At 36.9% G+C, this 72,089-nt stretch overlaps 2 pseudogenes; both read left to right on the forward strand.

Moving 5' to 3' along the window:
- The first annotated feature begins 20,164 nt into the window (after positions 1–20,164).
- On the forward strand, positions 20,165–27,514 carry LOC124236776 (centrin-1-like; annotated as a pseudogene).
- Positions 27,515–50,420: 22,906 nt separating this feature from the next.
- Positions 50,421–51,355, forward strand: LOC124236984 (olfactory receptor 14I1-like; annotated as a pseudogene).
- The last annotated feature ends 20,734 nt before the right edge of the window (positions 51,356–72,089 follow it).

Genomic DNA, 72,089 nt, shown 5'->3' on the forward strand with positions numbered 1-72,089 from the left:
ACTGAGATTTACGCTGGATATACAGGACTGGTTTAATATTAAAAGATCAATTAACATAATCACACCAATAGGCTAAAAAGAATCACATAATCATATCAATAGATACAGAAAAATAATTCAACATACATCCATGATACAAGTTCCCAGAGAACTAGGAACAGAGGTTATCTTCCTCAAATTGATAAAGAATACGTACAAAAACTGCAGACATCATATTTGATGGTGAAAAACATGAAGCTTACCCATGATGATCAGGAGCAAAGCAAGAATGTTCCCACTCACCACTTCTTTTTAATATTATCCTGGAAGATTATCTAAGGTAATAAGATAAGCAAATGAAACAAAATATATATAGATTGGGAAGAAAAAAAAGAAAATTGTCTTTGTTTGCAGATGACATGATTGTCTATGTAAAAATCCAACAGAATAGACAAAATAGTCTATGGGTCTAATAAGCCACTGTAGAAAGTTTTCAGGTTTCAAGGTTAATATACACAAATCAACACTTTCCCTATATAGTCAGAATGAACAAGTTGAAATAGAAGTTTACAGCACAATACCATTTACATTAGCACAGATAAAAATTAAATAATAAGGCATAAATTTAACTAAAAATGTACAATACATATATGAAAAAAACTACATAACTCTGATAGATAAAATCAAAGAAGAAATGAGTAAATTAAATAAACATAAAGATATTCCAGCAGTTGGAATACAAGTACACACATAGGCCCAGAAAATATGCCCTCCTAGAAAAGACTTAAGAAAACATTTAGCATTCAGCTAGAAGGAGACTAATATATGCAGAGGAGTGTCCCAGGAATTGAAGAGAAAGAAAAAGAGGAAGAAAGAATATTTGAAGATATAATGGCATAAATATGCCCAAATTTGAGGGATTATATGGTTGTACCTATCAAAGCATCTCAAAGAACTCCCATTCTTTTCATATTTTTGCAAAAATTTAAAAACATATAATCATTTCCCAGCTCGATCTATGGAGACAGCATTACCCTGATACCAAGGCCAGAGAAGACGTCATGTGAAAACTACAGGCCAACGTCTCTGATGAATAAGTATACCAAAGTCCTCAACAAAGTGTTAGCAGATCAAAACCAACAGCAAACTAAATGTATTATAGGCCATGACCAGGTGATTTATTCATGGAATGGAAAGATGGTTCAAAATAACAAAATCAATCAATAAAATACACTTCAAAACATAGGTGTAATGAATTTAGAAAGACATCCTTTGCCCATACATTGGAAGACTAAATATTGCTAAGATGCCATTACTACCCAAAATGATCCATACACTCAATGCAATATCTACAAAATCTTAGCTTTTTGTTTGAATAAATAGGAAAATCCATTCTAAAATTCACATGAGATCTCAAGGAACTTCAAATAGGAAATAGAAATGAAAAAGAACCAAGTTGGAGGTCTTACACTTTCTAGGTTCAAACTTACTACAAGTTATGGTAGTCAATACAGGTTGTACTGGTGTCCATACAGACTATAGACCAATGGAATAAAAATGATGAGAGCCGAGGAATTTTCCCTCACACATATCATAAAATGATTATGACAAGGGTGCTTAGACCATTCAGTTGGATAGGACCTCTATTCATATGTGGTTCTTAAAAAATAATATCCACAAGCAAAAAAATGGCAATTTACCTTCAATTAAATATATTTATAAATTTCTACAAAAACTCCTACAGCCATCATAAAAGTTGTGAAGCCGTATCGCATGATTTTGATTTGCATTTTCTGAATGATTAGTAGTTTTGAGCTGCTTTATATGTGCTTATTAGCCAGTTGTATATCTTTTATTTAAAAAGCCTATTCTAATTCTTAAATTGTACAGCACTTACAAATTGACAGGACAAAATGGGAATCAGTGGACAACCTCTAGCCCTCCCAGTTAAAAGAGTCAATATGGCCCAACATACATTAGAATAAGGCCTTCAAGGATCAAATCTTGTTATATAAGACCTAATTAGTGAATGAGTGATTATACTCAATGCTTATCCATTCAACATCACAATTTGGCCTGTTATTACTTTGGAAGAATAAAGGTCACTTCACATTGATTTCCAAAATCTTTTCTGTTGTGGTCCCATCCGTTAAAGCTTCCATCCCAAATATTATTGGTATTACTGACTTTAATAGCAGCTGGTAAATATTTTGTTATTATATAGTTGGTTAGTATATTCTGTTCAGCGCACATATCAAAGGCCTTTAAGCTGAAGTTTGACTTCCTCTATGAAGGAACACAATACACTTTTACCAAGCTACATATGATGTACCTCAGCAGCCTTGCTATTGCAAACAGATTTAATTGTGTTTGATTTTCTCCACAAGCACAAGCATGGCATTATCTTGATGGCATCCTAATATGGGAAGTCCCATTTGACATTCTCATTCAGGATAGGAGAACACTCACCCAAGACCATTACCTACACATAGTGCAAGGTCCTATTAGGTTTTTAAGATCTAAAAAAATATATATTTGGTGAACTGAGAACTACTCAATCACAACACTGTCAATAACAACTTTGACTCTCTCACAATGTTAACACAAATCCAGCATTTTCTGGTCCTTTTTGGGTTTAGGAAGCATTATAGTCCAAGTAACATTTGTAAATTTTACTTAAACCCACTTATGTTACTTGCAAATCACCCCACCCTGAATAGGATCCCATCCCACAAAAAGGGCTAGAATCTGTCAAGATCAAAGTCCATAGTCACCATTAGTTGCTTTAGATATCCCTTTCCTGTAGGGGCTTTAGCAACTTTATGTCATTCCTTCTGGATTCACTGAATCATTTAAAATGACCATAAATTGCCCACAGGCTTCTGATAAAAGTAACAGCGTTTGTAAGCCCTACATGATACACCATTAGAGTGACAATTTACTGGCCACATGCTAGACTTCCCTTAAAGTAGAGGTGCTTACAGACATAAACATGTGCCCTTCCAAATACAGCTGCCCATTATGCCTTGAGTCATGGAAGAAATATCCCACAAGTTCAGCTTGGCTACTAAGGCCTTCTTGCTCCAGTATGGAGCCAAACCTGGACCTTCTGGTGTATCCTACCTGCAGGAGGGATGGGCTCTTCTCTTCTCAATCTCCTGACAGATTATTGTTTGGTGCATATAGGAAAAACAAAAACTAGCATTCATATTTGTCTTCATAGACACCTCTCCCAGTAATCTTTATTTATACAAACTATTTTTGCAAAAACACACATTTATCGTCAGTGAAGTATCTTTTCTTTTATGTCTTCCATAAGTCAGTAACAAGACAAAATTTTTCTTGAATACTGGGATTGAATTTAAAAAAAATACAAGAAAATCTGGCTTTTAAATTCTTTTGCCTTTTGAAAAGCTGATTCAACATAAGGAAATATAAATGGTGACCATTTTATGTGCTGATTATTCAGTGAACCACAAGCTAGTTCAAAGTACTAATTTTCAATTTTTGGAGGATAGTATCTTTATTGACCACTCTAGTACCAGCAAGCCACACTAGGAATCAAGGCCACCACTCTACGTCTGCCTGCTGCAGGACTAAGAGATGGAGGATGGTACCTTAATTACTGGTACATTAATTACTGAAATTTATGAACCTCTTTCTTTCTCAAAAAATCCTCTTAACACTAAAGTATTTACCTAGCATCCAGAGTTCATAAATTGCTAATACTGAAAGTTTTTGTCAGCTCCTTAGTTGTTTTGATGGAGGTTACAATATTTGAAGCTTACTTCTTTGACATCTTCTGTTGTCCTCAACTGATGTTTGACAAATGTGCAAAAGCGACTTGATTGAGTTAGTATAAACATGTCAACATATGCTGGTGGAGCAAATGAAAGCCTTGATCTAATTGTCACACCTTATAAAAAAGGGAAAATCTCTAAAAGTATCAAGACGAATGTAAAATGTAAAACTATAAACAATTTTGAAAAGAACAACAGCAATTCCAAAAAGACAAACTTCAGGATTTAGGGCTAGGTCAAGAGTTCTTGGAAGTGACATTAAAATCATGTTTATAAAAATGGAAATTAATACATTTTACTACAACAATATTATTTTTTTCTGTCAAAAACCGTGTCATTTTTACTGCAGTAAAATTGGTTTATAACATTATATAAATTTCAGGTGTACATCATTATATACTTTGATCTGTGTAGATTACATCTTGTTCACCAAAAGACTAATTATAATCTATCACCACACATGTGCCTAATCGTCCCTTTCACCCTCTTCCCTCCCTCCTTCCACTCCAGTAACCACCAATTCAATCTCAGTTTCTATGCCTTTGTTTATTGTTTTTATCTTCTACTTATGAGTGAGATCATATGGTACCTGCCTTTCTCCCTCTGACTTATCGCATTAAGCATAATGCCCTCAAGAGTCCATCCATGTTGTCATAAATGGCCAGATTTCATAATTTCTTATGGTGGAGTAGTATTCCATTGTGCATTTTTACCACATCTTCTTTATCCATTCATCACTTGATGGGCAACTAGGTTGCTTCCAAGTCTTGGCTACTGTGTATAATGCTTCTGATACTGGGCCTAATATTAGTTCCCCTACACTGAACCGAGCACATATAGGATTAAAACTAAAAGCATTCATCCCCTTCCCCTGCTTCTCTAAGTTACATTCATATATAAATCTAACTTTTTTAAAGCTTTGTATCCCTGAACTTTACAGGGCAAATAAAAGTTATAAATTGTTAGAGCCCAGGTGGCCTCATGTTACTTTTTGGCTAGTTATGTGTCCTTTAAAGTTTTATTACAGGAAAACTGATTTCCACACAATATCAAGAAGCTGAACTCCCCAGAGTCCAACTCCTTGACTTCTTGGCACCAGAATCCATCACTCACCCCAGCGGCAGATAACCAAGGACACTCAAATGTGGATCCCCTTATTTCACCATCCTCCCAACTGGTTGGCCTCACAAGGCCAAACACAATCTGGTGGGAAACTGCCAACCAGCAAGGCCGTATGCTCCCCCTCCCCTAGCTAAAACCCAAAATAAAAACACTTGCTTGTAGCTTATTTGGGGGTTCAGGATTATGCATCAGCTGCCCATTCTCCTTGCTTAAAACTTTGGAATAAAATTCCTACTTTCTTCCACTACACCCAATGTCAGAGATTGGCTTGCTGTGCAATGGGTGAGTGAACTTACTTCAGGTTCAATATCAAATTTGGTGATCCAGATGGGACAATGTTCCAAGTAGACATCTGGCCTGTGGCACACGGGCCTCTGGCTGAGAGCCTCTCTTGGAAGCTGTCCTGCAGCTACTGAGCCCCTTCTCTCAGGGACAGCCCCAAGTGACTGGCTGCTGCCGAGATGTCATTCGCCCATGGTGCTTTGTTGATATAAGAAATTATGTTGGGACTTAGGAAGACATCTCTTGTCAGTAACTGGCAGGGTTTTTTTTTTTTATTTTTGAGGAAGATTAGCCCTGAGCTAACTACTGCCAATCCTCCTCTTTTGGCTGAGGACGACTGGCCCTGTGCTAATATCCGTGCCCATCTTCCTCTACTTTATACAAGGGATGCCTACCACAGCATGGCTTTTGCCATGCGGTGCCATGTCCACACCTGGGATCCAAACCAGGGAACCCTGGGCCGCTGAGAAGCAGAACGTGTGAACTTAACTGTTGCACCACCAGGCTGGCCCCAGAACTGGCAGTTTTTGTCTCTGCCTTTACACTAACCTTTTCCAGGACCAGACTGGCCAGAAATATGGGTAGCTGGCAGCCATCTGGGCTCCATTTGTTCTGAAGCTGTGATGCCCTGGACAGATTGGTTCAATCCCAATCTGTGTGCACACTGAGGCCCCTTGTCCTTGGTCATTTCATAGGTTCCACAAGGCAGATCATTTGTTGGGTGTCACCAAGTTTTGGACAGAGACTAAGTGGGACTGGAAGCGTTTGGTTTTTGGTTTCTGTTTGGTTTCACTTTCTTTGCTCTGGCTTCCATTTGCTGGCTGAGGACTTTGGGGGAAAGCATGTTTGTTTGCTGTTTGGTTCTTGTTTGCATGTTTTTTTTAAGTGTTACAATGGGAGGTGCCACATTTATTCCACGTAAGAGCCCCTTGGGAATAATTTTGGCTAATTGGTCAACCTATGGTTATGAGCCCATATCTAAGAAGGGATGATTTTCTTTTGTAACACCTCATGGCCTCAATACTCTTTAGACTCTGGAGAAAAAAATGGCTAAATAATGGATCCTTAAGTTGGAAAAATTTTTAGAGAGCTCTCCTCATAAACAGATATTTTATTGGTACCTATGAAAAGACCAAATTAAAAGAAAAATGCAATGATTAGTCTTAAGAACTTAATCAAACTTGGGGTCTCAGCTTCTTCTTGTGGTCTTACAGATGCTAAAGAAAACGTTAAGTTAATAAAAGAAAGCTGAGGAAAAATAAAGGGACTCTATCAACAAGGTAAACATTTTTAAAGGAGTTTTTGAAAATAACAAGATCATGGTAAATAAAACAGTGGATTAATTAGACAATTCTTAAAGATAATAAAAAGGAGAAATCAGAAAGGGAAGAGACACAGGATTCTTGCCAAGAAGAAGGAAATACAGACATGAATAAAATTAAAACAAATTTTTTTTAATTAAGGTTATGAAAGCTAACATCCTTGTGAAATTACAGTTGTATATCATTATTAGTCATGTTGTAGGTACACCACTTCACCCCTAGTGCCCTCCCCCACCCCCCTTTCCCCTGGCAACAACCGATCAGTTCTCTTTGTCCATATGTTAACTACCACCCATGAGTGGAGTCATACAGAGTTTGTCTTTGTCTGTCTGGCTTATTTCACTCAACATAATATTCTCAAGGTCTATCCATGTTGTTGTGAATGGGACGACTTTGTCCTTTTTTATGGCTGAGTAGTATTCCATTGTATATATATACCACATCTTCTTTATCCAGTCATCATTTGCTGGGCACTTAGGTTGGTTCCATGGCTTGCCTATTGTGAATAATGCTGCGACGAACATAGGCGTGCATGGAACTTTTGGAATTGCTGATTTCAGGTTCTTAGGATAGATAACCAGTAGAGGGATGGCTGGGTCTTAAGGTATTTCTATTCTTAACTTTTTGAGGAATCTCCATACTGTTTTCCGTAGTGGCTGCACCAGCTTGCATTCCCACCAACAGTGTATGAGGGCTCCCTTTTTTCAACAGCCTCTCCAACATTTGTCACTCTTGGTTTTGGATATTTTTACCATTCTAATAGGTGTAAGGGGATATCTTAGTATAGTTTTGATTTGCATTTCCCTGATGATTAGTGATGATGAGTACCTTTTCATGTGTCTATTGGCCATCCGTATGTCTTCTTTGGAAAAATGTCTGTTCATGTCCCCTGCCCATTTTGTAATTGGGTTGTTTGATTTTTTATTGTTGAGTTGTGTGAGTTCTTTGTATATTATCAAGATTAACCCTTTGTCGGATAAATAACTTGTGAATATTTTTTCCCAATTAATGGGCTGTTTTTTTTGTTTCAATCCTGTTTTCCCTTGCCTTCAGGAAGCTCTTTAGTCTGATGAAGTCCCATTTGTTTATTCTTTCTATTATTTCCCTTATGTGAGGGGTTATGGTGTCTGAAAAGATTCTTTTGAAGCTGATGTCAAAGAGTGTACAGCCGATATTCTCTTCTAGAAGACTTATTGTTTCAGGCCTAATCTTTAGGTCTTTGATCCATTTTGAGTTTATTTTAGTAAATGGTGAAAAAGAATGGTTGATTTTCATTCTTTTACATGTGGCTGTCCAGTTTTCCCAGCACCATTTGTGGAAGAGACTTTCCTCCATTGTAGGCCCTCAGCTCCTTTGTCAAAGATAAGCTGTCCATAGATGTGTGGTTTTATTTCTGGGATTTCAATTCTGTTCCATTGATCTGTGCATCTGTTTTTGTACCGGTACCATGCTGTTTTGATTACTGTAGCTTTGTAGTATGTTTTGAGGTCACGAATTGTGATTCCTCCAACTTTGTTCTTATTACTCACGATTGCTTTAGCAATTCGGGGTCTTTTGTTGCCCCATACGAATTTTAGGATTCTTTCTTCAATTTCTGTAAAGAATGACATCGGAATTCTGATTGGGATAGCTTTGAATCTGTAGATTGCTTTAGGCAGTATGGACATTTTAACTATGTTTATTCTTCCAGTCCATGTGCATGGAATGTCTTTCTATCTCGTTATGTCGTCGATTTCTTTCAAGAAGGTCTTGTAGTTTTCGTTGTATAGATCTTTCACTTCCTTGGTTAAATTTATCCCAAGGTATTTTATTCTTTTTGTTGCGATTGTGAATGGGATTGGGTTCTTGAGATCTTTTTCTGTTAGCTCATTTTTAGCATATAGAAATGCTACTTATTTATGTATGTTGATTTTATACCCTGCAACTTTGCTGTAGTTGTTGATTGTTTCTAATAGTTTTTCTATGGATTCTTTGGCATTTCCTATATACAAGATCATGTCGTCTGCAAACAGCGAGAGTATTTCTTCTTCGTTGCCTATTTGGATTCCTTTTATTTCTTTTTCCTGCAGTAATATGTTGAATAAGAGTGGTGGAAGTGGGCACACTTGTCTTGTTCCTGTTCTGAGAGGGATGGCTTTCAGTTTTTGTCCGTTGAGTATGATGTTAGCTGTCTGTTTGTCATATATGGCCTTTATTATGTTGAGGTACTTTCCTTCTATTCCTATTTTATTGAGGGTTTTTATCATAAATGGATGTTGGATCTTGTTGACTGATTTCATTGCATCTATTGAGATGATCATGTGGTTTTTGTTTCTCATTTTGTTAATGTAGTGAATCACGTTGGTTGTCTTGCGGATGTTGAACCATCCCTGTGTCCCTGGTGTAAATCCCTCTTGATCACGGTGCATAATCTTTTTGATGTAATGCTGTATTCGGTTTGCCAAAATTTTGTTGAGGAGTTTTGCATCTATGTTCATCAGTGATATTGGCCTGTAGTTTTCCTTCTTTGTGTTGTCCTTGTCAGGTTTGGGGATCAGGGTGACGTTGGCTTCATAGAATGTATTAGGGAGTGCTCTATCTTCCTCTATTTTCTGGAATAGTTTGAGAAGGATAGGTATTAAGTCTTCTTTGAATGTTTGGTAGAATTCTCCAGAGAAGCCGTCTGGTCCTGGACTCCTATTTTTGGGGAGGTTTGTGATTACTGTTTCTATTTCTTTACTTGTGATTGGTCTATTCAGATTCTCTATTTCTTCGTGATTCAGTTAGGGGAGCTTGTATGAGTCTAGGAATTTATCCATGTCTTCTAGGATGTTCAATTTGTTGGCATATAGTTTTTCATAGTATTCTCTTATGATCCCTTGTATTGCATTGGTATCTGTTGTGATTTCTCCTCTCTCGTTTCCAATTTTATTTATTTGAGACTTCTCTCTTTTTTTTTCAGTGAGTCTGGCTAAGGATTTGTCAATTTTGCTAATTTTTTTGAAGAACCAGCTCTTTGTTTCATTGATCCTTTCTACAGTCTTCTTTGTTTCAATATCATTAATTTCTGCTCTAATTTTTATTATTTCCCTCCTTCTACTGACTTTGGGCTTTGTTTTTTCTTCTTTTTCTAATTCTGTTAGGTGTCGTTTGAGGTTGTTTATGTGAGATTTTTCTTGCTTATTGAGGTGAGCCTGTATTGCAATGAATTTCCCTCTTAGGACTAACTTTGCTGTGTCCAAAATAATTTGGTACAGTGTTTTCATTTTCATTTGTGTCCAGATAATATTTGATTTCTTCTTTAATTTCTTCAATAATCCATTTTTTGTTCAGTAGCATGTTGTTTAGTCTCCACATTTTTACCCCTTTCCTTGCTTCATTCTTGTAGTTGATTTCTAGTTTCATAGTATTGTGATCAGAAAAGATGCTTGATATTATTTCAACCCTCTTGAATTTATTGATTCTTGCTTTGTTTCCCAAGATATGGTCTATCCTTGAGAATGTTCCACGCGTGCTTGAGAAGAATGTGTAACCTGCTGTTTTTGGATGAAGTGTCCTATATATCTATTAAGTCCATCTCATCTAATTTTTCATTTAATTCTATAATTTCCTTGTTGATTTTCTGTCTGGATGATCTGTCCATTGGTGTTAATGGGGTGTTGAGGTCCCCTACTATTATTGTATTGTTGTTGATGTCTCCTTTTAGTTTTGTTACAAGTTTCTTTACGAATTTTGGTGCTCCTGTGTTAGGTGCATATAAATTTATAAGTGTTATGTCATCTTGGTGAAGCGTCACTTTTATCATTATATACTGCCCCTCTTTGTCTTTCTTTGTCTGTTTTGCTTTGAAGTCTACGTTGTGTGATATAAGTATGGCAACACCTGCTTTCTTTTGTTCATTATTAGCTTGGAGTATTGTCTTCCATCCCTTCACTCTGAGTCTGTGTTTGTCTTTGGGGCTGAGGTGTGTTTCCTGGAGGCAGCATATTGTTGGATCTTGTTCTTTGATCCATCCTGCCACTCTGTGCCTTTTGATTGGAGAGCTCAATCCATTCACTTTTAGAGTGATTATTGAAATGTGGGGGCTTACTGGTGCCATTTCATCACTTGTTTTGCAGATCTTTTGCATTTTGTCCTGATGGAGAGCTGTTACTTTGTGTTATTGTCCTTCTGCTCATCTCCTTTGTTCTGGATTTTGTAACCCCTTTCGTTTTTGGTTTCTCAGGAATGATGTTCTACCTGAGCGTTTCTTGAAGAGGAGGTTTTGTGGCGATGAACTCCCTTAACTCTTGATTATCTGGGAAAGTTTTTATTTCTCCATCATATTTGAAGGATATTTTCGCTGGGTAGAGTATTCTTTGCTGCAGGTTTTTCTCCTTCAGAGTTTTGAATGTTTCATTCCAATCTCTTCTAGCCTGTAAGTTCTTGCCTGAGAAATCTGCTGATAGCCTTATGGGCTTTCTTTTGTAAGTTATTTTCTTCTGCCTGGCTGCCCTTAGTATTTTCTCTTTGTCGTTGACTTTTGCTAGTTTCACTACTATATGCCTTGGTGTTGGTCTTCTTGCATTAATAAAGTTTGTAGATCTATTGGCTTCTGTCACAGGAAGTTCCATCTCTCTTGCCAAGTTTGGAAAGTTCTCAGCTATTATTTCTTTGTACAAGCCTTCTGCCCCTTTCTCCTTCTCTTCTTCCTCTGGTAGACCTATAATCCCTATGTTGCATCTCCTAATTGAGTTGGATAATTCTCAGAGAGTTTCTTCATTTCTTTTTAGTCTTAGTTCTCTCTCCTCCTCTGTCTGCAGCATTTCTGTATTCCTATCCTCCAAATTGATAATTCTGTCCTCCATATTATCAACCCTACTCTTCAGAGAGTTCAGATTTTTCTTAATCTCCTCCATTGTGTTCTTAATCTCCAGTAATTCTAATTGGTTCTTCTTTATAGTGTCAAGCTCTTTTGTGACATAGCTCCTGAACTCATTGAGTTATCTATCTGAATTCTCTTTTAACTCGTTGAGTTTTTTTAATAATGGCAGTTTTGAAATGATCGTCATTTAGGTTATAGATTTCATTGTCTTTGGGATTGCTTTCTGGGTGCTTATCATTTTCCTTCTGTTCTGGAGATTTAATATATTTTTTCATACTGCTTGATGGCGTGGATTTGTGCCTCCTCATAGAGATAGAGTTTAGTCGCTGCTTCCACTTGCTGCGACTGGTGTTGGGGGGGTCTGCTATTTAGACTGCACCAACCAGGCACCCTGTCAGCTGTTACTGACTGGACCTGGACCCCTCCTCGTAGTCACAGTGGTCCTGTGGGGTCCCTCATCAGTTGTTGGGGCAATCACAAGGGGGCCTCAGGCTGCTGGTGCCTACTGCTGCAGCCCACTTTGACGCACTCCCTCCTTGTGGTCTTCAGTGTTGTTGTCGGCTTTCCCAGCAGCCGGGAGCAGAATCCCCTATAATTGCCACTTTGTCCCTAACAGAGCCCACAAGATCACACTTGTCCACTATAGGTCCCAGCAGAGCTATGGGTATCTTCTGCAGTCTGTTGTTAGCACACCTAGCTGTGCTGCTTTTGCCCCAGGGCATTCTTGTCTTACAATTGCCAGTCAGGACCTCTCCACTAGTGCTGTGCAGAGGCTTTCGCTGAGGCTGCTGTAGGAACCTGGAGTTCCCCACTGGGCTATGTAGCCATTTCACCGGAGCTCCACTCTGCCCCACTCCACTCTCACGGGCTCTCTGGGAGCCCCTTGCCTCGTCTAGGACATGGCCAGTGTCCGTGGGCCTGGCGGTGGTTTGTAAGCTGCTGCCTTGTGGGGAATTCTGCTCTAGGGAGCTTCCTGGTGTTCCGAATGCTGGGCAGGGCCTCCCTGCCATTGGCAAGCAGAGGCCCTCCCTGCTGGGGGGCTGTGGGAACCTGAAGCATTCCCCCAGGCAGCAGAGCTGGGTGTTGGATCTCCACCCAGTCCCCAAGCACATCTACAGCAAGTCCTTGTGCCTCCTGCACCGACCTGTGCACCGGAGACCATGAGCCCAGCTGCAGCCTGCAGTCTGGTGCCATGACAGGGAATCTGCCCACCAGGAGCTTCCCTTTGTTCTGGATTCTGGGCGGGGCCTCCCTGCTAATGGCGAGCAGAGGCCTTCCCTGCTGGTGGGTGCGGGACCCTGGGGATTCCCCCGGGCTTAGGAGTAATTGCGGGGGGCTTGGGTAGGGCTGTTGTCACCTGTTTCTACTGTTGCTCCACTGGTGAGTGCACACTCCTGCCCTTGGTGTGTGGTGATGCTATGGAGGAGTCCACTGGAAGAGAGCCTCCTGCAGGAACTAGGCTGTCTGGGGGTCGGGGGTCAGGGGTTGGAGAGTTTTCACCTATTTCCACCTTCTCCAGTGGGGAAGTCCATCTACCATCCGATGTGTAGTAGCATGAGACTCTTAGGCATATTGAGATGCTATCTGGATATCCTTTGTTAATCGGTGAATGTCCAATTAGTTGTGAATTTGATGCGGGAGAGACAAAGAAGACCACTCACTCTGCCCTCTTGGTCCTGCCCCCTCTAAAATAAATGTTTTAATAAAACACTACGTGAGGTTCAGTGGGCTAAAGGGATCCCCTACTTCTCCACCCCACATTAAAGGACCTCAGACAGGGCTGTTCTATTCACCCAAATTTAAAGAAATGTTATAAAAACAGAAGGCAGAAATCACAATGAGAAACCTCACCAACAGTTGTTTGGGGCAACGGTTGGAATGCTAACTTTGGTAAAACTATAAATATTAATGTGTTTAGGCTCATAATATGTGAAGACATTATGTCAACTTTACCAGAATGTTTTTTGCAAATAGATGTTACATCTAGCTGGAAATGTTTCCCTACACAGTATTATAATACCCAAACATGCTAACAAGATTCTAATATGTTATAATTATAGGTATAAGAATTGATAAAACGAAAATAAATGTTTGTTAAATTTAGCATATTTAAATGGGCCTTATGTAAAATAATTGCTTCTCTTTTGTCTGATTGTATTATAAATTATGTCATGTGGATAAACATTGCGTTTCGCTGAGGAATGTTTCACCTATCCAATATAGTAAGAGCATCTAAATCCACTCTTTAGGCAATGTTAATTAAACATGCTAGAGGAGATCTCACTTTAAAATGGCCAAAATGGAACAATTTCAGTTTACCCTAACTGGTGTATTTACATATGGAATTGGAGAAAGACAGTTACAAAGTTAAGTATTCAATGTCAAGGATATTTTAGTAGTTTCAGGCTTCTAAATGAAATCAGAAGTACTTTTCTGCCTCTTTAAAAGAAAATAATTAAACATGCCTGCAGCCAAACCTGAATCTGCTGCTCCTCTCTCATCTTGCTGAGTTTCCCCACTTCAACTCCACCGAAATTCCTGATCTAAATGTAAGCAAACTGAAAATAAGTAAACTTCTGAAATAACTTGGAAATGTAATGGTCATTCTGGGGAACTTGTTTCACATGAGTCCATCTTAAGCATTACCCTTAAAAGAGAGGATTAAAAATCTCTCATAATGAAATGCAGTCTTTGATTAATATGCAGAAACTTCTAAAAGACAAAGTTATTTAACATGATATAAAATGGTTTTTGGTAAATTAGAGTTTATTAAGTTTACTGGTTTAATTTAAAAGACATGTCCTCAGAGTTATCATCACTGGTTATGAAGCAGACTTGTTATGTTTGTTACAAAATGTGTCAGCAAAAGTAATAAAGTAATAGCTGATTTTGTTTAATGTCTCATGAGGTTTTTGTAGATGATCTAAATATAGTTGTTGAGAACAGGTAAACTAAATAGATGTAAAAGTGACAAAAGTTTGGGGGGCAACTTTTTAACAATAATTATGTGTTATGATGCATGTACTTAAAACACCTTAAGATGATGGCCAAGTACTTTAATGTCACTTGAAGCTTATTTGAGTAATTTAAATCTAATTGTTGGGAAGAAATGATTTAGATAGATGAAAATGAGTAAGAGTTTTTGAGTGCAATAATTATGTTTTATGATCTGTATACTTGAAAAACAACTCCCAAAATCTTTTTGGAAACTGGAAACCTTAGAGTTTTGCTAAATTAAATGATAGAAACTTACATTTCACACTATAGTTTTCCCAGCACCATTTATTTATTGAAGAGACTTTCCTTTCTCCATTGGATGTCCTTGGCTCCCTTGTCGACAATTAGCTGTCCATAGATATGTGGGTTCATTTCTGGGCTCTCAATTGTGTTCCATTCATCTGTTTATCTGTTTCTGTGCCAGTACCATGCTGTTTTGGTTACTATAGCTTTGTAGTATATTTTGAAATCAGGGAGTGTGATACCTCCAGCTTTGTTCTTTTTTCTTAGGATTCCTTTGGCTATTTAGGGTCGTTTGTTGTTCCATATAAATCCTAGGATTCTTGGCTCTATTTCTCTGAAAGTGTTATTGGAACTTTGATAAGGATTGCATTGAATCTGTTGGTTGCTTTAGGAAGTACGGGAAATTTAACTATGTTAATTCTTCCAATCCCACAGCATGGAATATCTTTACATTTCTTTACGTCTTCTATTTCTTTCAAGAATGTTTAATAGTTTTCAGTGTACAGATTTTCACCTCTTTGGTTAAGTTTATTCTTCAATGTTTTATTTTTCGGGTTGCAATTTTAAGTGGGATTGTATTTTTAATTTCTCTTTCTGCTACTTCATTGTTAGTGTATAGAATTACAACTGACTTTTGAATGTTGATTTTATATCCTGCAACTTAACTGTATGCATGTATTATTTCTAAAATTTTTTAGTGGATTATTTAGGGTTTACTATATATAAAATCAAGTCATCCACAAATTGTGACAGTTTCACTTCTTCACTTCCAGATAGGATCCCTTTTATTTCTTTTCCTTACCTGATTGTTCTGGCTAAGACATCCAATACTCTGTTAAATAAGAGCTATGAAAGTGGGCATCCTTGTCTGGTTCCTGTTCTTAGAGGGATAGCTTTCAGGTTTTCTTCTATTGTGAACGATATTAACTGTGCGTTTGTCATATATGACCTTTATTATTTTGAGGCACGTTCCTTCCATATCCATTTTATTCAGAGTCTTTTTCATAAATGGATGTTCTATCTTGCCAAATGTTTTCTCTGAATCTATTGAGATGATCATAAGAATTTTTTCTTCATTTTGTTAATGTGGTGTAAAACATTGGTTGATTTGTGGATCCATTCCTGCATCCCTGGAATAAATCCGACTTGGTCAGGGTGTCGGCTCTTTTTACTGTATTATTGTATTCAATTTGTTAGTATTTTGTTGATTTTTTCACTGATGTTCATCAGTGATATTGGCCTGTAATTTTTTTTTTGGTTTTGTCCTTTTCTGTCTTTGGTATCAGAGTTATGTTGGCTTTGTAGAACGACTTCAGAGGCTTCCCTTCCTCTTCAATTTTTTGGAAGATTTTGAGAAGGATAGGTATTAAGTCTTCTTTGAATGTTTGGTAGACTTCACCAGGGAAGCCGTCCAGTGCTCGACTTTTATTTTTGGGGAGGCTTTTGATTACTGTTTCAATCTCCTTACTGGTGATTGGGCTATTCAGATTCACCATTACTTCTTGATTTAATTTTGGAAGGTTGTATGATTCTAAGAATTTATCCATTTCTTCTAGATTGTCCAATTTGTTGGCTTATAGATTTTCATGCTATTCTCTTTCTTATAATCTTTTGTATTTCTGAGGTTTCCACTGTAATTTCTTCTCTTCAGTTTGTGATTTTATGTATTTGTGCCTTCTCTCTTTGTTTCTTGGTGTGTCTAGCTAAAGGTTTGTCAATTTTGCTTTACATTTCAAAGAAACAGCACTTCGTTTCACTGACATTTTTATATTTTTTTAGTCACTATTTCATTTATTTCTGCTCTTATATTTATTACTTCCTTCCTTCTACTGATATGATGCTTTGTTTTTTCTTCTTTTTCTAGTTCCTATAGGTGTACTGTTAGATTATTTATTTGGGATTTTTCTTGTTTGCTGAGGTATGCCTGAATTGCTATAAACTTCACTCTTAGAACCTCTTTTGCTGTATGCTATGGATTTTGGTGTGTCATATTTTCATTTTCAATTGTCACCAGGTCTTTTTTTATTTCTCCTTTGATTTCTTCATTGACCCAATCATTGTTCAGTAGCATTTTGTTTAATCTCCCCATTTTCGTGGCTTTTCTGATTTTCTTCCTGTAGTTGACTTCTAGTTTCATACCTTTGTGGTCAGAAAAGATGTTTGGTATTATTCCATCTTCTTAAATTTATTGAGACTTGTTTTGTGGCCTAATATGTGTTCAATCCTGAAGAGTGTTCCACGTGCATTTGAATAGAATGTGTATTCTGAAGTTTAGTATTACTCATCTACTGTCCTTTCATTGTCTCTCTTTCTAAATGACTGTTCCATGACATTTTAGTTTTTTATGAATCCTTGACTGCCTCCTATTTCCACATTGCTCTCATATGATGACATTTCCTATTTCAATAATGATATTAAAGTACTCAGAAGAAGTCTTCCAGGTCTGCATTACTGTCACCGACTCATCTGCAATTTTCCATATATCCTCCATGTTCCCCTCTGTCAATGTGGAGACATTGTGAATGGTGCAACACAAGGTCAACTTTTCCCCATATAATTTATATTCCCACTCACCTTATCTATGCAGGGATATTTTTAAAGCTTTGCTCCACTCTTTCCTGTATAACAATTTTCCTTTTCTTTAGACTACTTCCCCCAGAACATAAAGCATATACTTTTCTCTCAACCTGAAGAAATTGTTTTTTGATCTCATTTTATCTTACCCTGTCATCAAATTTATCACGTACATATTACAGAAAATTTTTTTTAATATTGTGCTGCTCACTATCTCCAATTTGTTTTTGTTTTCCTATTCTCTATTAAGCCCAATTTAATTTGGTCATTGGCCCCACCACATCCTCAAAAACCACTCTTGATAAGTCTACTAAGGACTTTTAATTTTATAACAAAACATCAATTTTTCATACTACCAGCAACATTTGGAAGATCCACAACTCCCAGCTCTTTGATGTGGTTTATGGCTGCCTTAAATAGCACTTTTTTGGGGTGTTTTTCTTTATCCTTATGTGTGGCTCTTTTTTCTCAAGCAAACATCTTCTACTCCCCATTTTTTTCAGTTATTTCATTGAGACAATAATAGTTTATAACATTTTGGAATTTTGGGTGTACGTCATTATTCATCAATTTCTGTATAGACTACATCATGCCCACCACCAGTAGTCTAATTTCTATCCATCACCATATATATGTGCCCCTTTACCCCTTTCTTCCACCCCTCCACCCTCTTCCCTTCTGGGAGCCAGATAGTCCTCGATTTTTAACAATGGAGCTTCACAGAGTTTAAAGTTTTCTCTTTTTTTATTTGGAGATTGAGTTTCAGTAATCTCATATACTTTCTTTGATTTCTCTATATTTTTGGTCTCTCTATGTCATCAACTCTTGAATTTAATTCTAAAATATTTCTTCTAAATACAGCTGTGTATATCCAACCACCAGATTAATGTCTGCATTGGAGTGACTAACAAAATTTCAAGATTCCAATAGTCAATATTCCAAGATTAGGATCCCTATCGGGTCCACCTAACAAACTTTCCCCAATCAGCTTACGTGATAGGAACTCCATATTTTCAGACTCTAGATGGTTACCTACTTACCTCTATTGCCAACCACTTAGCCAGTATAATCTACTCAAACCTAGACAAGAAATTTGTCCTCTGCTCACAGCCCACCATAGACACCGTGTTTCAATCATATTTCTTATAATGGCCTACAAACCCTTGATAAATTGAGTCTAATTTTCTTATTTCTTTTTAGACCCGAACTCTTACTGCTCTCACTCTTTATCAGTCCACAACTTTTATACAAACTGCCTTGCTTTCCTCAAACAGACCAAGAATGACACAACTTAAAGCTTTGGTCTGACTGATGTCTTTGCTCAGAGTGCCTTCTCCCCAGGTGTCTGTACAGCCAACTACTCCCCTTCCTTCAATTCTCTGTTCAAATCTCACCTTGTTTGGAAAGCTTACGTTTTTACAAGTGCAATACTCTAAGAAAATACAAAACACTTTCTCTTGCAAATTTTATATTCTGTGTTTTTCTATGCTACTTATCATTTTAACATAATGTTTAAATTACTTTCTGTCTGTCTCACCCTTATAGAATGTCAGCTCACCATGGTGAGGGATCTTGTATGTTTTGTTTCCTGATATATCTAAAGAACCCTGAGTAATCCCTGGTAGTTAGTCAATAAATATTTGATGAATGAATAAATGAATAAGGTCCTCAAGGTCAATGCACTGTATGATTTCTAGTATTGAAAATTTTGTTTATACTTGTTTTTTATTTGATGTTATGTGAAAGTAACTGAAGATAACAAATAATTAGAGAGTCAATTGAATTGGAGGAAGTGTGAATAATAGGTAAATTAGAGAGAAAATCGAATTTGGGGAGAATTGTGATAATTGGAACACAAACAAGGGAAATTATGGAACAAATACTAGTGTTAAGAAAAATACAAAAGGATTCATAGAATAAGATACTTTTGCATTGAAATTAAAGAGGTATTATGTCCAGAAATCCAATTGTATTCACTTAGCTTTAACTCATTCAGGGATAGAATCAACATATATAGACTTTAAATAACTCTACAGAACAGCCTTTATGTTTTTGTCCTTAGATTGTGGGTAAGAAGATTCAGAGTTGGGGGAACTACTGTATAGAATACAGATATTGGCAGGTGGAGAGGGAAAAGATGTTGCTGACTTAATAAGGTCACCGCAGCAGCAACAAGGGAAAAGACTCAGGATGACTAAGTGAAAAACAAAGGTGGAGAAGGCTTTGGACTGACCTTTAGCAGATGGGATCTTCAGACAGCATAGACTATGTAAAAATGTAAGAGAAAATAGAGATAAAACAGACTAAGCTCAAGGAAGAGGCAATGGCAACAGCTCAGACCTCATTTGAGCAAGAAAGTATAAGTAACTAGAGGATTTTGCAGAAGAATTGATGCACCAGATTATATACCTTGAGGAGCAAGGAAAGTACTGAGTCTGTTTTCAGGATTCCAGTAACAACACCACTGAACCAAGAGTAAGTGGCCATCTTGATGCAATTGCCTGTCTTCATGATGACCTCATAGTGCAGAGAGAAGAAGATAGTCACATAGAAGTCATAGAACATCACCATAAGGGAGTCCGTCTCCATTAAGGACAAAGAAAGCAAAAAGACAAATGGAATATGAGAATGGCGTCAAACAGATGGCAGAATAGGAGTTTTCATTCCTCATCCCTCTACAGAATCACTGATTTTGACAACTTCCCATGGATGACAATGCCACTGTGAGAGTCCAGGGGACCAGAGGAGAGATACTGGCACAGTGTTAGAGCAAATAAATGTAAAAATAGGTGCATGACAAGAGTGAAAGGAACATTTTTACTGCCTGTATCACCCCTTTCATAAGATAGCACAGTTCAATGTCAAGAAAGATCCCTTACTCTGTGATTTCTCCCACAGGGAAAAATGAGATGGTAATTAGTGCCTAACTTCATCAGCTATGCAGGATACTAACAAAAAGTCTCACTTATTTCTCAGCCAAACAAAACACTGAGAGGATCAGCATGGTTCATTACTCTGGAGAAGAAAAGAGAAGAAAAAGGAGCGACCTTACAGCAACTGGGTGCAGAACTGAACAAATGGCAGTGACTTCTACTAAACCCCCTGGGGACTCCACCAGTAGGCCCACCCATGAACTTCATAGGATGCAGCATATGTGGACCCCCTCAACCAGTGCATGGCTGCTCCCAACACTCCATGTGTCCAGCAGAGCCTGCAGCCACTGTCCCACCTGCCCATGCAGACAGCAGTGTAAAGCTTCTGCAGATTATGCACAAGCACATATCAACAGCTGGCTGTACTCAGACATGTTGAAAAAAGAGATATAATCTGGAATATTTCACACCAATGACTTAAGGAAAACAAATAGAAAGATCTCAGCACCCACCCTGGCTTTGCAGATTTGGAAGAAGACCTACAACCTTATGATGTCTCCAAAAAGGGAACAGAGACAGTGGAGCTGGTACAAACTTGGTTCTAAGAGGAAAGTTCAAAGCAATACAGGCTTACCTCAGGAAATGAGAGAAATATTAAATAAACAATTTAACTTTACACTTAAAGAAACTAGAACAAGAATAAGAAATGAATCCCAGAGTTAATAGCAAAAAGGAAATAATAAAGGTCAGAGCAGAAATAAACAACATAAAGACTAAAAAGATAGTAGAAAAGATCAATGATCTCATCAGGCTCACAGTGTAGGGGGACCCTGAACTCATCTCATTCCAGGAACACAACCAGGTTACAACTATTCTTGGAAAAATTATCCCAGAGAACTGGAAACTGGATAAAAAGGACTCCAACAACAAGGTAGAGTCCTGACAGTGGCATAAGAGCCATAAATTCCTTCTAGAGAGAAAAATACTGCCTTCATAACCCACAAAGCTACACAGCTAGCTAGCTGGGAGCCACCCTAAGGTACACAGCCCTCCATGGAGAAGTTGGGTCCTTAGCAGGGGCATGTTACCACTATATGCATCCTTCAGACTCAGCACAACTGAGTCTCATACTATCTGGCTTCGCTGGCTGTTAACTGCAAAGGGAATACCCCCATAAAAGCTATCAAATGTAAGCTGAAAAGAGGGCCCACACACAAATTCACCCATCTCAGAGAGCAAACCTATGAACACCAGAAAGAAAGGTACACCAACCTTTGGTGAAAAGAGACTCACCTGGTAGGATCTGGGTACATCTCAGTGAGAGTTGAGACCTCCCTGAAGACTGAGACATTGGTGGTCGCCATTGTTGTCACCTAGTAAGGGGTGCTGACTCAGATGCTGGCAGACACCATTGGAGTTATTCCCATGGCCTGTTAGAAAAGGGGCCTTCCCCTCTCAGTAGAGTGCTGATTTAATCCTGCTCAGGCAGGGCAGGCAGCCTACCATAGGGACTTACTCCACCCAACAGCAAGCCCTCAGGCTACTTGTTAGTCTGCATAGACTGGGTTCCTGGATCCTCTACAGAGAGGTGAGTGTGTCCACCACTGTGGAGTAAGTCCTGTGTGAGGACCAAGTGAACTGTGGGGGGCATTGGAGAAGTGAGGGCCTCTGAAGTGGAGTGAGTGGGTATTCTTCAAGGGGTCAGGTAGTGTGCATAGGCCAGGAGACAGTGTGTGGGCTTGTGGGGGGGTGGAGCATATCAGTGGTAGAAAACCTATTCTTCACAAAAGGCCACAAGGACATTGGCCTCACCTTCCACAGCCTGAAACAATTGGGTGCTCCCATGCCTGGGACCAGCCCCACTCACCTGCAATCCTAAGAGAGCTGACAACATCCTTGTAGGCCTGAAGCCTACAGCAATCATAAGCCCTGAGTCTAGGAATGAGCTACACTGGGTACATACCCAATTAAAATGAAAACTGGAACAGAGGTGTGCTATTAGACCTTGCAGCTAGTGGCGCTAAAGAGATTATCTACTCAATATGGATTGCTATATATGTAGAATATTATATATGAACCTCATGGTAATCAGAAACCAGAAACTTATTATAAATAAACAAGTAAGTAAGAGAAAGGAAATCAGACATATTACCAAAGAAAGCCAACAAACCACATGGGAAGAGAGCAAGAGAAGAAGAAAGGAATAGACAAGAACTATGAAAACAGGCAGAAAAAAAAGTATCAAAATTGCAATAAATACATATTTATCAATAGCAACTTTAAATGTCAATGGACTAAATGCTCCAATCAAAAGGCAAGGGGTGGCTGATTGGATAACAAAACAAGACCCATATATATGCTGCATACAAGAAACTCACTTCAGAGTGAAAGACACTCACAAACTGAAAGTGAAGGGATGGAAAAAGATACTGCATGAAAATGGCAATGACTAGAAAGGTGGGGTAGCAATATTTATATTAGACAAAATAGACTTTAAAACAAAAGCTGTCACCAGAGGCAAAGAAGAGCACTGCATAATGATAAAGGGAACAATCCAACAAGAGGATATAACACTTGTAAATATCCATGCACCCAAAACAGGAGCACCTAAATATATAAAGCAATTATTAACAGAAATAAAAGGAGAAATAGACAGTAACACAATAATAGTAGGAGACTTTAACAATCCACTTACACCAATAGATAGATCATGCAAAAAGAAGATCAATAAAGAAACATTGGCCTTAAATGACACATTAGACTAGATGGACTTAGGAGATTGCAGAGAACATTCCATCCAAAAACCACAAAATATACACTCTTTGCAAATTCACATGGAACATTCTTCAGGATTGATCACATATTAGGCCACAAAACAAGTATCAATTAATTTAAGAAGATCAAAATAATACGAAGCATCTTTTCTAAACACAAAGGTATGACACTAGAAATTAACTACAGGAAGAAAGTCAGAAAAGCCATGCAAATGTGGAGATTAAACAAAATGCTACTAACTGTGACTCAGTCAATGAGGATATCAAAGGAGAAATAAAAAAAAAAAACCTGGAGACAAGTGATAATGAAAATATGACTTACCAAAATCTACAGAATACAGCAAAAGCAGTTCTAAAAGGGACGTTTATAGCAATTCAAGCCTACCACAACAAACAAAAAAATTCTCAAATAATCTCACAGTGCACCTAAAGAAAGTGGAGAAGAGCAAACAAAGCCCAAAATCAGCAAAAGGGAGGAAATAATAAAAATCACAGCAGAAATAAATGAAATAGAGACTAAAAAATCAATAGAAACAATCAATGAAAACCAGAGTTGGTTCTTTGAAAAGATAAACAAAATTCAGAAACGTTTAGATAGACTGCTTTCTATAGAAGCTGCACCATCGAGTATCCTCAGAAAATTAAGAATAGAACTACCATATGATCCAGCTATTCCACTACTGGGTATTTATCCAAAGAACTTAAAAACACAAAGGTATAAAGATATATGCACCCCTATGTTCATCATAGCATTATAAATAAAATAGCCAAGGCTTGGAAGCAACCTAGGTACCCATCAAGGGACAGATGGTAAAGAGGATGTGCTATATATACACAATGGAATACTACTAAGCCATAAGAAATGATGAAATCCGGTTATTTCTGTCGTCATAGACAGAAGTTGAGGGTATTATGCAAAATGAAATAAGTCAGAGGGAGAAAGTCAAGTACAATATGATCTCATTCATGAGTAGAAGAGGAAAACAGTGACAAACAGACACATATCAATGGAGCCTGGATCAAAGGAGATGGGGTGACAGAGGAGGGTGAAAGGGGTGATTAGGCACATGGGTGTGGTGATGAATTGCAATTGGTCTTTGGGTGGTGAGCATGACATAATCTACACAGAATTCAAGACACATTACACTGTACATCCGAAAAATAAATAAATACAAAATAAAAGATAATGTGTCAAAACCAAAAGAAAAATACAGAAAAAAAGAAAAGATCAATGAAACTAAGCGCTGGTTCTTTGGGGAAAAAAAAATGATGAATCTTTGGTGAGCGTCATCAAGAAAAAAAGGCTCAAAAAAATCAGAAATAAAAGAGAAATTACAACTTATACCTGAAAACATCATAAGAAACTGAATTGCATGCCAACAAGATGAACAACCTAGAAGAAATGGATAAATTCATAGAAATTAGCAACCTTCCAAGACTGAATCATGCAGAAAAAGAAAATATGAATAGACCAACTACTAGTAAGGTGACTGACCCAGGAATTAAAAACCTCAAAAACAAAAGTCCAGGAGCAAATGTCTTCATCTGTGAATTCCACCAAACATTCAAAGATTTACTACCTACCCTTCTCTAATTCTTCAAAAAAATTGAATTGTGGTAAAGGTTCCCAAACTCATTTTACAAGGCCAGCATTACCCTAATACCAAAACTAGACAAGTATACCACAACAAAGAAAATTAGAGGCCAATATCTTGGATGAACAAAGACGCAAAACTCCTCAACAAAATATTAGCAAAACAAACTTAACAATACATTAAAAGTCATACAACATGATAAATTGAGATTTAGTTCATGGACACACAGATGGTACAATATCCATAGATTAATGAATGGAATACACCACATTAACACAATGAAGAAAATAAATCATATGATCATCTCAATAGATGCAGAAAAATCATTTGACAAAATGCAACATCCATTCATGGTACAAAATCTCAACAAAGTGGATATAGAGACAGCATATATCAGCATAATAAAGATTGTATATCACAAGAACACAAGTAACATTACACTTAGTGAAAAGATAAAAGTTTTTCTTCTAAGATCAGGAACAAGACAAAGATTGTGACTCTCACCACTATTATTCAACACGAAATTAGATGTCCGAGGCAGAGCAATGAGTCAAGAAACAGAAATCGAAATCATCCAAATCAGAAAAGAAAGAATTAAAAACGTCAGTATTTGAAGATGGCATGATCTTATGTATAGAAAACCCTATAGAGTCCACCAAAACGCTATTAGACTTAGTAAATAAATTCAATACAGTTACGAGATACGAAATCAAGATACAGAAATCTATTGCATTTCTATACACTAATAACAAACAAAAAGAAAGAGAAAATAAGAAAACAATCCCACTTACACCTGCATCAAAAAGAATAATATATCTAATGATAAATTTAACAAAGGAGGTTAAAGATCTATATACTGAAAACTTTAAGGCAATGATGAAAGAAACTTAACAAGGCACAAATAAATGGAAAGATATTCCATGCTCATTGATTTAAATAATTAATATTGTTAAAATGTCCATACTATCCAAAGCATTACCTATCAAAATTTTAATGATATTTTCACAGAACCAGAACAAATAATTCTAAAATTTGTCTGGAACCACAAAATACCCCTAATAGGCAAAACAATCTTGAGAAAGAACAAAGCTGGAGGTATCATACTCCTTGAATTCAAAATATATTACATAGCTATAGTAATCAAACGGTATGTTATTGGCATGAAAACAGACACACAGATCAATGGAAGAGAATTAAGAGCCAAGAAATAAACCCACACATATGGGCAATTTAATCATGACACATGAGCCAAGAACTTAGAGAAAGGAGAAAGGACAGTATCTTCAATAAATAGTGTTGGGGAAACTGGACAGGCACATGCAAAAGAATGAAACAAGACCACTATCTTACATCATATATAAAAATTAACGCAAAATGAAGTAAAGACTTGACCATAAGACCTGAAACTATTAAATTCCTAGGGAAAAACCTAGGCTGTACACTCTTTGGCATAGCTGTTAGTAATGATTTTGTCAATCTGACTTCAAAGACATGGGAAACAAAAGCAAAAATAAACAAGTGAAATTACATCAAGCTAAAAAGCTTCTGCACAGTGAATGAAACTGTCATCAAAATGAAAAAGCAACCTACTGAATAGGAAAAGGTATTTCCAAATCATATTTTTGACCAGGGGTTAAAATCCAAATTATATAAAGAACTCATAAAACCCAATAACAAAAAAAACATAGTTCAATTAAAAAGTGGGTAGGGGAACTACATAGACATTTTTTCGAAGAAGATATACAGATGGACAAGAGGCATATGAAAAGAGGTTCAACATCACTATTAGGAAGACGCACATCAAAACCACAATGAGACATCACCTCCTACTTGTTAGAATGGCTATTATCAAAAAGACAAGACATGACAAGTGTGGGAGAGGATGTGGAGAAAAGGGAACCCTTGTGCACTATTGGTGGAAATGTAAATTGGTATAGCGACTATGGAAACAGTATGGAGATTTATCCAAAAAATTTAAGAATAGAACTACCATATGATTTGGCCATCCCAATTCTGGGCATTTAACCAAAAAACATGAAAACACTAACTCAAAAAGATATATGCACTCCTATGTTCATTGCAGCGTTATTTACAACAGCCAAGATATAGAAACAACCGAAGTCTTCATGTATGGATGAACGGATAAAGAAGATGTAGTATATTTACATAGACACAACAGAATGCTACTCAGCCATTAAAAAGGATGAAATCTTGCCATTTGTGACCACATGGATGGACCTTGAGGGTATTATGCTAAGTAAAATAAATCATATATAAGAAGACAAATATCATATGACTTCACACATCTGTAGACTTCTTTTAAAAACAAAACAACACAAATAGAAAGTCATAATTACAGAATACAGCTTGGTGATTCTAGAGGAAAATGGGTTTGGGAGGTGGGTGAAACAGGTAAAGGGTGTCAATTGTAATGTGATGGAAGGTAACTGGAATTTTGGTGGAGATCATTTTGTAGTGTATACAGATGTTGAGTTTTGCACACCTGAAACTTATATAATAGCATATACCAATTTTACCCCAATTAATAATAAATTTAAAAATCACATAGGAAATAAAACCTGGGGTTACACAAAAGGAAAAAAGAGAAAAAAAGCCAAACATGGCCTTGCAAACCAGAAAAGAACGGTGGGTCCTCAGCCTGAACTCATTGAAGATAAGAAGCAAGAAGTTCATGAAGCATTTGACCTCTTCCATGCTTATGGAAGTGGGATCATGGACATGAAGGAACTGAAGGTGGTCATGAGAACACTTGGCTCTGTACCCAGGAAGGAGGAGATAAAGAATATGATGCCTGAAGTGAACAAGGGAGGCATAGGGAAGATCAGCTTCAATGACTTCTCAGCCACGGTGATTCAGAAGATGACCAAGAAAGACACCAAAGAAGAAATCCTGATAGCTTTCAGGTCTTTGATGATGATAAAAACCCGGAAGATCTTTTTCAAATAACTAAATCACATGGCAAACTAGTTAGAGGAAAGCGCACTGATGAAGAGCTATAGGAAATGAATGATGAAGCCTATCTGGATGGAGACAGTGAAGTGAATGAGAAAGAGTTTCTTGGGAAGATGAAAAAGACCAACCTATATTAAAGTTGTTTTCTCCTGCAAGCATGTGTAGAGAAGTTGAGGGATATGCTGGGTTCCCTGCTTCCATTTTGTGAAACCTTGAGTTAGAGGACAGTGCTATCCCTCCTCTTATATCCTAACTTGTCTAGATACTTCTATTTCCAAATCTTTGGTTCAATTATAGAATTACAAAAATGCTTTTAATATGAGGCTCAGTGGAACACAGTGTTGATTATCTCCAGTTGATCATGTAAGGAGAAAATGAGTATTGTCATATACAGCAGAACTTTGATTAATCTTGGCTTTGGTGCCTGTCTCTAGAAGCCTGAAAATATTTTTCCTCTTGGTTCCTCAGAAACCCAGGTTTGTCAGTTTCAGGCAGGATTCTTTCTATTTAGCAGCATAGGAACCTTCAAATTGTCAGAATGTTATCTTGTTAGTGTTAGTGGTTTTTACAACTAATTTCATCACATTGGTCTCATTTTGGTAAAAATTATCACAGAAGAGAAATATACAATGGCACAGAAGAAATAACAAAATAATAGAGAAAAGCATAAAAGACTGTGAAAACTAATGATATATATTATATCAATAATAATTAATGTGATTCATTTATTCATAGAAATAATTTATTGAGAATTTCAGTTTCTGGTTAAACTTGTGAATAGCTTGGAGGTAATCATTCCTTCCTCACAATAAGGAAAAAGCTAAAGAAACTGAAACTCACTCTCTTTAGATCCATCAGAGCATTCAAATCCCAGGAAAAGTGGCTGCCTTGATAATTGGAGACACACAGGATAAAGAGACTTCCAACTTCTCGGAGCAGAAGCCCAGGATCAGCAGCCAAAAGCTGGAGACACTACCAGTAGAAAAACTTAAAGTAGAATTGATATATTGCTGGAAACTCTCATGGGCTAACTTAAGAAATAAAAGCTCTGGTGGGGCCAATCCTTAGGGAAACCTCCATGCATTTATGAGTTTTAATTCAAGAAGTCCCATCATGTAATCCATATGAAGACTAAAGACAAATTTCCATGCATTTCTGGAAGGGGGAGGAGAAATATAACCCTTTGAAATATTCCCAGAGCTCACCACTTTCCTTAACAAAGGCCTGTTCTCAGTGGAAACTATTTATCAGAGCCTGACCTACTTAGATATTACCACAGCCTTATCAATCCAGGGGAATGGAAATACCCTACATTAATCCCTTCTAGCCTTCTTGCTTCATCTAGATGGTGGAGAAAGCTAGGAATTACTTGTGAAGGTCACAGACCAGGGACACAGGCTGGTTAAAAGATTAAGCCTATTATCATCAGACCTTAGAAGCCTATAATCATGGGACCTTAGAAGACGTTCCTTTTCCCCACATCATTCAACCACAGAAATAGGTCTTTTGTGTAAGAGCAGATTACAGCAGAAAGACCTGCATGTCATAGATCTTATTTAAGGAGAAATCTTTAGGGAACCCAAAGCCAACAGAGGACACAAAACAAGGACACTAGAGGAAATTATAGTCTCTGAAACCACAGTTACAGGAAACAACAAACGTAGCCTACCTCATACGCAGATAAACATAAACCTCACACTAAAGGCTTGTTTACCTCAATTCATTTTACCTGATACCTCATGTCCTCATGTTACGGATTGAGTTATGTCCTGTAAAAAGTTATATGTTGAAATCCTAATCCCATACTATCTCAAAATGTGAATTTATCTGAAAATAGGATTATTGCATATATAATTACATAAATTGTGATAATGTCATACTGAAGTTGGGTGGGGACTTAATCCAATATTAATGGTATTATTATAAAAAGGAGGAATTTGGATATAGATTAAAAACACAGAGAAAATGTCATGTTAAGATAAAGGCTGACATCTAGGCTATTATTCTACAAGCCAAGGAAAGCCAGAAATTTCTAGTAAATCACCAGAAGCTAGGAAAGATGTATGGAACACGTTTCTACCTCACAGCCCAAAGAAGGAAGCAACTCTATTTCATCTTGATCTCAGACAGCTAGCCTCAAGAACTTTGAGACAATTTTTGTTGTTTAAGCCACTTATTTTGTGGTACTTCATTACAGCAACCATGGGAAACTAACAAGCCAAATTTCAATAAAAATTGCAAGACATTCGAAGAATCTAAAAACAACCTGGCGAGAAAAAGGAAGTACCAGAAACAGACATAAATATGCCAAAATTTTGGAAATATCAGACTGACAATTTAAAATTACTGTAAAATTATGCTAAAGGCTGTAATGGAAAAAAGTGGCGGCGTTCAAGATGAGTAACATAGGCCAAGTTATGGAAACTCAAGTAAAGACTCAAAAGGAAAAGCTAAAAATCAGAACCATGTAAAACAAACAAAGAATGCTTATCATGCTCTTATCAGTAGACCAGACACAGCTTAGGAAGGAATCTCTGAGCTTGAGGCTATGTCAACAGAAAGTTATAAAACTTAAATGCAAAGAGTAAAAAGAAGGAAAAAGACAGAAGGGAATACCCAAGTACTATGGGAGAATTACAAAAATCATAAGATATATATATAATGAGAATACCAGAATGATAAAAGTGAGACAAAGAAGTGAAAGAAATATTTTAATAATGTTGAGAATTTTCCAACATTAAAGCCTGACAACAAGTCATATATATGAATCAGAGAACATCAAGCAGTATAAATACAAAAAGAAATTTTGTATATTAGGTATATCACCCTCAAACTTCTGAAAAATCAAGGATAAAGATAAAATCTAGAAAGAAGACAAAAAGAGATAAAAGACCTTAAAAACAGAGGAGCAAGGAAAAAATTAAGTTGGATTTCTCTTCAGAAATAAGAATAGAGTTAAATATTTAAACTGTTGGAAAAAAACACTCACTTAGAATTCTGTATACAGCAAAATTGTATTTAAAAGTGAAGGAGAAATAAAGATTTTCTCAAACAAACAAAAATTGAGGGAACTTATTGACTGTAGACTTGCCTTGTAAGAAATGTTAGAAAATTGTTACTTAGAGAGAAAGACCTGCCATAGGTCAGAGATGTAGATTTGAATAAAGGAAGGAAGAATATTAGGCAATTAATAAATTAAGACAAAAACTCTTTCTTTTTTTATTCTCTACTTATCTAACAGGTACCAGTTTGTCCAAAATAATAATAGTAAAAAATTTATTAAGTGATTATACCTTATGGACACGTGAAATAGATGACAACAACAAGATAAGAAATTGGTGGGAGGAATTGAAGGAACAATGTTTTATGAAAGTATGTTTGATACACTAAGAGAAGAGAAAAAGTGAAATAAGGTAAAATGCTCAATTAAAACTAGAAAAGGCATTAAAAGCTACACAAAACAAGTCAAACAACATCAAAGAATAGAAAACAGTTACAAATGTGGTAGATACTAATCCAACTACAGGAATAATCACTTTAAATGCCAATGATCTAAATGCACCAGTTAAAAGAAAGATAGGGTCAGAGTAGATAAAACACACACACACACACATTTATACATTTTAACAATAAACCCAATTTAAATATAAGTACAAATAGATTAAAACTAATTAGATGTTACAAACTGTGTCATGCTAACCCCTCAGTGGTGGCAGGTGAAACCTGTGAGCAGAGGCTTCAGGAACTACAGCAGAACCAGTGACCCAGCCCCCCATGGTGGCACGCCAGACACCAGCTCTACCAGCAGTAGGGGCAGCATACAAGTTGCCAGATCCCTGGCCCTTGGCAGAAAAAGTGTCATCCTTGAACCCAGAGCCCCTAGCCACAGTGCAGCCAGCACTCTTAGATAACCTGGGAATAGCAATGCAGGTGGTGCATGGGGCAGGAATATCCTAATCAAAAGAAAGCTGAGTAGATCTATTAAGTTCCTACATAACTGACTTCAGAGGAAAGAAAACCAGTGATAAATGGGGGCAATCACATAAAGATAAACAGGATAAATTCTCCAAGAAGAGATACAATTTTAATGTCTATATGTGTAAAATACATTAAAATATGTGAGGCAAATACTGATAGAAATACAAGGAGAAATAGATGAATCCACCATTATATTTGGAGATTTCAACATAACTCTGTAAGTTATTGATGGATTAAAAAAGCAGAAAATCATTAAGGGCATAGTTGAACTGAACAGCACCATTAATGAACTGGATCTTATTGACATTTACAGCATTCTTCATCCAACAACAACAGATATACAGTAGCCTGAAGTTCTCTGGGAGCATTTATTGAGATAGACTTTATTTTATTACACAAACTAAATGCTTAAGAAATTTGAAATATTAGAAATCATACAAAGTATGATCTCTGATAATAAAATTAACTAGAAATCAACACACTCAAAAAAAGGGAGCTGGAAAAATCCCTAACATTTTGACAATTAAACAAAACACTCTTAAATAACTCATGGATCAAAAAATTATCAAGAAAATTTTTAAAATATTTTGAAATAAAGAAATGAAACTATAACATCAAAATCTGCATGATTCAGCAAAATTAGTATTTATAAAAAATGTATAGCATTAAATGCACATGGTACAAAAGGAGAAAGATCTAAAATCAATAATTTAAGCTTCAAACTTAGGAAACCAGAGAAAGAAAAGTAAATAAAATCCAAAGTGAGCAGAAGAAAAGAAATAATAAGAAAATAGGATGGAATTAAATATGCAGAAGTTCACTGAAATGGAAAGCTAGATATTTGAAAAGATCAAACTAAAAAAATCCAGCCAGGCTAAACAAGGAAAAAAATTTAAAAAAGAAGAAGAAACATTCCTAATATCACAAATGAAATAGGAGTCATCACTACTCACTACATGGATATTAAAGAATAATAAAAGAAAGTTTCAAAAAAAACTCCATTGCACAGAAATCTGATAACATGGATAAAATGGACCATAATTGAAAGATACAACCTATTGAAGCTAATGCCAAGGAAAAGTGATCATGAATAGGATTACATCTGTTAAAGAAACAGAATCAATAATTAATGGTCTCCCAAAACAGAAGCACCACATCCAGATAGTTTCACTAATAAATTATACCAAATATTTAAGAAAAAATAATAGTTCTCTACAATCAACTCCAGAAAATAGAAGCAGAAGGAGCACATTTTATCTTCTTCTATAAGGCCAGTATTATCCTCATAAAATAAGCAGAGAAACACATTACAGGATGGAAAGTTACAGATTAACATTTCTCTTAATCATGGATTCAAAAATCTCAACAATATATTAATAAATTAAGTCTAAAAATGTATACAAAAATTACATACCTAAACCAAGCAGGATATTCTAGATATGCAAGTCCATTTCGATATTCAAAAATAACTTTATATAATCTGTCACATCAACATCCTATAAAAGAAAAGTTATATAATCAATCACTAGGTGCAGAAAATCATTGTAAAAAATCCATCATCCATTCATGATTAAGAAAAAAAAAACCTGTTAGAAAATTAGAAATAGTGGTTACTTTCTCATTTTGATAAAGACCATCTATAAAGCACCTACAACTTACATCATACCTAATTTTGAAAAAATACATGTTTTCTCCCAAAGATCATATATAAGGCAGAGAAGTTCCCACTCACCATTCTTACTCAACATCACTTTATAAGTTCTAGATAATTCAATAACACAAGACAAGAAAATACAAACTATCCAAATTTTGGGAAGGAGGAAAGAAAACTCTCTTTACAGTTGACATTTTTGTCTATATAGAAAAATTTTAAAAATAGACAAAAATCAACTTGGAAGCAGATGTAGCAAGGTTACAGGATACAAGATTAATATGCAAAATCAATACTTTTCTACATATCAACAATGAACAATTTCTATCTTAAACTGAAAATACAACATCATTTATGTTAATACTAAAAGTTAAGTGATTCTCTATAAATCTAACAATAAACAACAAAACTATACATGCCTAAGAGAATAAATGAAATATGATCTAGACAGAGAGATATTGTATGTTCATTAATATAAAGACTCAATATTGTTAAAATCTTCCCACCTTCCTCTATAGATTCAATGCAATATCAATCAATATCCAAGTAAGTTACTCCATGAAAATTGACAAATTGATTCTAAAGTTTATTAGGAAAGACAAAACACCCAGAATATCTAACACAATACTGAAGGAAAACAAAGTCAGTATAATGAAACTATCTGTCTTTAAGTCTTACTATCAGTTTATATAAGCAAAACAGTGTGATGTTTTTGAAAAAATAGATATATATGAAATAGAATGGAAGACACAGAAATAGATATACTCAAATAGAGTCAAGTAATTTTTGACAAAGAAGCAAAAGCATTTCAATGAATATTGAATAGTCCTTTCAAGAAATGGTTCTGTAACAACTCGACACCCATAGGGCAAAAAAGGAATCTAGAATCCAACAACTTTCATAAAAGATTAACTCAAATTTATTCATTATGTAGGTATAAAACATGAAAATATGATACTTCTAGACATTACATAGGAGAAAACCTAGGTGGTCTTGTGCCTAACAATGATTTTTTTTTAAATATAATACCAAAAGCACAATCCATGAAAGAAAAAAAGGTTGAACTTAATTAAAATTAAGAAAATGTCTATTCTGTAAAAAGCACTATTAAAAGAATGAAAGTACAAGCCACAGACTGGCAGAATGTACTTGCAAACACATTTCTGATAAACAACTTGAATTCATATGCCAAGAATTCTTAAAACTCAACAATAAAAAAACAAACAACCCAGTTAAAAAAGTGTGCAAAAGATCTGACCAAAAAATATTTACATGGCAGATAAGCAATGAAAACATGCTTGTGATAATTTGTCATTAAGGGAATTGCTAATTTAAATAAGAGTGAGATAATGATATAAACCTATTGTAATGCTAAGATCTCAAACCCTGACCACATGAAATGCTGGTGATGATATGGAGCAATAGGACCTCTCATTCATTGCTGGTGGGAATGCAAAATCATACATCTACTTTAGAAAACAGTTGGCAGTTTCTACAAATCTAAACATAATTATCCCATCCAATCCAGCAATTGTACTTCTAGGTAATTATTCAAAAGGGTTGAAACTTACATCCACACACATGTTTATGGCATCTTATTCACAATTGTCAAAACTTGGAGCAACCAAGATATCATTCAATAAGTGAATAGGTAGGGGAGGATCCAAGATGGCACCGTGAGTAGTCCTCTTTGTCTCTCCCCCTTCGAGTCTACAATTATTTGGACACTCATCACTTAACAAAGGATATCCAGACAGCATCTCAGGACGTCTGAGAGAACCACGCGACTATACATTGGAAGGCGGATGGACTTCCCTCCGGGAGGATGTGGAGATAGGTGAAAACTCTCCAAGCCTGACCGAACAGCCTAGTACCTGCAAGCAGCTTTCTTCCAACGGACGCCCCCAGAAGATCAACACACACCTACAGCAGGAGCAAGCACACAACAGAGGAGCGACGGTGGAAACAGGTGACCAGAACCCTACCTAAACCCCTGCAATTACTCCTAAATGCAGAGGGAAACTCTAGAGTTACACACTTGAGCCCATGGGGAGAGTCTCTCACCGCCATTGGCAGGGAGATCCCGCCTAGTGTTCACAGCACCCGGAGGGTCCCAGAGAGAATCACTGAGGGTACGGAGGTCCCCCAGCTGCCACTGCCTGCACGGTGGGGAAAGGGATTGCCGGAGAACTCAGAGAGGACTGGGGCTGGGTGAAGCTCCAGAGGCCGGCTCCACGGCCCAGAGGGCAAACTCCAGAGTTCTGCCTGGGCAGCAGACAAAACTCTCTGTCTGCCATTAGCGGAGGGGCCACTCCCAGCATTCACAACTCCAGGAAAGTCCCGGAGAGAATCCCAGAGGGTGAGGTGACCCCCAGCTGCTGTTGCCTGCCCCGTGGGGCAAGGGATTGCTGGAGATCTCGGAGAGGACTGGGGCTGGGGGGAGCTCCAGAGGCAGGCCCTGTGGCCTGGAGGGGAATCTCCAGAGTTCTGCCCAGGCAGCAGACAAAACTCTCTGTCTGCTATTAGCAGAGGGGCCATGCCCAGCATCCACAACACCTGGAGGGTCCTGGAGAGGAGAATATCAGGCAGTGCAGCAGCTGACCAGCTACCACTGAAATCAGGATCTCCGGCTATCCCCCAGACAGGGAAAGGGCTCCCCGAGTTCCTGGGGAACAGGACTGGGGCTGGGTGGAGTTCCAGCGACCCAGCTCCGTAGCCTAGGGGGAAACCCTACAGGCTCACAGCAGCCTCAGGGAAAGCCTCTGCACAGCACTAGTAGAGAGCACCCATCCGGCAGCCACAAGGCTGGAAGACCCTGGGACAAAAGTAGCATAGCTAGGTGAGCTAACCACAGACTGTAGAAAATGCCAATAGCTCTGCTGCAACCCATAGTGGACAAGTGAGATTTTGTGGGTGCCGACAGTGATGGAGTGGGAAATATAAGTGATCCTACCCCTGGCCGCTGGAAAAGCCCATAACACCGTTGCAGACCCCAAGGAGGGAGCATGTCTAGGTGGGCTGCAACAGTAGGCACCAGCAGCCTGAAGCCCCCTGTGACAGCCCCCATGACAGAAGAGGGAATGCAAAGGACCACTGTGACTACGAGGAGGGGCCCAGGCCCAGTTAGCAACTGTGGATAGGGTTCCTGGTTGGTGCAGTAGAAACAGCTGCCCCCCCACCACAGCAGCAGAAACAAGTGGAAGGAGCAACTAAACTCTATCTCTATGCGGAGGCACAAATCAACAACATCAAGCAATATGAAAAAATACATTAAATCTCCAGAACAGAAGGAAAATAACCAATACACACAAAACAATCCCAAAGAAAATGAGATATATAACCTAAACGATGATGACTTCAAAACAGCCATCATTAAAATACTCAATGAGTTAAGAGAGAATTCAGATAGACAACAAAACGAGTTCAGGAGCTATGTCACAAAAGAGTTTGATACAATAAAGAAGAACCAAACAGAAATACTGGAAATGAAGAACACAATAGAGGAGATTAAGAAAAATCTAGATGCACTGAACAGTAGGGCCAATAATATGGAGGAAACAATTAGCAATTTGGAAGATGGCAATATAGAAATGCTGCAGGCAGAGGAGGAGAGAGAAGTAAGACTAAAAAGAAATGAAGAAACTCTCTGAGAATTATCAGACACAATTAGGAGATGCAACGTAAGGATTATAGGAATACTAGAGGGAGAAGGGAAGGAGAAAGGGGCAGAAAGCTTATTCAAAGAAATAATGGCTGAGAACTTCCCAAATCTGGTGAGGGAGATGGATCTTCAGGTGACAGAAGCCAATAGATCTCCAAACTTTATCAATGCAAGAAGACCAACCCCACCACATATAGTAGTGAAGCTAGCAAAAGTCAACGACAAGGAGAAAATACTAAGGACAGCCAAGCAAAAGAAACTAACCTACAAAGGAACCCCCATCAGGCTATCAGCATATTTCTCAGCAGAAACTTTACAGGCTAGAAGAGAGTGGAATGATATATTTAAAAATCTGAAGGACAAAAACCTACAGCCGAGAATTCTCTACACAGCGAAAATATGCTTCAAATGCGATGGAGAAATAAAAACTTTCCCAGATAAACAAAAATTAAGGGAGTTCATTGCCACAAAACCTCCTCTTCAGGAAATCCTCAGGAAAACCCTCATTCCTGAAAAATCAAAAAAAGGAAAGGGGCTACAAAACCAAGAGTAGAGGAGATAAGTTGAAGGACAACAACAGAGAGTAGCAGCTCTTCATCAGAGCAGATTAAACCATGGGACTAGAAACAAAGGAAATTGAAGAAAACCAGAAAAAAAGACATAAAATGGTAGTGGTAGGCCCCCACATCTCAATAATCACTCTAAATGTAAATGGATTGAACTCCCCAATCAAAAGACACAGAGTAGCAGGATGGATCAAAGAACAAGACCCAACAATATGCTACCTCCAGGAAACACACCTCAGCCCCAAAGACAAACACAGACTCAGAGTGAAGGGATGGAAGACAATACTCCAAGCTAATAATGAACAAAAGAAAGCAGGTGTCTCTATACTAATATCAGACAAGGTAGACTTCAAAGCAAAACAGATAAAGAAAGACAAAGAGGGACAGTATATAATGATAAAAGGGACTCTCCACCAAGAAGACATACCACTTATAAATATATACGCACCCAACACAGGAGCACCAAAATTTGTAAAGCAACTCTTAACTGAACTAAAAGAAGACATCAACAACAATACAATAATAGTAGGGGACCTCAACACACCATTAACACCAATAGATAGATCATCCAGACAGAGAATCAACAGGGAAATTACAGAATTAAATGAAAAATTAGACGAGATGGACTTAATAGATATATATAGAACACTTCATCCAAAAACAGCAGGATACACATTCTTCTCAAGTACACATGGAACATTCTCAAGGATTGACGATATTTTGGGAAACAAAGCAAACATCAATAAATACAAGAGAGTTGAAATAATATCAAGCATATTTTCTGATCATAATGTTATGAAACTAGAAATCAACTACAAGAAAAAAGCAGAGAAAGGTGCAAAAATGTGGAGAGTAAACAACACACTTCTGAACAAACAATGGATCATTGAAGAAATTAAAGAAGAAATCAAATATTATCTGGAGACAAATGAAAATGAGAACAAGACATACCAAATCATTTGGGATGCAGCAAAGGCAGTCCTAACAGGGAAATTCATTGCAATACAGGCTCACCTCACTAAACAAGAAAAAGCTCTCATAAGCAACCTCAAATGACACCTAACAGAACTAGAAAAAGAAGAACAAACAAAGCCCAGAGTCAGTAGAAGGAGGGAAATAATAAAAATAAGAGCAGAAATAAATGATATTGAAACAAAAAAGACAATAGAAAGGATCAATGAAACAAAGAGTTGGTTCTTCGAAAAAAATTAACAAAATCGACAAACCTTTAGCCAGACTCACCAAGAAAAGAAGAGAGAAATCGCAAATAAATAAAATTAGGAATGAGACAGGAGAAATCACAACAGATACCAATGAAATACAAGGGATCATAAGAGAATACTATGAAAAACTATACACCAACAAATTGAACAACCTGGAAGAAATGGACAAATTCCTAGACTCATATAATCTCCCCAAACTGAATCAGGAAGAAATGGAGAATCTGAATAGGCCAATCACAAGTAAGGAATTAGAAATGGTAATTAAAAACCTCCCCAAAAATAAGAGTCCAGGATCAGACGGCTTCTCTGGAGAATTCTACCAAACATTCAAAGAAGACTTAATACCTATTCTTCTCAAACTGTTCCAGAAAATTGAGAAAGATAGAGTACTCCCTAACACATTCTATGAAGCCAAAATCACTCTGATCCCCAAACCTGACAAGGACAACGCAAAGAAGGAGAACTACAGGCCGATATCACTGATGAACATAGATGCAAAAAACCTCAACAAGATTTTGGCAAACTGAATACAGCAATACATCAAAAAGATTATACACCATGATCAAGGGGGATTTATACCAGGGACACAGGGATGGTTCAACATCTGCAAATCAATCAACGTGATACACTACATCAACAAAATGAAGAACAAAAACCACATGATCATCTCAATAGATGCAGAGAAAGCATTCGACAAGATCCAACACCCATTTATGATAAAAACCCTCAATAAAATGGGTATAGAAGGAAAGTACCTCAACATAATAAAGGCCATATATGACAGACCCACAGCCAACATCATACTCAATGCACAAAAACTGAAAGCCATCCCTCTGAGGACAGGAACAAGACAAGGGTGCCCACTTTCACCACTCCTATTCAACATAGTACTGGAGGCGTTGGCCAGAGCAATTCAGCAGGAAAAAGAAATAAAAGGAATCCAAATAGGTAATGAAGAAGTAAAACTCTTGCTGTTTGCAGACGACATGATCTTATATATAGAAAACCCCAAAGAATCCATAGAAAAACTATTAGAAATAATCAACAACTACAGCAAAGTAGCAGGGTACAAAATCAACATACATAAATCAGTAGCATTTCTATACACTAACAATGAACCAACAGATAAAAACTCAAGAACTCAATCCCATTCACAATCACAACGAAAAGAATAAAATACCTTGGGATAAACTTAACCAAGGAAGTGAAGGATCTATACAATGAAAACTACAAGACTTTCTTGAAAGAAATTGACGACGACATAAAGAGATGGAAAGACATTCCATGCACATGGATTGGAAGAATAAACATAGTTAAAATGTCCATACTACCTAAAGCAATCTACAGATTCAATGCTATCCCAATCAGAATCCCAAGAACATTCTTCACAGAAATTGAACAAACAATCCTAAAATTCAAATGGGGCAACAAAAGACCGTGAATCGCTAAAGCAATCCTGAGCAAGAAAAACAAAGCTGGCGGAATCACAATCCCCGATTTGAAAACATACTACAAAGCTACAGTAATCAAAACAGCATGGTACTGGTACAAAAACAGGTGCACAGATCAATGGGACAGAATTGAAAGCCCAGAGATAAAACCACACATCTATGGACAGCTTATCTTCGACAAAGGAGTAGAGGGCCTACAATGGAGAAAAGAAAGTCTCTTCAACAAATGGTGCTGGGAAAACTGGAAAGCCACATGTAAAATAATGAAAATTGACCATTCTTTTTCACCACACACCAAAATAAACTCAAAATGGATCAAAGACCTAAAGATTAGGCCTGAAACAATAAGTCTTCTGGAAGAGAATATAGGCAGTACACTCTTTGACATCAGTTTCAAAAGAATCTTTTTGGACACTATAACTCCTCATTTGAGGGAAACAATAGAAAGAATAAACAAATGGGACTTCATCAGACTAAAGAGCTTCTTTAAGACAAGGGAAAACAGGATTGAAACAAAAAAACAGCTCACTAATTGGGAAAAAATATTTACAAGCCACTTATCTGACAAAGGGTTAATCTCCATAATATACAAAGAACTCATACGGCTTAACAACAAAAAAACAAACAACCCGGTCAAAAAATGGGCAGAGGACATGAACAGACATTTCTCAAAAGAAGATATGAATATGGCCAATAGACACATGAAAAGATGTTCATCATCGCTAATCATCAGGGAAATGCAAATCAAAGCTATACTAAGATATCACCTTACACCTGTTAGATTGGCAAAAACATCCAAAACCAAGAGCGACAAATGTTGGAGAGGTTGTGGAGAAAAAGGAACCCCTATACACTGTTGGTGGGAATGCAAACTGGTACAGCCACTATGGAAAACGGTATGGAGATCTCTCAAAAAGTTAAAAATAGAAATACCCTATGACCCAGCCATCCCATTACTGGGCATCTATCCTAAGAACCTGAAATCAGAAATCCCAAGAGTCCCTCGCACCCCTATGTTCATCACAGCATTATTTACAATAGCCAAGACGTGGAACCAACCTACATGCCCAGAAACTGATGATTGGATAAAGAAGATATGGTATATATACACAATGGAATACTACTCAGCCATAAAAAAAGACAAAATTGGCCCCTTCGTAGCAACATGGATGGACCTCGAGGGTATTATGTTAAGCAAAATAAGCCAGCCAGAGAAAGACGAACTCTATATGACTCCAGTCATAGGTGGAAGTTAGTATATTGACAAGGAGATCTGATCGGTGGTTACCAGGGAAAAGGGGGGGTGGGGGCAGGGCACAAAGGGGGAAGTGGTGTACCCACAACATGACTAACAAAAATGTACAACTGAAATCTCACAAGCTTGTAATCTATCATAACAATAAAAAAAAATAAGTGAATAGGTAAGCAATTAGTTGTACATTCTTACGACAGAATATTATTTAGTGATTTAAAAAAAAAGAGAGAGATTGAACCATGAAAATACTTGGAGAGAACTTAAATGCATATTGCTAAGTTAAAGAAGCCACTCTAAAAGGGCCACATAGCGTATGATTCCTACTGTGGAATACAATTAAAAAAAAATCTCTCTGAGGACAGGATGAACTCTGTGTGGCTAACAGGGACCTAAAGACAATAGCGTCAAGTGGCCATAATGGGACCAAATGCAGTCACATACACTGTTTCTGGAAAGACCATGGAATTCACCATTAAGCTTTTGACTCTGCTAAGTCCCTGATTTTACAAAAGTCCTAGCCAATGAAACTTTGACCTTCACCAACCAATCAGGACTTAGCGGGCTTGCATCCCTCATTTGCAAAAGCAGACCTGAGTGGGGACCTTGGTGGGAACTGGCAACCTGAGCGGTAACTTTTTCTATAAAGGCAGCCCCTTTTTTGTTCCTTCAGAGCTGACTTTCAGTTTGCTGCTGCTGGCTACAGTGTCCCAAGTTTGCAAACTGTATGAGCAATAAAGCCTTCCTAACGGAATTCCTGTATTTCAGAGAACTTTGTTAACACTACTAGATGATATTTTGTAAAAGGAAAGATTATCAATACAGTAAAATAATCACTGCTTACCAAGGGCTCAGTGTGAAATGGGAAAGAATGTATAGGTGGAAGATAAGGGAATTTTAGGGCATTGAAGTGATTTTGTATGATACTATAAAGTGGATACATGACATTATGCGTTTCTCAAATTCACAGTACTGTACAACACAAAAAGTAAACCCTAATGTAAACTATTGTATTAGTTAAATTTACCACACCAATTAAACATGTTAACATTAGGAGAAACTGTTCATGAGGGAGAAGGGGTCTGTAAGAACTCTGCACTTTCTGCTCAATTATTTTGTAAATCCAAAGATACTGTAAACAGGAGACTTAGCTTTTCTTAAATTAGGTGATAAATGAAAACCCTGTTATCTTCTGTATAGAGGAGACAAACCCAAATGAGAAAGATTCGGACAGTTGAAAATAAAAGAGTGGGAAAAGAATATCATCAGAATATGATATAGTAGCTGATGGCTACACATTATGTAGTCTGGGTTCTTCATCTCACTTACTTCTCTATAGATGCTTGTTTACTTCTGATGGTCTACTTTATCTATCTATCTATCTATCTATCTATCTATCTATCTATCTATCCATCCATCTATGTCATTCTCTACGCCTTCACATGGTATAAAGTGCTTCATAAACCATTTATTGTCAAAAGATTTGATTGATGGTTTGATGAACACAGGCCTTCCCAGAGTACATCACTTACTCTCTTTGTACCAAGGGAGTCTACACAATCTAGTGCACAGATCAGAGATATCAGCAATATTGTCCAGGACAGAGCCAGCTTCAATCTTCTGAACCACACAATCCCCATCAAAAGTTATCACAGACCTGTGGTAGACAATATGGAGCATGTGAGAGCGATGCCTGAACTTCCTAGGCAAGACAGCCTCTCTGGAGATTGGATGTCCTATACTCAAGGTGGGAGCAGGTCCAAATGAGAGGTGATCTAATCTCATGGAGGGGTCTATTTTACCCAAGTTATAAAATCTACAATGTGATTCCAGGGTAAGCTAGATACAGTCTGGAACATCAAGATGACTAGGTACCCAAGGCTAGCATAGTCTGGTCCATGCACATTCCTGAATACTTAGCTGCAGAAACAGGTGTCATCTCTAAGGTGCAGTGGGAGTCAAACTAACGTGCCCCTGATTTTCCCATAATCAATCCTGCTGAGGCATATGAGATACACTCTTGTCTCACTTCTAGTTGTTTCAGGTTTAATTCATAACTTTTATATCATTCTCATGTGCAGAGGAACATAACAAAATTTCTCTTACTATAATGATCTATATAAATTTGAGTTACATGATGAAGAGACCTTGTAGTATCTACAAAAATATACAAATTTATCATAAGACTACATGCTTGGTCATACTTTGCATGAATTTTAAATGTATTCCATTTTTTCTTCCAATGCAGGAAGTTGTATCATTTTATATAAGATTATTAAATGATTAAAAGAGAGTTATAAATTGGCTTTTTCTTTTAATTATAGTCTTCCTCTGGTCTGTTTGTTTCCATGCTCACCATATTTGCTACTGGTTAGAATTCAATTACATTATAAACATCTTTGAATGCCAATTATGCCAAGGAAAAATGTTTCGTGTGGTGTAATAAATACGACATTTAGGTGACAATTATACTAATTATTTTTTCTAATATAAAACTCATATCACATTCTAATTATAGACTGATGATGTATCATTCACTTTACCAATATTTTTTACATATTCATAGAAAATATTACCATAGTATGGAGTATGATTCTATAAATTATTAACACTATTCCAGCTAAATGTAAAATTATCATCTCCTTAGGATATAAACTCCTTGAAATCAAGATAGTGTCAGTTTTGTATCCCTACCTGGAAACATTTCCTGTCATTGGCTCTTGATTAAATGTTGATTTCTTTCTGCCACCACTCTCCTATCCCTCTTCCTGCCCAGGAGCTCTTGTTTGCTCAGACTCTTTCCATCATTTATGTAAAATGGATTGGGAACTTACCTTGCCATGATCCAAATTTTTCTGAACAAATGAAACTCTTCAAATCCACTACTACCAAAACCCAGCAATTTTGAAGAATTTTGTAAAAACAAGTATTGTGATGTATTTTAACCATGTCTGAGCATGAAAAACACAAACTACAAATTTATTTTTCCAAGCCAGCACAATGTTGATATATTGTTGATATAGCCATTTTGTGAAGTTCATAGTGTTTTTCAAAGTTTTTAAGTTGACTTTGGTCTCCTCCAGGAGAATTTAATGATGTCTTCATCTTCAGATCTTGTATAGTTATTTTTAGTTTAAACCTTGGATAGTTTAAATATTTTGTTTTTTACAAAATTGGGGTATTTTTTATAAAATTCTCCTTTTGTTAGTTTATCCAAATATCGTTTAAGTTGTACCCATTTTTCCAAATAATTCTATTTTCTTCTAATTTTAGAGGTGATTACCTTGTGCTTTCCAAATAAATTACAATTTCACACACAAAAGGTCATTGTACCCTCTCTTTACAAAGATTTTACCAACTATATCCTTCTCATGTCTGACTAATATAATGCTCAATAATAGCAGGGATAACTATTACAGGGAGACAGCACAATTTACTAGTCCTGGGGCCGAAAAGTCCTGGGGCCTAGTGTTGTCACTTGGTTATGCTCTATATGGCATGAGAGTTTTTACAAAGTATCTAAAATGCCTCTGTTTCCTCATCTGAAATAAATGGTAATAAAATATGTATCTCATATAATTGTGTTAGATTTTGCATTGAATACATAAAATACATTTATTTATGCATTTCTCCTTGAACACTTTTATTTTAAAATAAAACATTGTTTAAATTGTTATATTTTATTAAATCTACTATTCATTCATCCTTTTACTCTATTACTGGTTGTCAGATCAATAGATTTTGGAGGAGATGGGAAGGATGAAGATTGTCTTTATTTTCTCAATAATTTTCTGAGGGTTTATGTTCAATACAGAAATAAGTTGCTATTAACTGTGAAGTAAATTGGATATGTTCTTATATTTTCAGGTGGCACATTGACTAGGCATGGTAATGAATTCGAGCAATGAATTATTATTTTTTGAGTTCATTAAATATCCAGATTTTGAACTTTATCAAAGATTGTTTTATAGAATGTGAAAATAAAAATGCTTTGAATTTTTATTTTCACTGTTGACTTTTTTCACTTTCTTAATTAATATCTATGTATCTCTCATGCTTATTATTTCCCTAGGGACTTTGAGTTTTATTACCAGCCACTCAGTATTTGAGCTTCTGTTTCAGCAGGTAGTATTCCATTTGACCTGGAGAAAGTTGGCTTCCACCTGAGACCCATATCCCCCAGGCTCCTCTCTGGAAGCCAACCCACTCCAGACTCCAGGGGCTCTGTCTCCAGCACCTGTGGACACCTAACGAAAACTGTCTTTCCTTGATACATTGTACAACAGCTTTGCTCCATCACTGGGTTTGCATATTATATCAGTTGGTTTCTTCCAGTAATCAATGAAGACATTAGAAATAGTGTTTTTTCATCATTATTGCAGAAAGTGAATACATTTTGAGAAACTGCATGTTCTTTCATCAAGGTATTACTCTTATCCTACTTCTCAGATTTTTACTCATTCAGAAAACAGAATGAGTTTCCTCACCTGTTATGAGGTTTATGTAACCAATTATTTCAACCTCTTTGTGAGAAAAAACATCAAGACAGATGTTTGATAAAAGTGATTTGATGAGTCCCTTGGTTTTATGCGTTATGAGCTTTATCAATGAAACAAGCAAACCAAATAATTTACCCCAGACAGTTTGCTTCATTTTTTTATCATTTTAATCAGTTTTGAAGATGTCTACTTTCAGCCTGAGACTGGAAAGCAAGCATCTCTGGTGCAGAATTTGGGGATTTTGTCCTTCAGCACTGATCTCTGTCCCCTAATATAAGCAGAATAAGGGCAGGCTCTTCAGGAGTAAGGACCACTCAGAGAGGACTGCACTGATAGGTGAAGGAGACTCATGTAGATCAGATTTGTATTTTCTCAAAGCTGGTGAGCAGCAAAAGCTAGCTTGTTTACTGTCACTTTACAGTTGGGGAAATTGAACCTCAAGTTTATCTGTAGGTACCCCAATTTAGGACAGCTTGACTATGTCAGAACATAACTAGGACTCAGGTCTCCTTCAATCCCATTACATGTTAGACCACGGGGTATTCTTAGTTTTAACTTTATGAACTTGATTTACTAATCTTTTGAGTGAAATATTGAGGCATATGGAGGAGGTGGATTTGGACTTAGGGTATGCGTATGTAGTCAAATTTCATACTTGGTCAGTGTAGCCAGAAGGGAGAAAACGACCGAAGGTGAACAGACATGTCCAGGGTCTTTGTTCTGACCATGCCATTTACCAGGAACACCCTGGCTAAGCTTTGCCTTTTCAGAGGTCATTGTAAATTTGAACAAATTGGGTAGGAGTATAATATCCTGAAATTACTCTATAGCATAGAGTTACCCCACAAAACCAGTACATCCTTGCTATTTTGACCTTGTGCAGGTTTGGAGAAGACATCGAACTGAAGTGAGAACCCTTTTACTCTCTCACTCTGTGTGTCCTCATGTCTTTGGGGAAGTCTCTCCTCAACCCTAACACTCTTCTGTCATCAGGGAGAGGGAGTATCCAGGTGCATTTATCTAAGGTGCGGGACAGAATTGTAAATTCGTTTTTGTTCCTGACATGGAGAGAATTCCACAAGGCTGTCTATTTATTCATCAGATGATGTATGGATTTGAAATGCACAGACTCACAAAAAAAGAAACTTGTATAAATATTTATTTATTTATATTTTTGAGGAAGATTAGCTCTGAGCTAACATCTTGTGCCAATCCTCCTCTTTTTGCTGAGGAAGCCCGGCCCTGAGCTAACATCCATGCCCATCTGCCTCTACTTTATATGCGGGATGCCTACCACAGCATGGGGTGGCAAGCAGTGCCATATCCGCACCCAGGATCAAAACGGGGGAACCCTGGGCAGCCAAGAAGCAGAACATGCGAACTTAACTGCTGTGCCACCGGGCAAGCCCCTATAAATATTTAATAAATATGCTTATCTGTTAAAAACAATGCTTTTAAAATTCAGAAATTATGTATAACAATTGAGGATGTATGTACGTGTTTGCAAAGGAATTGTGCATTTTTTATGTGTTAATTTCTATCCATTTGTTAAACAAATGTATCAACCAATATGCCTAATTTTTGAATAAGTATATTGTATACATGTGTATTTATATATCATGATGGTGCATTTATTGTTATACATCTATAAAATGATCTATGCTCTTAATTCTAAATTGCCTGCAGTTGAAAAATATTGATTTAATAAGCTTTTAATAAAAAACAAATAGTAACTATATATAAATCATATATTTTTCCTTTCAGATGTATGGAAATTTGACTATTAGAGATAAGGAATTAGGATATTTATTTTCTCATCCACTAGACAATAGATTATGAGGAATCTGCCACATGGCAGTTGTGTAGAATTTTACATCTACTGCAAGAAAGTTAACTTGGAGAATATATATCCTAATGCTGATTCAGCATGAAAGGGTTGTGTGTGTGTGAATGTGTGAGTGTTTTTTTATTTTGCTTTAAGGAGAATCTACAAGTCTTGGCTGTGTAGTTGTGACTTTTTAAATAAAAACTAATAAATGAGTGCTTTGTTACTTGTTTCACTAAATTCTATTAACAATAAAAAGACAACACAAAAATTCAGTCTTAAATTACTATGCATTGTTACATTATAATACATAACAAAATATGCAGAAATTAATAATAAAATAATATAACACACACCTGATTCTCCAGTAACTTCTTTTGTTAAATCTTAATATATTCTTGGATTCTTAGGTTTTAATATATGGGGTATCTTATCGGATCCATAATGCCAAAGAGGACAGTTTTGCCCCTTCCCACTGAATTTTATAAGTAATTTAAAAGGTGGAGTGCAATTCATAATGCACAAAAATATTCCATTTGCTTCCTTACATGGATATACACAATATTAAAAGAAATATTTCAAATCTGGAAAGTAGGAGTATACCAAATGATTAATAACCAGTGTTTAATTTTGTCACATTAATATTTTTCTGGTTGCTCTAAGATTTAAATATTAAAATATTTCAGATATAGTTGACACAATTTTTATTTCACTTTATTCTCTTTTCTTCCCTCCTGCATACCATTTTGATTAATGGGTACTCTGTATAAATTGTTTAGCAGATTTTTACAATTTTTATATGTATGTATATCCATAAATAATATACTATACTCTTCTGAATGTTTAAACTGATATGATTGGAAACACTTTCTATGTAATAGCTTGCAGCTTCCTTTTTCTATTCAAAAATATATTACAATCTCCTTTATTGATGTATGTAGAGCTATTCCATTTGATTTTATTGCTACAGAGCATTCCATTCTGGTGTAAAACAAGGTATATTATCAAGTATTAGAATTTAGAGTTTAAACGTGATAGAAGAGATATTCTTAAATATGTCATGTAAAATAAGTATATATTTGTTACAAATAACATTGCCGCTTGAAACTTACACATCTTAATTGTATTAAATATTGCCAAATGACACTCCAAAGTACATAGACTGCTTACACAAAAAACAGGAGTAAATGAGAGTTTCATCCCTTCACATCTTTATTAAGCCTTTAGTGATAAGATTTATATGCATTATATTTTCTAGAGCAATGAAAGAAACAAGAGCACCTTATTCAGGTTTTAATGTGCATTTTCATAACGAGTACTTTCGGACATATTTTTGAAGTAGTAATTGATCATTAATTTTTCTGTTTATGAACTGCTTTTTCAGACATTTTTCCTATATTTTTCTTTTATGTTAACCTGCTATCATAGTTACTTTTTTTTAAATCAGGGAACTGATATTACTCCTTTCTCATTTACCTTGCAAATATTTATTGATCATTATTTGACATTGTGTGAGGGCACTATTGTTTTTAAATTTTTGTTTTAATGAGACAATGAAGTGTTTCATACTGACTATATTATTTATAGCCTATGGAAAGAAGACTATCCTCAAAATTTGTCATAAAAAGGGGGTCCTACGTTTCTTATAAATAAGGGTAAGATTCATTCATATTTGCCTACTCTCAAAGGATAGCACTTATTTATGTGTTTTATTTATCATGAATGTAATGAGATAATCAAACAATACTGATTAAAATGGATAATCACTAAGCTTATTTTAAATTGACTTCAAAGTTGGCTGATATTTGAAAACATAAAATTGTGAGTTACAACACTTTGGAGTCATGTAGAGAGAATCTAACACAGAAATGACTTTGATGCAGACAAGCATATATGTTTTAAACATGCAGACAGTATCACTGAGCAAAAGTAAAGATATGACAATCATCAATTAATATATAGAAAAAATCTCATTTTTATCAAGTTTTGTTGGTCAAAATTATTACCCACTAAAGAAAATTAGTAGAATGCAGAGGTTAGCAACACTGATCCTGGAGATGGACAACCTTGATTTGAGTGCTGACTCAGGATCTGGCTTTTTGAGGGGTCTTGGGCAAGTTAATTGACATTATTTTTTCTTAATTTCTTGTTCTGTAGAATAAAAATAATAGTAACACATTTTAATCCTTTGTGCCATTGTGAATATTAATTGAGTTAACATATTTACTGTGCGTATGACAGAATCTGTCACAGAGAAAGTGCTACACAAGGATTGTTGTGTTTTTATTGTACTATTGTCATTTCTTGTGCATTCACACAAAACAAACTTCCTCTTTTCCAAATCAGAACTATTTATAATGGGTTTAAAAATTGTATTCCATATTCTTTCTATGACTTAAACAATAAATCCCCATTTTAAAGTCGCTTACCAACAAAGTTATTCGACAAAAAGCTAAAGAGAGTTGACTCTGCACAGGACCTGTAACCGTTTTGATTCCAAACTTTTATATTAAAAATTTACCCAGAAACTTGAATAGAAGGTAAATTGTTAGATTCATCTCACAAATTCTTATTTATTAGATTTTCATTGGGACCTTAAAATTTATAACAAGCACCTATTTGATGAAAAAATCTTGATCTCACATTTTGAGGAGTACTGCATAGTAAATATACAGTACTAATCAAAAGCTTTGGAAATTACTTACTTAACTATTAAAGTCTTAAGACATACATCTCTTAGAATGTGCCCATGTGAAAAATTCATCTTCCACCACTCCATTTGCTTAAGCAGTGTAGAAGATATCTAACCGATTACTTTATTTAGGGGAATAGTATTTTTATAACATTGTATTAATACAATATTGTGTTCATTTTTGTCTCATCTTTAATCACTGTGTGTTTTTCCTTTGACAATCAGGACATAGCTTTCCCTGCTCAATGGATAATCTCACTCAAGTGACAGAATTCCTGCCTATGAGGCTTTCTGATATCTGGGAGTTTCAGATACTACTTGCTGGACTGTTTCTCCTGCTTTATCTGGCAGCACAGTTAGGGAACCTTCTCATTGACATGATCATTACTCTTGATCAGTATCTTCACACACCCATGTACTTCTTCCTAAAGAACCTCTCCTTTTTGGATTTGCTTTACATCTCAGTCACTGTACCTAAGTCAATACACAGCTCCATGACTCACAGCAACTCCATCTCTTATCTTGGCTGTATGGCTCAAGTCTATTTTTTCTTTGCTTTTGCATCTGCTGAACTGGCCTTTCTCACAGTTATGTACTATGACCTACTATGTTGCCATTTGCCACCCCCTCCAATATAGAGCCATTATGACATCAGGAGCATGCCACCAGATGGCACTCATTACCTGGCTAAGTTGCTTTTCCTATGCAGCAGTCCACCCTGGCAACATGTTTTGGGAGCCCCTTTCAGATCCAACACAAGGCACCAGTTCTTCTGTGACATCCCTCATGTGTGGGCCCTGATTTCCTGTGAAGTTTTCTTTGTTGAGTTTGTGACCCTGGCTCTGAGCTCAAGCTTGGTGATGATATGCTTGTTCTTATAATCATCTCCTATATCCAGATCTTCTCAACAGTACTTAGAATCCCATCAGGAGAGAGTTGAGCCAAAGCCTTCGCCACCTGCTCCCCACAGCTGACGGTCTTCATATCCTTCATTACCACAGGGCTCTTTGCTGCCTTAGAGCCAGTTGTTAAAACTTTTTCCACTCAAGATTTGATTATTGCTATGGCATATACAGTTTTGCCTCCCTTCCTGAACCCCATCATATACAGTCTTATAATCAAGGAGATCAAAGCATCTGTCTGGAGACTTCTTGGGAAGATAAATCTTCTGCAAAAGTAGATCACCTGGTCTCTGCTAATGGAAGATCCTGTAACAAAAGGTGAGGAGACCATAAATACTTTATGAGAAAAAAATGATATTGAAAAAAACTGCTGGATGGCAGCATGAAATTTTTCCAGCCCTATATTTAGAAAGAAATGCAAATGGTCCTTCAAAAAATAAAAATCTATTTGTATGATATCAAATATTCTAAAATTGTGTAACTACGACCTTCTATGGTGATCCATTCCTTCTCATCCCATTTATCTTCCTACTCATGTAAATACCACATATTGAGCCTGTAGCCCTATCTTAAAGTCACTATGTATTTGTTGGAAGGGGACAGATGCACACACACATCTGTTTTTGGTACCTGATTTACCTACTCATCAAAAGAGAACATAAAACAAGCAAAGTGGTTTCAGAGGACAGAAGTTAATGTTGTTGTGGCTTTTGCCCAATATATTAAGAATATTTTTTCAGTCTTATCTAATCCTATAAATCTTTCAGGAAATTGAGACAAATTTCATCAATACTCTTTTTTGGCATCTATTTAAATTGCCACGTTTGGGGCCGGCTCCCTGGCCAAGTGGTTATGTTCGCGCGCTCTGCTGCGGTGGCCGAGGGTTCGGATCCTGGGCGCGGACATGGCACCACTCATCAGGCCACGTTGAGGCAGCGTCCCACATCCCACAACTAGAAGGACCTGCAACTAAGATATACAACTTTGTACAGGGGGGGTTTGGGGAGATAAAGCAGAAAAAAAAAAAAAAAGATTGCCAACAGTTGTTAGCCCAGGTGCCAAACTTTAAAAAACAAACAAAAAAATAAATTGCCACATTTCACTTTTGAAATGCTGTAATAATAATAATAAAAACAAATATGACTATAGTATTTGCTCTACATCAGACATTGGTCTAAACACTTTAGATATCTATGCTTATAGTAATTCAATGTTTTCAGTAACACAATTCTGTTGGTTCTATTTGTTTCACTCGGGTTACACAGATGAGAAAACTGAGTTAGAAGTCAAGGACTTGCCCAAGTTCACGCAGCCAAAATTGTCTGAATCAGTAATTGATTCCAGGGAGTTTTATTAGAGAATATAGAATACTTGCCACAATTCTATACAATCTTAATATCTGTAATAAATAAAAAATAATGTTCTAATATTAATTGATATTTCTGTTATATATGTACTTTTTATTTTTGTCTGTGCCATAAGAGTCTAGATTCTTGTTGCTAGTATCATATTTAGAATAATTATACCTACTACGTATGGAAGGGTATCAAAGGGTGTCATTGTTGGTGCTATTGTTACCTCAATTTTTATAAAATTTGTTTCAGATTCAAAAGATAATTTTTGAAGTTCTATGTCTTATTCTTCAAAATGAAATAATTATCTCTATTTGATAGACAAAAATTAGGCTTGGAAGCTACTTTTGAAATTTTAATGAAATATTCATGTCCTTTATGATAGTTGGTTTATTCATTTTTTATAAAGTTTTAAATTTTGTAAATTGTTATTTTCATGGAAAGTGATCCATTTTATTTTGGGTTTCTAGATGTCTTAACTTGTAAATTTATATCCATGATTTCACTACTAATTCTTCAAAATTGTATGTTCTTGAATAATTCATTGATTACAATTTCTAATTATTTGGCTATTTTATTTTACCTTCAAGATAATGATATTTTGACAGTTCTTATGTATTTACTTTTTTATTAATCTATAGTACAATTCACTTTTTTGGTGTACAGTTCTATGAGTTCAGACAAATGTATGGACTCATGTAACCATCTTCACAATCTAGACACAACATAATTGTACCTCACCCCAGATTCCCTCCTGATACCAATTTATATTCAATATATCCTCTAACTCCAGCCCATGGCCAATTCTGATTTATCTTTCCTTACAATTTATCTTTCACACAATGTTATGTAAATTGAATTAAATTGTATGTAGGTTTTGAGTCTGGCACTTTTCCTTAGCATAATGTTTTGGGGATAGAGTCATGTTAAATTTTATATCAACACTTTGTTCCTTATTATTGCTGAGAATTTTTCATTGAATGTATTAGTACTATTTTTCTTTATCCACTCAGCAGTTTTCAGTTATTAGTATTTAGAAACATAGCTGATATAAACATTCACGTACAGGTTTTTAAGTAAATGTAAGTTTTCATTTCTTTCATGAAAAGGAGTAAAATCATTGAGACATTTGTTAAGTGTATGTTAAATTTCCTAAGAAATTGACTAAATGCTTTCCAAACTGTAACAGTTTGTGTTCTGACCAGCAAAGTTTGTTAGTTGAGTGTCTGCATTCTTGCCAGCATTTCATATGAGTTATTAATTTCTTATTTTATTCATTTGAATATGTGTATTTTGGTAGCTCATTTAGTTGTAAGTTTATTTTCCTAATGACTAATTGTACAGTTCATCTTTTCCTTTTCAAAGTTTATTTGTTAGGTTTATGTGTGCTTTGTGAAATGTGTCTTCAAATATTTTGCTCATTTTTAATTGGAATGTTGTTATTACTGAGTTTTGACAGTTCTTCAAATCTTATGGACACAAGTCGTTTGTCAGATTTATGATTTTCAAATATATATCCTTAGTCCATGGTTTGATTTCCACATACTGTTTTGCAGAGGAACCATTTTTAACTTTGATGAAATTCAATTTAGCAAAATTTTCCTATATGGATTATGCTTGTAATGACATTTTTAAGGCTGTGCCAAACCAAAAGTCACAAAGATTCTATGTTTTAAGCAGAATTATAGTGTTCGGCTTTACATTTAGGTTTATGATATAATTTGAGTTCATTTTTTAATCCGATATGACGTATGCCTCTAGGTTCCTTTTGTTGTCTGCATATGGCTGTCGAATGTTTAGCAACTCTTTCCAATGAATTACCTCTTGGTAAGTTGGTAAAAAATATACTAAACTTATCTGTGTGAGTCTATTTCTTGACTCTTGAGTCTGTTTTACTTATCTATCTTCTCATCATTTTTCTACTTCAACACCTTATTTCTGTACTTTTATAATAAGAATTGAAATTAGGTAGTGTGACTTCTCAATCTTCATTCTACTTTTTCAAACTTTAGATTTTTTTTGTCTTAGTATATAAATTTTAAAATAATTTTGGATAGAATCAACACTTAGGATCAAGTCTACAGTCTACTGGACAGCCACATGCAAAAGAATGAAAGTAGGCTGCTACCTTACACCATGCACAAAAATCAACTCAAAATGGATTAAAGACTTGAATGTAAGAACCCAAAATGATGAAACTTCCAGAAGAAAACATAGGCAGTATACTCTTTGACATTGGTCTTAGTAGCATATTTACAAGTACCATACCTGACTGGGCAAGGTAAACAATAGAAAAAATGAACAAATGGGACTACATCAAACTAAAATCTTCTGCACAGCAAAGGAAACCATCAACAAAATGGAAAGACAACCTAACAATTGGGAGACTATATTTGCAAACCATATATCTGATAAGGTGTTCATATCCAAAATATACACAGAACTAATATAGCTCAACCAAAAAAATAAAACAATGACCCAATTAAAAAATGGGCAAAAGATCTGAACAGAGATTTCTCCACAGAAGACATACCGATGGAAAACAAGCATATGAAAAGATGTTCAACATCATTAGCTATCAGAGAAATGCAAATCAAAACTAAAATGAGGTGTCACCTCACTCCAGTCAGAATGACTATAACTAACAAAATAGTAAACAACAAGTGTTGGAGAGGAAGCAGAGAGAAAACCTTTATACACTGCTAGTGGGAGTGCAAACTGGTGCAGTCACTATGGAAAGCAGTATGGAGTATCCTCAGAAAATTAAGAATAGATCTACCATATGATCCAGCTATCCCACTGCTGGGTATTTATCCAAAGAACTTGATAACACAAAGGCATAAAGATACATGCAGCCCTATGTTCATTGCAGCATTATACACAATAGCAAAGACATGGAAGTAACCTAGGTGCGCATCAAGGGACGAATGGTTAAAGAAGATATGGTATATATACATAATGGAATACTACTCAGCCATGAGAAATGATGAATCCAGCCTTTTGTGACAACATAGGATGGACCTTGAGGGTATTATGCTAAGTGAAATAAGTCAGTCTACTTATGATCTCACTCATAAGCAGAAGATGAAAACAACAACAAACACATAGCAACTGAGGCTGTATTGTTGATTACCATAGGGGAAGCAGGGAGAAGGGAAGGCAAAAGGGGTGTTTCAGCTCCCATGTGAGGTGATGGGCTATAGCTAGTTTTGGGTGGTAAACATGATGTAATCTACACAGAATTCGAAATATATTATGATGTACATCTGAAAGTTATGCTATGTTACACTCCAATGTTCCTGCAATAAAAAATTTAAAAAAATCATTTTGGATATAATCAATTTTCAGGATCAAGTCTACAGTCTACAGCTGTTTTTGTAGTCATTATTTTCTGCTTTCTTTTCCATGAATTCATTAAAAATCTACCACACAGAAAACACAAAATAATTTAACCAATAAATCCTTCTCCCTATAGTCTACCTTTTAGAAAATGTTTCCTAAATGGAATTGTATGGTCATAGACTTTTGAGTTTGGCACTTTCCCTGAGAAAAATGGATTTGAGATTCATCCATGTTGAACTGCATATTAGGCCCATGGAGTTGAAAGAGGCAATGATCTGTTATTCTAGTATAATCTAGTAGTCACTGACATGTTAATTATATGCATATGAAGAAAATATAAAACTTAAATACTCTTTATTTACAACTACAATTTTGAGTAATTTATTTTAATTTAAAATATATAACAATTTCAACTTCATATAATACTCTTAAAATAAGAACATAAAATGAAGAATACACAGAAATGCATCAAAAACAGAGACAAAAGAAGTTCAGTAAAAAAAATTACGTCATTTACTGCAAATTAATGTTTATTATAGATAATTGTAATCCACAATTTCATGGTTTTGAACAGGAAAGTATATTGTTTTTGAAGTAAATTTGTTAGAAATTATTGGCAAAATAAAATCAAGTGGTTTAGGAATGAGAATTTAAACAGTCTATCCCACACTCAGTATGGACACTAAGAACTGAAGGCACCTCTTACTGTTTTCATTAGCATGGTTTTGTTATTCTTCTGATTTCATTACTATGACTTTATTCTTCCAGGAGTCTCCTGTCCTGTCCAATGGTTTTATTATATTATAGAAATTTCCCCCTAAACCCATCAATTCTTCAATGGAAAACATAAACACAGTTTAGGTCTAAGATTCTTTCACTCCCTTTATTCAAAATCTTCATCTTGCTATTTCTACTACTCTGAGATTATTGTATGGTGATCTTTATCCTAATGAGGTCCCCCATGCCACATTCAAAAGATTCACTTAAAGTCAAACAGAATTCTCAACAAATTCTCACATTAACTAAGAAGATTCTGCCAAGTTTGGAAAGATGGAGTGCTCTCTTGCTGTTTTAAGCAATAAAAAAGTTCTGTCTTATCGACTAGTTCTTTTGGTGATATTTGGGGAACCAGTTTTTGACAACAGTTACAGTAATTAGAAGAGCACAAACAGAGAATGAGGTCACCCAAGTCAGAACTTCCCACAGACAGCTGCAGCATATTGATGTGCCCTGGAGGAATCATGATCATGACACATGTAGAAGTGAAACATATGCTACAATATAAAAAATAACGAAATTCAAAATGAAGCTGAGTTATAGTAATACTTTACATCAATTTGTATATAATAAAAAGTATTAATTTTAAATTGAGTGCCTTAAGTTAATGATTCATTTTGAAATTTCTAGGCTAACCACAAAAAAGATACTCAATGATATAACGACAGAAAACTAAAAACTAAAAAAGGAAATAATAAAACTACAACCATATTACTTAAAAAAAAGACAATAAAACACACAGAACAAAAAAAGCACACACAGAAAAGAAATAACAGAATGCTAGACAATACTGATACAACTATGTCAGATATTACAATACTTATAAATGAAATAAACACTCCAATTAAAATAAAAGGTTATTGAAATGTCAATATGATATTGTTGAACCCAAGATAGACTATTTACTTTTTACAATAAACCCAATTTATGTATAAAACCAAAGTTGATGTGAAGGTAGAGAACTAAAAAAAATATAGCAGGAAAGAAAATCTTTATTACTTTATCATCAGGTAAAGTATTGCTAGAAATAAAAAGAGTCATTTTAGATTGAGAAAGGTTTAATTTAGTGTGAAGATAAAGAAATTGCCAATTCCTACTCAATTAATTGCATAATTCAAAATATGAAATGGATGAAACTGACAAAACTAAAAGAAAAAAGTGAAATCCACAAACATATGTGGAGATATTTACATTCTTCTTTCAGTAACAAACTGAAACACCAAATAAAAACTTCATAAAGATAGTGATTAAACTACTCTTTTGAAAAGTTAAAGTAATTAATATTTCTAGAACAGTGCACAGTGTATTTTTATCAACTGCACATAGAGCATTTAACAACTCGATGTTTAGCCAGAATAATATGCTAACACTCAGCAAATTCTAAAGCATTTAAACTATGCAAGATATACTTTCCTAATCACATAGAAACAAACCAAATATCCAAGACAGCGCATAACTAAAAATTTCCCAATAGTATAGAAACAATATAGCACAATTCAAGAACAAGAACTGGATCAAATGTGGGGGCAGGCCACATGGCCAAGTGGTTAAATTTCCACATGCTCTGCTTCAGTGGGCTGGGGTTTGTGGGTTCAGATCCCAGGTGCAGACCTACTCCACTCATCAGCCATAATGTGGAGGCATTCCGCATACAACATGGAGGAAGACTGGCATGAATGTTAGCTCAGGGCTAATCTTCCTCACACACACACAAAAAGAATTGGGTAAAAAGAATAAGAAATAAAATTGATACAGCATTTTAAACAAAAATATAATGAAAATTAAACATATCCAAATTTATGATATGCTGCTAAAATAGTGCAGAGAAAGATTTATAGCTTCCAAAGTGTATGTTGAAGGAGAAAAACGTTTGAAAATGAATGATCCAAGTGACATCCCAGGAAGGTGTAAGAGGAGCAAAGTAATTCTAAAAAGTAGAAGAGAGTAAATAATTAAATAAAAGGATAAATTAATAAATACCATGCAGGTCTGTAACGGAAAACAGATCTAAATATTAGTTCTTTGAAAAGTTTAACAATGTCAATAGCCCATAGAAAAATTGGTCAAGAAAAAAGAGAGAGAGAGAAAGCACAAATTACCAATATCAGGAAGTAAATCATGGATTTACTAATGTACAGAATGGCGACTATGGTTAATAACACGTTATTTTATACTTGAAATTTGGTAGGAGTAAATCTCAAATGTTCGCACCACAAAGAAAAGTGTAATTGTGACGTGACAGTTATGTTGATTAGCTAGATTTTGGTAATCACTTCACAATGCATATATAAATCAAAACATAATATTGTACAAACTAAATACACATAATATTTATCTATCAAGTATACCTCAGTAAAGCTTGGGGTAAAAAGTGAACATTACTAAAGACCTTACAGAAAATACTCAAATACTAAAAACAAGCAAACAAACAAAACCCCTAATAAGTAGAACAAGTAGTAAAAGACATCCAAATTGGAAAGAGAGAAAAATGTCCCTATTTTAATACAACATGAATGTCAGTATAGAAAATCCAAGAATTAAAAACAGACACATAAAATTAATAAATGAGTTTATCAAGGTCATAGGATATAAGGTAAATATGCCAAAATCAATCATGTGTCTATATATTAGTAATATACAATTTGAAAGCAATTATATATGTATATTTGTACATATATTTATGTATGTGTATAAAGGTATTTACAGGAGCTTCAAAAGAATAAAATACTTCATCAAAGACCTAAGAAAATGTGTGCAGGACCTCTGTGCTGAAAATAGAACACATTATTGAAAGAAGTCAATGAAGATCTAAATAAATATTAGAGACAATTGTGTTCATGGATTGGAAGGACCAACATAGTAAATATTTCAAATTTAACAATTTGACCTATATATTTAAAATAATTCCAATTAAAATCTCAGTATGATTTTTGGTAAACATAAACAACCTGTTTCTAAGGCAACTTACAGAATGGGAGAGAGTATTTGCAATCCATATATTTGATATTGTGTTAATATCCAATATAAATAAAATATTACACAGCTCGATAGTAAAATAATTGATTAATAAGTGGGCAGCGGAACTGAGCAGATATTTTTCTAAAGAGGATATGCATATGGCCAACAGGTACATGAACAGGAGCTTGACGTCTCTAACCATCAGGGAAATAAACATCAAAACCCCAGTGAGATATCACCTCACAACTGTTAGAATGCCTATCATCAAACAGACAAGAGATAATTGTTGGTGAGGATGTGAAGAGGGTACCTTTGAGCACTTTTCGTGAGAATGTAAATTGGTACAAACACTCTGGAAAATAGTATGGAGATTCATCAAAAACTTAAAAGTAGAATTACCACACGATCCTGCAATCTCTCTTCTAGGAATATATCCAAAGGAAATTAAAACAGGACCTCAAAGAGATATCTACAACCTCATATCCATTGCAGCATCGTTCCTGATAGCCAAGATTTAAAAGCAACGAATGCATTAATAAAGAAAATATGACTTACATATGTGGCTTATATATATATATATATACACACACACAATGGAATTTCATTTAGCCATGAGAAAAAAGGAAATTCTTCCATTTATGACAACATGGATTAATATTGAGAGGAGTATGCTAAGTGAAATATGCCAGACAAAAACAAATACTGTATATTATTAAATGTGGGATCTAAAAAAGTTGAATTCATAGAAAGAGAGAGTAGAGTGGTGGTTACCAGGAGCTGGTGGTGAGAGAAATGGGAAGATGTTTGTCAATGAGTACACACTTCTGGTTATAAGCTAATTAAGTTCTGGGTATCTAATGCACAGCATGGTAATTTTAGTTAATAATACTGTATTATATACCTGAAAGTTACAAAGATAATATATCTTAAATGCCAATAAAGCTTTAGAAATAAATTAAAATTTATATAAAAAAGCAACTCAACTGGATAAAATAATTTTGAAATATGTATGAAGTTGAAAAGACTCTTCTAAGGCTTACTGTAGAGTTCAGTAATCAAGATAGCACAGCTTTGGCAAATGGATTGACACACGCATTTTGAGATTAGAATGCAGAAATAGGGCCACATAAATATGGAAAATTTATTTTGACTAATGTCAAACCAATTCAAAACAGAAAGATTTGCAGTTTTTTACATGTTGTTGGAACAATTTGCATATCCTGGGGCCAGCAGTAGCTTGCATTGCACTACTGATCAGGAACTTTGAATTGTGGTTACCTTCAGACACGATAACGTCTTGCTGTCCATTTTCTCTGGGACCACTTTAGAAATAGTGATTCCAAGCTGTCTTGCATCTCTTGGAGCCCTGGTCAGGGCTGGAATGGCTTCTGAGATCAAGCAAGATCTTGGCTCTGAGTCCTCCTCAATTCTGGCTTCTGGGGAATTGGTAACACTGCTTTGGAGACATCCCCTGGCAGCTCAGGTGTCCACCAGAAGGACCCACCTGCATCCTAGACTATCCGTACATGGCTCAGGTCTGTGGACCAACACCAGGTAAGTGGGATAAATAGTCAGTGTGGCATGCACGTATACCTGTGGTTCCCAAAGCATATACCTTCATGCATCAAGGACTTCTAGGCCTGTAAAACAGAGGCTGACCCAGCTCTGCAGGTCATCTTCCTGGGGCCCCAATTTCCCCCTCAGTAGTCCTAATGCAGAGCTGTGAAGCTTGTTTTAGATAGATCCTTTGTGGCCCTGTTTTGGGAAGATACACATGGCTTCTCTGGGTGTGAGGTCTACCACGTGTTTTCACGAGCTTTTCACAGCACTGCCCTGAATGGCAAGACTAAGGATTTCCTGTGTTTTCTGGCTTTTTTTTTTTTTAGAATAGCCTTTTGTTAGGATGGGCTAGACATTTGCAGCAAGGCATGCTCTCCAGAAGTCCCTACCTATGACCTGATCTGTCCTTACATGATCTATCTAGATCTGCCAGGGCCAGCGAAAGATCCCTGGGAGGCTGGATGCTGAGTCACGTTGAGATGTGCATATACAGTTAGCACTAGAGTACCTGTCATCTGTCATCAAGCCCTCTAGGCCTGTTGGATAGTGACTTGCCTAGCCACCAGGCATTTTTTCCATGCATTGCACCACTGATGAAGAAGGTGAACTGTGGTTAACCTCAGACCCTATACACCCCTCCTGTCCTTTTTCCCTGGGGCATGTCTAGAAACCATGGTTCTCAGCTGTCTCCCATCCCTTGGAATCCTGGTCAGGCCCAGAATGGCTCCAAGATCCTGTGAGTTTGGGCTTTAGAGGAATTAGTAACTCTGCTTGGAACCAAATGTTTCCTGGCAGCTTGGGTTGCCCTCCAGAACGCCCTGCCTGTGGCCCAGACTACCCCTACATGGTCCAGATCCAGAAGCTGACACCAGGGCTCCAGGTGGCATAGTGAGTGCTGTACATGTACATGCAGTTGGCTCCCAAAGCACCTGCCTTCAGGCATTCAGAACTTCTAGGCCTGTGAATTGGTTGCCGACCAAGCCGAGCTTTGCCATCTCTCTGGGGCAAGTGGTTCCCCATACTTCAGGCCTAAGGCAGAATGGGGAAGGCCATTTCAGCCAGCACCCTTAGGGCTGCGTGCCAGGAAAATACACAGGGCCTCTGTGGGAGTGAGGTCTCCCAGGTGTTTCACATGAGCTGTTCCCCAGCACTGCCCAGGTTAGCAAGGCTAAGGAATCCTATGAAATCTGGCTTCAGGAAAGCAGGAATTTCTCTTTTGAAATGGGCTGAACATCAACAGTGTGTGGTGTCCCCTAAAAGTCCCTAATTCTGTCCCAGTCTGTCCCTACGTGTTCAGAAGATGGCGTAAGATCCCAGGGAGCCTGGATGCTGTGTCATGCCCAGCCAGTACACACATAGTTCACAGCTGAGCTCCTGCCCTCAGTCATCAGTCCCTCTACACCCATTTCATAGGGCCTGCCCCAACCACCAGGCATTTTCCTGGGGCCAGCAGTTTCCCAAACTGTGCCATTGATGAGGAGGTTTAATTGTGATTACCCTAGGATAGGATAAGGCCCTGATGTCTTTTTTCCTGCAGTTTTTCTGTCAATCATGATTCTCAGCTCTCTCCCATCTTTTGGAACCATGGTCAGGCCTGGAATGGCTTTAGAGCTCCTATCAGATATGGCAGTAGTGAAACCAGTAATATGCTGTGGAGCCAGGTGGAACTTGGCATCTCAGTTGTCCCCCAGAAGCTCCATGTGTGGCCCAGACTATCCCTACGTGGCCCAGATGCAGGAACTAATACCAGGGAACTTGGACGCATAGTCAGGGCAGAATGTGCATGCCCAGTTGGCTCCCAGAGCACCTGCCTTCAGCAATCCAGTACTTCTATACACATTTAACGGGAGCCACTCCAGTCCCACAGCCATCTTCCTGGGGCCTGTGACTCCTTGCTCTGTATTCCTCATGCAGTCCAGGAAAGCTCATTTCACCAAGACCCCTTGTGACCCTGTGCCAGAAAGATACACAGGCCTCTGTGGGAGTGAGTTCTCCTAGGTATTTCTAATGAGCTGTTGTTGGCACAGCTAGGGATGACACGGAGAAGAAACTCCCATGAGTTCTGGCTTCAGGAAACATGCATGACTACTTTTGAATGGGCTGGACCTCATCAGTGCAGAGTGTTCCCCAAAAGTCCCTATCTCTTGCTCAGTCTTTTCCTAGATGACCAGGACTTGGAGAAAGATCCCAGGTTTCTGAATACTGTGGCGGACTGACCAACATATGCACAGTTTGCACCTTAGCGCCTGGCCCCAGTTATCAGGTCTTCGAGGTCTGCTGGCCTGAGACTGCCATACGCAAGCAGACATTATTCTGGGGCTAGTGTTTCAACAAATCACACATATGATTAGAATGCTTGAATTGTGGTTACCCTCTGACCCCATAAGGCCCTGTTGCACTTTTTCCCTGGATCCTGTCTGGTCATCATGATTCCAAGCTGTCTCTCAGCCCTTTGGAGCCTGGTTTAGGCCTGGAATTGCTTCTGAGAACCCCTGAGATCTGGCTGCAAGATGCCATGAGATGTGGCCTCAGGGGAACAAGTAGCTCTGCTTTTGTGCCTGACAGCCCTGGGTGTCCCCCATCAGACCCCACCCATGGCCCAGACTGTCCTTATACAGTGCAGGCCCAGGGACTGAAACCAGGTGTATGCAGGAGAGAAACAGCCGAGGACGCCACCACGGGGCATAGGGGAATTGAAAAAATGTGCACACAGCTAATGGCGAAGCAGATATACTTTTATTCACTTGGGCCTGGCAAACAGATGGTGGGAGCACAGCAGCACCCCTTGTGGCCACTTTTATGTGACCATTCAACAAAAGTGGCACACAGCCAGCAGATGACATACAAGGTTTACATTATGCAGGTTACACAAGGTGTTTACACACATGGTTGGTGCAGGTGCTGCCTGCAGTGGACATGCTGAGTCACATCTGCCTGGAAACTGCTCTGGTGTGACTGTCCATGATACTTCCATTTCCCTTCACCAGGGAACCTAGATGTCTAGTCAGTGCAGCGTGTGCTGCACAGCTGTCTCCCAAAGTACCTTCCTTCAGGGATCCAGGAAATCTAGGCCTGTGAAAAAGGGTCCTCTTTGGCCCAGCAGGCCATCTTCCTGGGGCTAGCATTTCTCCCCAAATGTACTTGTGATGCAGAGCAGGAAATGTTGTTTCAGCCAGACCTTTTATGACTTTGTGTCAGGAAGATACACAGGGCCTGTGTGGGAGTGAGGTCTACCATGTCTTTCACACGTGCTGTTCTCCAGCACTGCCTGGAATGTCCAGTTTAAGTATTTGCCATCATATCTGGTTTAAGTGGAACAGTTATTTCTTTTTTGAAATAGGCTTAACCTTGGCCGAGTGAAGAGCCCCCACCATTCCCCCTGTCTCTCTCTACATGGACGGGACACAGGGAATTATCCCATGGAGCATGGTTGCTGAGACATGCCAGGACATGCATAGACAATTTTGCCAAGCACCTGTCCTAAGTCATCAGGCCCATCAGGCCTGTTTGATAGGCTCTGCCCTAGCCTTCTAGGCATTATACTGGTGAGCAGTTTCCTGCATTGTGCCACTGATGAAGAGTTTTGAATTGTGATTATGGTGAGACTTCATAAGGCCCTGCAGTCCTTTATTTCTGGGGCCTGTCTGGCCTTCATGACTCCCAACTGTCTCCCATCATTTAGAGCCCTGTTCAGAACTAGAATGATTCTGTGATCCTGCAAGATCTGGCTTCAGGAGAATTAGTAACTCTGCTTTAAAGCCAGATGGGCCCTGGAGCTTGCAGTGTTTTTCAGAATGCCCCATCTATGTCCTGAACTATCCCTGCAGGGCCCAGGCCCTGGGGACCAATGCCAGGGATGCTCAGTGCATGGTCAGTGCATAATGCTCATGTGCAGTTGTCTTCCATTTGCCTTAAGGCATCGAGGTCTTCAACTCCTTTGAAACCAAGGCTGTGCCAGCCCAGCAGGCCATCATCTTGTGGCCAGTGGTTCCCACACTGCAGTCCTGATGTGGAGCAGGGAAGGTAGTTTCAGCCAGACTCTTTATGGTCCTGGGTCAGGAAGATACACAGAGCTTCTGTGGGCATGAGATCTCCCAAGTATTTCTCATGAGCTGTTCCTGGGAACTGCCCAGGATGGTACAGGAATTTATGTAAATCTGGCTTCAGAGGAATAGGCCTCTCTTTTTTGGAATGGGCTGAACCTTGGAAGTGTGTGGTGTCTCCCTGGAGTCCATTTTTCTTTCCTGGACTGTCCCTACATGTCCAGGATCCTTGAAATATCCCATGGAGCCTGGATGCTGAGTCACACTGGCCTGAGCACATACAGTTCACACACAAATAATTCCATCTGTCATCCCTCTAGACCTGTTGGATATGTCCTGCCTCACCCCACCAGGAATTATCCTCGGGCCAGGGGTTTTCCTTAAGCCTTTTATGAGAAAGTTCAAATTGTAGTTATCCTCAGAGGAAATAAGCCCCTGTTGTCCTTTTTTCTGGGTCCTGTCTGGCAATCATGATTCCTAGCTGTTTCCTATTCCTTGGAGCCCTGCTGAGGCCCATAATGAATTCTGAGAGACTGGGAGAGATGGCTTCAGAGGGGTTACTAACAGTTTTGGAGCCAGATAGACCCTGGCAGCCCAGGATAGGTCCAGAGACCCCCAACTTAAGTCCAGATTGTCCCTATATTGTCCAAACTGACAGTCTGATCCCAGGAAGCCTGGATGCCCTATCAGTGTGGCACATGCATGTGACATTGCCTACAGTGCTCTTGTCCGCAGGCATCCAGGACTTCCAGATCTGTGTAACAGGGGCTGCCACAGCCCAGCAGACCATCTTCAGGGGGCAGCAGTTCCCCACACTGAACTGCTGATACAGCAAACTAAAAATGGAAACTAAAAAAAGTTTAGTTTTTAATTAACTAGACCAAATAGTAGAAAACTAAAAAAAGAGAATTTGCATGATTATTTCAATTGATACACCAAAAGCTTTTGACATAATCCATTATCCATTGCACATTCAATTTCTCAGTAAACTAGGAATTGATGGAACTTCCTCAGTCTGACAAAGGACATCTATGAAATACCTGTAGTTGGACTTCAATGAAATAACTCTGTTTGGAATTGCCAAGGAAACCAGCATTCCTAAGAATTTCTTTTAAAGCTGCATCTTTTAGACTGGACTACAGGCAGAACAGTATGGTGAACACATTCACATCACTGAAATAAGGTTGTGCTGAATCACGTGCGCAGCTAGCACTCTTCTATACTGACTTTTTAAACATTTTAGTAATATGAAGGTATTGTTTCACATTGTTTTCTCTGTTGCATTCTTTCCAGTGAGAACGCTGTGGTATCTTTACCTTTGCTTCTCTGTATATAATGCTATTTTCTCTTTAATATTGCTTTCACTATTTTCTCTTTAACACTGATTTTAAACCAATTTTATTTGGTCAACTGTGACATAGTTTTCTTCATGTTCCTTGTGCTTGAGGATTGTTGAGCTTCTTGGATTTGTGGCTTTATAGAGTTTTTTTAAACTTTGAAAATAAAATGGCCATTATAACTTCAGATATTTATTCCTGTCCACACTAAATTTTCTTTCTTGGATACATCAATTACATGTAGTGATCACTGTTTTCACATGTCCTCCAACTCACTGTTCCCATTTTCTTTCTGAACCTCATTTTGGATATTTTCTATTGCTACATCTTCAAGTTCACCATCTTTCTTATTTACTATGTCTAGTCTGTCATTAATACCATCTCATGTAATTTTCATCTTACATGATGGTATATTTTTTATTTTTAGAAGTTTCATTTGGGTTCTTTATATCCTTCATACCTCTATTTAGCATTTTGACCATATGAAAAATAGTTAATACAATTGTTTCTGATTTCTTGCCTTCTATCTGTATTATCTGCTTCTGTCTTAAGTCGTTTTTACTGATTGTTTTTTCTCCTCATTGTGTGTTGAATTTTCCTGCTGGTTGCCTGCCTGGTCCTCCTTGATCAGATTCCAGATATTGTTAATTTTATCTTTTTAGTTTGGTTATTTTACATTCCTATAAATATATAGAAGCATTGTTCAAATTCACAGTTTAGTTGTTTGGAATCACTTTATTGCTTTAAGATCTTCCTTTAAGATTTATGGGCGAGACTGGAACAGTGTTTTTCCTGAGGCAAATCTCTCCTGACTACTCTACCCATTGTTTTCTGAACTCTGAGGTATTCCATTCTAATTGTTAGGTACAGCCATGGTTCTGCCCTGTGTGAGCATCTGACACTATTCCCTTTAATCCTTTTAGATAGTACTTTTATGGGCCTTTGGCAGTTTCCTCCCATGCACATGCAGGACAGTGCTCTGCTGAAAACTTGAGGGCAATTCTTTGCAGATTTTCAGGTTTCTTTCTTTGTAGACTACTACTATTTTGGATTTTATCCTGCAAAGATAGCCAACTTAGTCTCCCCAGAATGCCATGTCCATCTCCTCAACTCGTGATTTTAGTGGACTCTGCCAAGGTTCCACTTACCTGTGCCACAGCCTAAAAAGCTGCTGGAGACAGTAAGCTCAGGGAACTGTGGGACTTACCTCATCTGTTTTCTGTCTCTCAGGGATCTTTATCCTTCATTGCACATTATTCAGTCTCTTGAAATTTTTTAAAACTATACTTTGGCTGAAATTTGCTGATTGTTTCAGGAAGGAAGATACACTACACAAAATCTCACATGTCCCCCGATGATCCTCATGTATTCCTATTTATGCCCTTGTGTTATCCCCTCCCTTAAGTGGGGCCTGGACCTATTGACTTTCTCTTATCAAATGTGATAAACGATGAGATGTCACTTGTGATATTAAGCATTAAAAAGAATATGGTTCCTTCCTTGGGTACCTTGTCATACACTTCTCTTATTCTCTTGCGTGCTGGTCCTGATACAACCTGCTGCCGTGATGTGAGGCAGCCCTGTGTACAGTGCCATGTAGCAAGGTCCTGGTACCTGACAACAACCATGTGAGTGAACTCAGGTGCAAATCCCTCAGGTTACTCCACTAGAGGCTTCAGATAAGAACGCAGCTGACAACTTGATTGTAAACCCATAAGATATCTTGAGAAAGGTGCACTCAGATAAGCTGCTTCTGGTTTCCTGATCCTCATAAAATCTAAGATAATAAACGGAAATCCTAAAATGTTTGAAGACATTCATTAAGTATGAGTTTATATTTGGAAAAGATTCAGTACCTGGTAGTGGGATCATGGCATTACAACAAAAAGTTAAACTGTGAGCATGTCCTCGATAGTAAATGGTAGGCTTTGAGGTGCCTGTGAGTGAAAATGTAATATATCTTATGAATTATCAATAGAAATCTCATGGTGTTGGATAAAACTGACAGTATGGGCTTGTAAGAACCTGAGAAAAATCTTGTTGGAACTGAAGTAAGTGTAAACTTTGTTATGTAGTATTGGAAAATTTAGTAACTTTCTAATGCAGTAATGTGGAAAGTACAAAATTAATCTAATGTCTCAATCACATTTTTTTCTTGTGATGAAAACTTTTAAGATCAACTCTCTTAAGGCAACTTTCAAATATACAATATATTGTTGTTAAATTGGACACCATGCTGTACATGATATCCTCAGAACTCATTTATCTAACTGGAGTTTTGTAACTTTTGACTACTCGTGCCCATTTTCCCCACCCCCACCCCCACCTCTCGAAACAACCAAACTGTTCTCTGTATCTATGAGGTTCTTTTTTTAATTCCACATTTGAGTGAGACCATGCATTATTTGTCTTTCTCTGACTTATTTCCCGTAGCACAATGACCTCAAAGTCCATTCATGTTTTCACAAATGGTAGGATTTATATATATTCTACATTCAATTTTGCATTCACACCAAGAATGTACAAGTGTTCTGATTTTCCACATCATTGCAGGCCCTTGCTTTCTTTGTATTTTTGATAGTAGCCATTCTAACAGGTGTGAGGAGATGTCTCATGTGGGTTTCACTATCATTTGCCTGATGATTACTGATGTGGAGCACATTTTCATATACCTGTTGGCCATTTGGATGTTTTCTTTGTAAAAATGTCTATTCAGGTAATCTACCCATTTTTAATCAGATATTTATTTTTTAAGATTTTATTTTTTCCTTTTTCTCTCCAAAGCCCCCTGGTACATAGTTGTATATTCTTCGTTGTGGGTCCTTCTAGTTTTGGCATGTGAGATGCTGCCTCAGCATGGTTTGATGAGCAGTGCCATGTCCACGCCCAGGATTCGAACCAACGAAACACTGGGCCGCCTGCAGTGGAGCACGCGAACTTAACCACTCGTCCATGGGGCCAGCCCCTAAGATTTTTTTTAATGTTTACTTGTATGAGTTCTTTATATATTTTAGCTATTAACCCCCTTAGTGGATATATATGATTGACAAATATTTTCTCCCGTTAGTTAGGTAGTCTTTTCATTTTGTGGGTGGTTGCCTTCACTGTTCAGAAGCTTTTAATTTTGATGTAGATATGCTTGTTGACTTTTGCTTTGCTGCTTGTACTCTTCGTGTCATAAACAAAAAATCATTGTTAAGAACAATGTCAGTGAGGCTTTTCCCTATGTGTTCTTCTAGGAGTTGTACTGTTTCTGGTCTTATATTTAAATATTTATTAAATTTTGACAATTTTTTGAGTGATGTAAGATGGGGATCCAATTTCGTTTTTTCTGTGTGTAGTCATCGAATTTTCTCAAGACTATTTATTGAGGAGTCAATCTTTTTACTCACATGTTCTGGCTCCTTTGTCATAATTTAATTGACCATATATCAGTGTGCTTATTTCTGGGTTCTCTATTCTGTTCCATAGACTTTTGTGTCTTTTTATTCCAATACTATATTTTTAATTACTATATCTTTATAATATAGCTTGAAATCAGGAATGTAATATCTCCATCTTTGTTTTTATTTCTCTAGATCTCTTTGGCTACTTGGGGTTTTTTGTGGCTCCATACCCATTTCAAAATTGTTTTTATATTTCTGTGAAAAAGACATCAGAATTTTGATAGAGATTGCATTGAATTTGTAGATTTGTTTGAAAAGTAATGACATTTAAACAATATTCATTCTTCCAATCCATGAGCATAAAATATCTCTCCATTTAGTTTTGTCTTCTGTTTACTTCATCTATGAATCTTAGTTTATAGTGTACTAATCTTTTATCTCCTTGATTAAATTTATTCCTATGTATTTTATTATTTTTATTGCTGCTATATATATGTGTATTAAGTGCTACTATATATTTAAACTATTTGAATTTTTCCTAAGTATTGAATTCATTTGTCATTTCCTCATTTTTTAAACATAAACTTTAATGCATTGTTTACTGAAATTGGCTTTTGTTGTGTTCCTTATGATTTTATATGACCTGGTTTAAATTTAATTTAGTTCTTTATATCAAAATTCGTTGGATAAAATGATCTTGAAAATGTGTCAAAGTTGTTAGAAGTGAAGGCCAGCTGGGAAAACAAAAGTTTAGAGAGAACTAATAATCTCCCGATAGTGAGGAAATATTTACACCAGTGTTTAAGCTAAAAGTAACATTAGAAGTTTACATTATGAGCCAAATATACTGAAATATACTTAGGAGTTGACACGTGTTAACACCTACACCAGATACTGAAGGGTCATCTTTGTTTTCTTCTTTTCTTTTCATGTTATACTTATCTACTTTATTATCTTTTTAATGACAGAAATGATGCAAGCTAAAATCAAACAATAACAAAGTATGGAAAGAAAAAGTGAATATCCCTCCCTACCCCAATAACAGACAGCTGCACAGCCACCATCACCATCCCTCAGGGTGATTGTCAACAACTTGGTGTGTATCCCTTCACATCATTCTCTGTGCTCATCAACATAGAGACATTCATGTGTGTTTCAGTTTGCTTATCCTCTAAACATGTAATCACATAGTTAGCAAGGTAGAATTTTTTTTTTAACGGATGTCTTTATAGATCAAAATATACAGATTTGAGTTGTTCTTTTAAACAATTGTATTTGATTTCTTATGAGTGAACCATATATTGTTATTCATAGGTGTTTTAGTCAGGGTTCTCCAGAGAAACAGAGACAACAGGATGTATATATGTAGAGAGAGAAATTATTTTAAGGAATGGGCTCATGCAATTGTGAAGACTGGCAATTCCAAAATCTGGTAGGTCAGGCTGGCAAGCTGGAGACCCAACAAAGAGCTGTAGCTCAAGTCTGAAATGCTGCTTGCAGAATTCCCTCTACATCTGGGGAGGTCATTCTTTTTTGTAGGGCCTTCAACTGATTGGATGAGGCCCACCTACACTATGGAAGATAATATGTTTCACTCAAAGTCTACTGATTTAAATGTTAATCTTTTTTTTAAAAAAAATGTCATTTTTGTGTAAATAGTTTAGAACATTGTGAAATTTCAGTTGTACATTAACATTTGTCAAACAACATATAAATGTACCCCTGAGCTCCTTATGCCCATGTTCCCTGCCATGCTCCAGCTAACCACTAAATTGTTCTCTACATCTGTAAATTTGTTTATATTTCACATATGAGTGAAATCATACAGTGTTTGTCTTTCTCTGTCTGGCTAATTTTGCTTAACATGCCCTCAAGACACATCCATGTGGCTGTGAATGTGAAAATTATGTCTTTTTATGGCTTGGTAATATTCCATTGCATGTATATACCACATCTTCTTTATCCAGTTATCAGTTACTGGGCAGTTGGGTTGCTTCCACACCTTGGTTATAGTGAATGATGCTGCAATGAACATAGGGGTGCATAAATCTTTCTGTCTTATTGATTTCAAGTTCTTTGGAAAAATACCCAGTAGTGGGATAGCTGGGTCATATAGTATTTCTATTTTTAATTTTTGGCAAATCTCCATACCATTTTCCAATGTGAGTGCACCAGTTTGCACTCCCACCAGGAGGGGATGAGGGTTCCCTTTTCTCAACAACCTCTCCAACATTGATTATTTTTTGTCTTGGTGACT

The sequence above is a fragment of the Equus quagga genome, chromosome 3 (assembly GCF_021613505.1).
Source record: "Equus quagga isolate Etosha38 chromosome 3, UCLA_HA_Equagga_1.0, whole genome shotgun sequence".
Taxonomy (NCBI): Eukaryota; Metazoa; Chordata; class Mammalia; order Perissodactyla; family Equidae; genus Equus; species Equus quagga.